At 34.4% G+C, this 72,089-nt stretch overlaps 3 protein-coding genes, 2 long non-coding RNA genes and 1 pseudogene across 10 annotated transcripts in view; 2 read left to right on the top strand and 4 right to left on the bottom strand.

Annotated features, from left to right (window-relative positions):
- Nucleotides 1-24,881: 24,881 nt before the first annotated feature.
- LOC110708898 (late embryogenesis abundant protein 47-like) lies at nucleotides 24,882-26,593 on the top strand. Its single transcript, XM_021887121.1, has 3 exons — nucleotides 24,882-24,989; nucleotides 25,478-25,774; nucleotides 26,415-26,593. The coding sequence occupies exons 1-3, from the start codon at nucleotides 24,882-24,884 to the stop codon at nucleotides 26,586-26,588; spliced, it is 579 nt and encodes a 192-aa protein (XP_021742813.1). The 3' UTR covers nucleotides 26,589-26,593.
- A 20-nt stretch (nucleotides 26,594-26,613) lies between these two features.
- On the bottom strand, nucleotides 26,614-29,751 carry LOC110708490 (annotated as a pseudogene).
- Nucleotides 29,752-30,291: 540 nt separating this feature from the next.
- On the bottom strand, nucleotides 30,292-55,525 carry LOC110708487 (protein MON2 homolog). Its single transcript, XM_021886619.1, has 44 exons — nucleotides 55,153-55,525; nucleotides 51,870-52,055; nucleotides 50,817-50,906; nucleotides 48,900-48,973; nucleotides 48,618-48,779; nucleotides 48,273-48,387; nucleotides 48,029-48,084; nucleotides 47,470-47,524; nucleotides 47,322-47,378; nucleotides 47,125-47,226; nucleotides 46,929-47,009; nucleotides 46,787-46,839; nucleotides 45,557-45,626; nucleotides 45,306-45,369; nucleotides 44,940-45,088; nucleotides 44,721-44,848; nucleotides 44,585-44,642; nucleotides 44,309-44,406; nucleotides 43,655-43,739; nucleotides 43,460-43,525; nucleotides 43,324-43,383; nucleotides 43,021-43,107; nucleotides 42,742-42,928; nucleotides 41,270-41,313; nucleotides 41,067-41,198; nucleotides 40,856-40,987; nucleotides 40,714-40,766; nucleotides 40,571-40,619; nucleotides 40,115-40,173; nucleotides 38,811-38,944; nucleotides 38,569-38,717; nucleotides 37,229-37,357; nucleotides 37,053-37,138; nucleotides 36,837-36,952; nucleotides 36,560-36,672; nucleotides 36,362-36,485; nucleotides 36,032-36,150; nucleotides 34,405-34,588; nucleotides 34,072-34,294; nucleotides 32,230-32,554; nucleotides 31,895-32,034; nucleotides 31,469-31,593; nucleotides 31,095-31,299; nucleotides 30,292-30,792 (listed from the first exon to the last, which is right to left on the bottom strand). The coding sequence occupies exons 1-44, from the start codon at nucleotides 55,255-55,257 to the stop codon at nucleotides 30,705-30,707; spliced, it is 4,917 nt and encodes a 1,638-aa protein (XP_021742311.1). The 5' UTR covers nucleotides 55,258-55,525; the 3' UTR covers nucleotides 30,292-30,704.
- A 6,770-nt stretch (nucleotides 55,526-62,295) lies between these two features.
- LOC110708897 lies at nucleotides 62,296-64,736 on the top strand. Its single transcript, XM_021887120.1, has 12 exons — nucleotides 62,296-62,303; nucleotides 62,389-62,527; nucleotides 62,625-62,750; nucleotides 62,968-63,044; nucleotides 63,124-63,254; nucleotides 63,348-63,435; nucleotides 63,593-63,722; nucleotides 63,827-63,901; nucleotides 64,043-64,156; nucleotides 64,261-64,434; nucleotides 64,518-64,643; nucleotides 64,731-64,736. Exons 1-12 carry the CDS (start codon nucleotides 62,296-62,298, stop codon nucleotides 64,734-64,736), a joined length of 1,194 nt encoding a protein of 397 aa, XP_021742812.1.
- Nucleotides 64,737-66,407: 1,671 nt separating this feature from the next.
- Nucleotides 66,408-69,445, bottom strand: LOC110708486. Its single transcript, XR_002508753.1, has 2 exons — nucleotides 66,903-69,445; nucleotides 66,408-66,640 (listed from the first exon to the last, which is right to left on the bottom strand). It is a non-coding gene; the product is annotated as an uncharacterized LOC110708486 (long non-coding RNA).
- Nucleotides 69,446-70,201: 756 nt separating this feature from the next.
- The window catches only part of LOC110708485, a 13,121-nt gene continuing 11,233 nt past the window's right edge, over nucleotides 70,202-72,089 (bottom strand). For all 6 annotated transcript variants that reach the window (XR_002508751.1, XR_002508747.1, XR_002508750.1 and 3 more), the window contains exon 7: nucleotides 70,202-71,789. This is a non-coding gene — a long non-coding RNA (uncharacterized LOC110708485). The remainder of the gene's footprint in view (nucleotides 71,790-72,089) is intronic.

Genomic DNA, 72,089 nt, shown 5'->3' with positions numbered 1-72,089 from the left:
TGCTATGTATGGAGAAGTTTGAGATTGTATGTGGAACGTTTGGCATGAAAGGCTTATTCTAGCCTTTGGGACTTGTGGTAGGATTCATAAGGTATTATGTTCTAGTTTGCATGCCTATTTTAGGTTGGTTGTTGCCCTTTTCACGTTTTTATGGCATGCCTAGGCTAGAACAATTGCATATTGATGTTTTTGTCTCACTTCTCTTTATGTGTGTGCTATTTGGAGCATCTTATCTATGGCTTTGATATGATTATGCTTTGGTTGGTTTGCTTGTTGGTCGGTATCATGGGTTAATTGGCATTGTCCTTGGTCTCGCTTGATGATGAATTTTGATGATGATTTGTGTGGATTTATGATGATGGTTTCCCCTAATATCCAAATTTCTTTTTCTTATCCTCTAACCCCTCTAATATCCAAAACCCTAATATCCAAATTCTTTAATTAGTTTTCCTTTCCCCCATTTTCAGTTTTCTACTTAAAAAAAAAAAAAAGAGATTTTGTTTGCCTTTGATCGGTTTGCAATGATGATATTGAATTGTATGTGGTGGATGTTTGTTTTCTTTTCGTAATAAAATTTCGAGCATGGTTTAGATGCCCTTGTTTGAACATAGAATTGGTTAGTTTAGGCTAGTGTGAGAATAACTTTCCCGAATGTACGAGACTTAAAGTCTAGGTTTGTGGTAAGATGGAGTCGCCTATCTCAAAGGAATTTGATCCCCGGATGGTAGTATTTGATCCCACATTGTTCCAAAAAGGTGAGGTTTTATTATTTTTCAAGCCTACTACATTTTGCATGAGTGGCAAGGATCCTCTTTGATTTGGTACCTAGATCGAGAACTTGAGTCTCAACTCCCAAGGCCGTGGCCTAAACTACTCTTAGTATTGATAAAAGGTGTCATGTAATGTTTATTCACAAAGGGTTAAGGCATATTATTTTCCTTATTTCTATTATTACCATTTCCATAGTTTAATTTTTAGTTCTCTATAATTAGTAGTTAGTGATGTATTCTCTAAAAAAGATAAAAAAAAAGGGGAATGAATGAAGAATATAAAGAAAAGGGAAATAATGCGAAGAAGGAATATATTTTCACCGCCCTAGCAACCAAATAAGCTTGGGGTTGTACTCTAAAAAGTTCATTCATAGTTGCAACTTGGGTCAAGGTTAGAAGCCTTTTTGGGTTTGCTATAAATGATACAATTTAGTTGGTTCATATTGCAAAGCACTTCTAGTTTTATATATGCCTTAACTTTGTGTCGTAGTCCTTGAGTCTTGTAATGATTAGGAGAGTAGTGGATGCCTTTGTCGATGGAGGGAGTTGATTCGCAAGCATATGGAGAGGGTACTCTTTCATTGAGGTGTCGAGCGTTCGAAACCCGCTTTACCTATGTTTTTCCGGCTCCTTCGTGGAGTCACGAGACACTACCATTAGGGGGGATTTGAACTTTTTGATAGGGACGCGGTAAGATATGTTGAATAGGCTTGAGTTGAGTATTTTCGGGAAGGTTAGCTAGGCTTTGGCTAGTCATGACCGTGGTTGATCTTAGGCATATACCTCATGCTCGAGTTTTATTGCTTAAGGATTCTCATATCTATGCATGTGCTTTTCTTTGAGCAAATTGATCTTTGGGTTTGTTTTTGGGCAATGTGAATTGCTTGAGGATAAGCATTTGGCTAGCTTGGGGGGATTTGATAAGTGGTTTATTTGACCACTTATTGTGTTAATTTAAACCCGATTTTGCAATCATTTCCCCTCTTTCTAACCCTATTTTGAATGAAAATGTTTTGTCTCGGCTTTCCCTCTCTTGGATTGTGTTTGTCCATGTTTTGCAGGTCTATGGACTCAATTTGGTAAGCTTTCGGTGCATGGTTTGTGTTTAAGGCAAGAGAATTAAAGAATGGAGAGGGCGCTCCAGGGGAGCGGGCGTGCACCTATCCTGGAGCGGGCGCTCCTCGACTTTAGCAACAATCTGCCCAAATTCAGAGTCTTTTAGGAGCGGGCGTGCTCCTGACCAGGAGCGGGCGCTCCTCCCTTTGAAGTTGAATTCTGCCTATGCTGTGGAGCAGGGGAGCGGGCGTGCACCATGTGTGGAGCGGGCGCTCCTCATTGTGGAGCGGGCGCTCCTCGCTGGGAATCCGTTTTCTTTTGACGGTTTTCCCTATGTGTTTCGGGGAGTACAAATACTTCCCCTTTAGCTCATTTAGGAGGGAGGACAGTAGCCTAGTTTTCAGAAACCTCTCTTAGTTTGAAACATTCCTTTAAATTAATTTAGCTTAGTTTTCATCAAATCAAATCATTGTATTAGTGAAATTCAAGAATTACTCTCAAAGTTTGGAAATTTGTATTCAACATTTGAAGCTTCAATTAGTAATTTCTCCAACCTTTTTCTACTTAATTTCAGATTTTATTTGGTATTTGCATGTTATTTAAATCTTCTTAGTTCTTGGTAATTTGTTATTGGATGATAGTTATTTCAATTGTTAACCACTTTTCCCCAATTATTGAAGTAGTTAGAACCCTAATTCTTGATTGCATGTTGATAAACATGAGTTGTGAGTAGTCTTCTTGCTAGGGGTTGGGTGAAGCTCGACCTTTTGGGTTAACTATGCAAATGTGGGAGAAGCATTGATGTTTGTATTGCAATTAAATTGATTATATGCTTGTTAGTTCCTCATGATAGGTTTAGCTACCCTTGACTTAGGAGCTTGATAGCATGATATGCCTAATTTGACATGGAAGTGTAAATTGAGTATGTCATTACTTATTGTAATTTGATTATGTATCATCTATTGCTAAACTAATGAGGAATCTAAGTTTAGTAGTGTGAGTTGTTTTCTAATTGTATGAGGTTGATTTTACATATAGTCCTTGCTATATCTCGTCTATTTTACTCCCCGTTTTCCTAATTGCCTTGGTTGAGTGGATCCCATTCCCTAGTATCTTTAATTCATTGATTTAGAACCATAGTTTGTTTGTCTACTTGAAAAACCCCAATTCACCATTGACTTCGAATTAGCTTAAGTGTTAAGATCTTTGGCAACCATATCCCGTTCCTTGTGGACCGAACTCTTACTTGTCATTATGCTTGGTTTATAAGGTGTTTGTTAATAAATGTGTTTGATCGAGTGTGGAATGTGCGACCGTTCCAACGCCCATCATGATGGCATGGTTCGATTGGACATGAGTTTGCCATTAGCCCACCAAGGCATGAATGACACGTACCCAAACCATGATGGCATCATTTTTAAATCTTGAAATGGTCTAAACGGGTTGACTCACATGTCACAATACAACCTTATCAGGCTATGCATGCATGTGTGCCCTTGAGATCAACATGAACCCATTTAGACATGACTTTTCTTAATCCACATCCTTGATATATGCCAACTCTAAATGTGAGTGGGTGAGACAACATATGTTTGTAAATGATGTACTACCTCCATCAATTGGTCTTACATGCATCCTTATGCACCTAGGATAGGTGCAACATTAGCCCAATAAAGAAGCCCAGTTGCAAAAGTCGTCCAAATGAAAACGCGACCCACTTCCCAATTGCCATATTTTGGCTTTCAATTTTTTTTATTTTTTTTTAAAAAAAAAACATTTTAATTCTCTCTCATTAAATTTTCAAAAAAAAATTGCAATTAATTTCTCTAGTTTTCTCTTTCCAAGCTTCATTTTTTCTCCTCTGATCTACATGATTTTACTTCACTAAAAACTAAAAAATCAACAATGGATATACGAGAAGAAATGCATAATCAGCAGGATTATCCTAAGAAAAGGTAAATTTTACTGATTTTTGACCGAATTTATGTGAATTTTTATCTTAATATTTCGAAACTTTGTTCCTCGAAAATTTTCTGTTAATTAGTGAAATTTTCAGTTCATATTTTTTATGCATTCATTAAGGAAAAGAATTAATATGTTCATATTTTGAATGGTTATATTCACTTTTTGAAATGCATGTGTTCATATATTTTATGCCTATGTTCACTTTCTAAAAAGCATGCCTATGTTCATATATCTAGTCTGAAATGCATGTGTTCATATATTTTATTCTTATGTTCACTTTTTGAAAAGCTTATGTTCACTTATAGGGAATCTAAGCATATGTTCATATTTTGCTTGATTCTGTTCACTTTTTGAAATGCATATGTTCATATTTTTTTATGCATATGCATGTTCACTTTCTTAAATGCTTATATTCATATTTTAAATGCTTATGTAAACTTTCTAAAATGCTTTTGTAAACTTTCTACTATGAATATGTTCACTTCCTAAAATCCATATGTTCATATTTTTTTTATGTATATGTTCACCTTCTGAAATGCTTATGTTCATACGCATTCAAAAAATGAACGAATGCATGTGTTCATATTTTGAATGCGTATGTTCATTTTCTAAAATGCATGTATTCATATTTTTAATGCATGTTCATATTTTTAATGCATATTCATATTTTTTAATCAAAATTCATACAAAGATCAAATTCATATGAATTAAAAAAATCATATAAAACCTAATCAATCGAAATTAAGCACAGAATCACCACATAATAAATCGAAATTCATTCATAAAAATTATGAACAAAAAAAATGAAGAACGAAATTTAGACAAAATTCATACATAATAAATCGAAATTGATCGAAGCTAACCAAAAATTAAAAAAAAAACAAAAAAAAAACAAAAACAAAAAAAAATAAAAAATAAAAAAACAAAAACAATTGAAACCAACATAAAAAACCTAATTACAAATCAAAAAAACAAAACACTAATCGATCTGCATTGACGATCTCTTCGAGGATAATAATTTATTTTATGTTGTAAGAAACAAATTCAATCGAAAAAGTGAAATTAAAGTGAAAAAAAAAGAAATAGAGGAGAGAGAAAATGAAGAGCAAATTAAAGGAGGAAAACAAAGGAGAAGAAAATTTTATGGAAGAATTAAATGATAATTTGGATCAAAATTATTATAAGTAAGAAAACAAAAGAGAGAGAATTTGGATGAAGGAGACAAAAATTTTTTAAAAAAGAAACAAAGAGATGTGTTGATTGATTTGAGTTTAGGTTGTATTTAATGCATAATATCATGTGTTTAAGGGTGTTGTACCTATTCTACATGCATGAGGATGCATGTAAGAATATGCCTCCTTCCGTCATCCCATAATATAGTTCATATTTTCCTATTTTGGAGATCTAAAATATTTATTTTTGAATTGTTTGTAAAGCCCATTGTACCATCACTTTTTTTTAACTTTATTCATTGTATCTCCTGAATTAAACTTGAATTTGCACATGTCTTGTACTTTTTCACTTTTTCTTATTAACTTTTGTCTATATTTGCATTTTTCACTTTTATTAATGTACTTCATTTACTTTTCCTCCTATTTCTTAAATAGTGTGAAAAACACAAACAAGAACTATATTATGGGACAGAGGGAGTATATGATACTATAAGACAATATTATAGTTTATAGGGATTCAAACTATATAACTAAATTAGAAAGTTGAAAAATGTTAAACGGTCTGACACAAGACACACTATAAATTTTTTTTGACACTTTAAACCAATGTTCTTTTGATCTTATGGGAAGAGCAGTTAGATTTCAGCGGAGTAGAGCAGAGCCGAGCAGAGCAGATTTCATTATTATTATTATTATTATTATTATTATTATTATTATTATTATTATTATTATTATTATAAAATTAACAAAAAACTTACAAAGTCAATCAATTTACAAGAAATTGCTATAGCAAACCCGATCATGTTGAAGATGTTAGCAGTTGCACGAGCACCAATATCCTGAGTCTTAGCGAACGCCTGAACCCGCTTCAGCAACGCGATAGCATCATTCTCTAATTCCCCCAACCAAGAAAAGAGAGAAAGGAAGAAAACCATAGCAATATCCCTACAAGCTGCAACGCGCCCCCATACTTGTCCTGCTTTCGCTGAGCCGCTGCCGACACAACACGACCAAGAACGAAGTCAGATAACCCAGATTGTGTCTCAAAGGTGAAGACCCCGTCAAGTCAACATATACATCAAGGCCTCTATCACAGGAATATCGCAACACATCTGCTGGTCGAAGTGCCTCGTCGTTCCTCCAGTCAACTCCACGTTAACCTCCTTTCTCGCAGAAATCCCAGACCGAAAACTAATATCAACAAGAGTGTCACGAACAACGTTGTGCCGATGTTTAATACTCACCATCCCAGCACAAGACATTGCATTATCCCCACAAATATCCCCATCAAAAACCCTTGAGCAAGAAGAACATGGTGTCAAAACGGAGAACAAAGGAACACCCAACCGGTAGCAAAGAACACAATGGTAAGTCTTACCATTCATAGTATGACCCAAATCTGATATCGAGACCGTCCGTAACCAGGCCGAAGTGTGATCCTCGTGCTGGGACTTCCATAAGGCAACCTGACGCGGAGATAAGGAGAAAGTGGAATCCGCAGATGTAGTGACCTTCGTGAAATATATATCTGCCAGTTTTTTCATGAGTTTGGGGGCAACGATCTCACTCGGGTTACTCAAAAGGTCCGTCTCCACAATCTCATTAAAAAGACTAAGAGCACCATCGAAGGCCGGTCCTAGATCAACAATACCTTAATTGCGAAAAAGCGTAGCCTGTAGACTAGAAGACTGCAGACGTGACGCAAGGAAAGCATAGTGTCGAACATCACCCGCTGAATAGACACCCAAACCACCATAAGCAAAAGGTAAGGTGGCAAGTCGCCATTGCCAATCACCAAAACCAGGCCTCGAAGCAGTTACAATGCGCTCTAAAGAAGCCCAAAGGGCCATATCAAAAGAAATCTGCGTCGTTTCAAAAAGACGAGGAGGACAAGTGCGCATAGCAAAGTAGAGTTTTGGAACCCCCGTACACGCACGAAGAAGTAACAACTCACATTGGGGATCATCGAGCTTAACAACAACATCCATTAACACAATGGTATTCGACACTTTCTGCGAAACAAGCTCACCACAGAAAGAGGAATCTGCACTGACAAGACCATCCGACAACTTAACACTATGCACTGGACGACCAATATCTGGAGGAAAGACACCCACGAGATGGCTAAGAGGATCCTCTGAGGGCCAGAAAACTTTTGTTTTCTCAACACTTACATGGAGGCCGAGACGAGGTCCCTCCACCAAAATAAAATCCAAAACCTTTCCTATCACTAAGGTGTCACCAATAATAGTGTCGCCATCAAAATACCAAGCATGCAAACATAAGTCAAAAGAATCCCTGATTTGGCACACCAACGGATGAAAAACCAAAGCAAAAAAGCAAAGGGCCTAGAGGATCACCTTGTTGCACTTCCTGACATGACCATAAGGTATGCTCCCCATAATATTATTAGTTTATTACTATTACTATTACTATTACTATTACTATTACTATCATTATTATTAAATATTATTATTAAATATTAATTATTATTATAATAATTATTAAATATTATTTAATTATTATATTTATTATTATTATAAAAAATTAATAATATAATAATAATTATTATTATTAAAATTAATAATTATTATTAAATTTAAAGATTAGTTATTATCTTTAAATATTAATTTTTATTATAAAAAATCAATTATTATTACTATAATTATTAATATTAGTAGTAATAAGTATTATTATTATTATTACTATTATTGTCATTATTTTTTTTTGAGAAAATATCATCATTATTATCATTATTATTAATAAATATTAATTATTATTCTTAATATTACAATTATTAAATATTAAATATTTATTATTATTAAATATTAATTTTTAATTATATTATTATTATTTTTATTAAATATTAATTATTAATTATTTATTGTTGTTATTATTAAATATTAATTTTTAATAATATTATTATTATTATTAAATATTATTTATTTATTATTATTATTAAATATTAATTATTGTTATTATAATAATAATAATTCAATATTAATTATTATTAAATATTAATTATTTATTATAATAATAATAATAATTCAATATTAAGTATTATTTTTAAGCAGAGCATAGCAGATTTCAGCAGAGTAGAGCAAAGCAGAGCAGACTTCGGCAGGGCAGAGCAGCTGTAAAGAACGGGGCCTAAATATCATAGCATTAACAACTAAAAATACTATGGTTGGAAGCTTGGAACAATGATTGATTAAACTTGTTTCGATTGATTAAATTATGTAATTAGTGATATTATTTGTAAACACTACTTCCTAAACCTAAATGTTTTTAACATGCAATATTTACACAAACTCTAACATTACATTATTAATACATCGAATTTCATACACCAAAAATTATAAAAAATAAATAAATAATAAATAAAAAATTATACCTCTCCGTGTTTAAATAAATGAAAATTTTCCCTTGTGTTAATTGAGTTGAGCAACTTGTTATTAACTCGGTCACACATCAACTCGAATTGTCTCGACTCAAACTCATAACCTTATGGAGCACGAATTGAGCATACTATGACTTGACTGGATAAGCTCGTGAATAATTATGAAAATATATATCAAAGTTAAAAAACAATTTGGTAATTAATTAATGATGAAATACTAATAATGTACAAAGTAGGCAAGATTAGCTAAGATTGAACAAATGAAATCACATTTGGGATTTTTCTTTTAAAAAAAATAATTAAAGTGGAATTTAATTAAATAATTGATGAAATACTAATGTAGAAAGTAATTTGGTACTCGTACCTCTTTAAAGATTTGCTCAAAAAAGGAGTATCAACTAAAAAAGGTTATAAAAAGAAAAACTTGAGCCATGATTTGCTTAAGTCAAAAAGTCAATCATCACTTAAGTTTTTCTTTTTATAACCTATTGCAGTTGTTACTCCTTGTTTTCAATGTGTAGTTGGTCATATCGTGTGGCTGAAATTATTTAATCAGGGATTACTCATTCTGTTAGCGCGTTTTCAATTGTATGTTACTCTGGTTTTTTTGTCCAGATTATTCATTAATTGATTCTCTATGATACAATGGTTAGTGATTATTCAATTGAGGTTTAGGAAAATTATCAAAAAGAAAAAAGATACTACTTGTTAAAGATGGACATATCATTTTTGGGGCCTTAGGTGAAATCATTTATAAGGGCCCTCTATGCTAAAATGTGAACACTATAATCGTATTACGTAACTGCGTAACATGATAAGGGTGTGATAACTTTTTTTTAAGTTCATTTCAACACGTAAATAATTAAAAATGGTAAAACAAAGTAAAGCTTATAAGTGAACATTTCCCTAAAAAAAATTAAAAAAAAAATAAAAAACAAAACCTTATAGTGAATAATGTAATCCAATTTGCTTTGCTTTTTTTTAAAAATGTAATCCAATTCACTACGCCTAATAACCCAATTTATTCAAATCTTTCATCTTCCATAATATGAAGAAAAATCCACCTATAAGACAAAAATAATCACAGTTCCTAAATAAAAAAAAATTACAATGTCCAAAATCCAAATTTTACTAGTAGAAAATATCATTTAAATTAGAGGGAATAAGAAAAAGTTGGGTTAGAGTAACGAATATTCAGATTTTCAATGGCAATTTAATGCTCTAGAATCTATGCAGTGTAATTACGGTTTAGGAAAGGCTGAAATCCCCTTAAAAAGCAAATTAGGCCCTAATCTCTTCACCATAAAAAAAATAATACGAGTATTAAGTAAAAATAATTCTAGTTTAGTAAAAATAAGTTCAGTTCAGTAAAATTAATTTCAGTTCAGTAATTAAAAATAAGTTCAGTTCAGCAAAATTCAGTTTTATTAAAGAAGAATTATAATAGAAAATCAGTAAAATTAATTTAAGTTCAGTAAAATTAATTTAAGTTCAGTAAAATTAATTTAAGTTCAGCAAAAATAATTTCATTTCACTAAAAATAATTTCAGTTCAGCAAAATTAAGGTGAAGAGAACGGGGCCTTATTGTTTCAATTAAATACCCTTTAACTAAGTACAATTAACATTTTTATATCCCCTCTAATCCTTTGGCTCTAGGTGGGTGCACTCCCCGCGCCTACCCTCAAGACCGGAGGGTGGATGGAGATTATTTGTATTATGCCTAGTAATATTGATAGTGTTTGTTGTAATGTTGCTACTTTGATAATTTTGGAGATGAAATACACATCCTAAAATTCGAGAAGAGAAAAAATATTCAATAACTAGCTTCATAATTTGTACGAGTAATAATCAAAAGGAAGAAAATTTTATTATTTATCATATTGCCATTACTTACCTCTTATATTCACAACTATAAATCCAATAGCTACAAGAGTAGAGACCTAACAACCGACTTATATTCTAGTTAACCCCTACTTAGATTCCTTTTGTTTTCATGTTTGCGGTCAAAACATGAAAGTCACACTCAAGGACATTCTGTTTTTTACCAACTTGCCCCCATTAAGGGCAAAGCTCTTGTCCTCGAGAAGAGTAGAGACCTAATAGCGGCCTTTCAACGTGTTTTTTCTCTTTCTGAAAATGAAACAAAAATTAGTTTAGACATCTTGAAATCATTTGCACCGATTCTAACAGACAAGATGATGAGACGAGAATCAAGGCTATTTGCCTATTGATTGTATCTTGTCTCATTGCTACACAAGGATCGGGGCAACATTGCTCGACTTCATACGTCCAATTTATCGAAGATTTGTACAACGTCCATAAATATGCTTTGGGAGCGGCCATGTTTCCCTTCTTATATCAATGTTTGAAGCAGTGGAAGAAAGAAGATAATACAATTGATGGTTGAAAAAATTGATTCTAATAATCTTACCTTTAGCCGGTTCACTTTTAATAATCCCACCTTTAGATTATTTTCTAATAATCCCACCTTTATGTGACATTCTCTTTTATTGGTCCCTAACCCGTTGGTAACCGGTTTTAATAGGTTTTGATGCTACGTGTCACTTTGATATTGGTTGAAAAAAAATAAATTAAAAAAGGAAAAAATAAATAAAAAAATAAATAAAAACAAAAGAAAAAACCAGTCATTCCCGATTTCCCCAACGCCACCCAACCCCCACCCTAATTAACGCATCTTCTACTCTCCCTACCCCCACGGCTAGGTGGCGGGACCAACTTTCGGTGGGACAAGGTTGCTGTAATACCCGAATATTTTAAGAGTTTTTAGATATATTTTATGACTAAAATTCTTCAAAAAAACTCTAAGCTTTGACCTCTGTAAACTTGTTTCCACTAGTTTTTTTTTTTTTTTTTTTGAAATAAGGGATGCGAATTTAGTTAAAAGTAAATAAGATACTGATAGATTGTCGTACACCTGTCAAAAATAAATTCCTAACAAAACCAACTAACAATGTAGTAGGGTAAGTAGGGTCGAATCCACAGGGAGATGGTATTCAATCTACCTCTAAGAAATTGGAGAAACTAAACTATGTCATGAAATTGGGATAGGGAAGTAGTCTAAATTAAAATAGGAATAAAACAATTGATAAAAAGACCTAGGGTTGTGGTTCACCATGCTTATAGTTCTAAATCTATCAAATATCAATAACAATTCAATCAATCAAGTATCTAGAGCAATTGCTAAGCTTACGGTCGGGTCTTAACGCTCTCAATTCAACATATGTAGTTCGGTCGCTAACATAATCAGAATTGCTAATTGTAGAGAAGCCTCTAAAAGTAAGATCTTTCGATTCAAACTTTTATTAACATGAATTAATCAAACAATTGATCAGGTTGCAAGATTATCAATAAAAACACTATCAGTTAGAGATATGAATAATCAAAATATTAAAATTATCAATCAAGATTCATAATATAAACATGGATTCCCAAACCCTAGAAATAAAACTACTCTAGCATGAAATAAATAAATAAAACAAGATATAAGGAATAAAACATAATAAAAAGCAAGAAAATAGAAATAAAATACCTCAATGAATTAAAATAGTAAACCCAAGAATCATCCATGGAAGAATCCATGGAGATGACATGAGAAACTATGGTTTCCCTACTTTATAAAAAGTAGATATTTTATAAAAAGTAGAATCTTGCTCTTATGAATAGTATTGTGACAATTATAACCCCAAAAATGTGTATTTATGGATTTGCCCCCATTTAATATTACAAGATTTTTTTTTAATACTGTATATCTTCTCTTATCAATCCTAACCTACCTTAAAGGTTTATTGTTACTTGTTAGAAGAGAAGATACCACTTTTCTTGTGAGATTCTGATATGATGCATCCTAATAATGTTATATGCTCTGCATCTAATGAGTATCAATTTAATGATTTACTGTATTTCTTTATATTGTTGAGTTGAATTAAGCTGAGCTCAACCTTGCCTACATTGGATAACTCAGCTCTTCTTACACTGGGTTTAATTACAGAGTATTAAAAAATAAAAAATAAATCCCCTGGACCAATATACAAAGAGAGGAAATAAAAAACCTACTCCGTATTTTATTATTTTGGACTTTTACATTGGGTTCAAGGTACCAAACTTTATATTAGATTATCATATTAGACTTAACAGCAATACTAAGTATAAATGTACGTTGCATTGGACTTGAGCAAAATTCAAACTCAAAACTAAAATTTAACACCTAAGAGTCCTAACTACTCATAAGGTACTATACCCAAGAACAAATTGATGCAAAATTTCATTATTCCTCGTTCTGTTTGTTTCTCTTTATTTTTCAGCTTGTAATATGTATCAAAATTTTATTCTAGAGAATCATCCAAACTCTATAATAAAAGCATGTAAATGCTATTTTTTACTCTTTAAAATACATAAGAAAAGGTTAAGGATATATGATTTTGAACTTAATAGTTGATTATTACTCTTTCTAAAGGTTCATTGTATTAATTCTTACCAGTTTCAAGGTATTTAAAGATTGCATAAGACATTTTACATGCAAAATGCTTACTAATCATAACTGTGTACAAGCTAAAATCTTAAGTACAAAGACAAGCCTTGATAACTTCTCCGCATTGGCTAGCCATGTCGCGCGCATCGCGCGCGTTGGCCACCCTAGTAAGAGAGAAAACTAAAAAGAACGTAAAATAAAAAGTATAAAAAAAAAGGAATAAGGGAAAATAATTATCCCTTGAGTATTTATATTATCCTAAAACTAATCTAAAAATAAATAAAGAAAAGAAATAAGAAAATAATAAATACAAAAGTTGCAGTGCTATTGGATGATAAAAGATGACGTGGCACGAATAAGATCGATAGATCAAGAGACGAGTGAAGATGTATGTGCAGCGACGAAGTCTCGTGGTCGTGGGCTGCGTTGGCTGCTCGTCAGAACCTGCGGGCGCAGGTCAGCCCCGCGGCCTGGCAGTAGCGCTGGGAAGTCGAGTAGGCGCGGGGTTTGGTCGCAGGGTAGATAGCACGGATTAAAATGACCATAACTTCTGTTCAAGAAAGATTCTTGGGGCGTGTGACCTATCATTGGAAAGCTCTTTAAGTCTAGTTTCCAATGCAATTTGAATCGCATCAATCCGATCTGTAGAACTTGAGTTATAATCAAAAGAGTGGACAAAGGTCATTTTTGCCACTTTGTAAAACATCGTTTTTCTTCGTTTCTAACTCAAATTCAATTCTGAAAAAGTGCATAACGACCCTTATGAATGCTATATTCATGTCTCATGAACATATTAATCAAAATCAACATTCAAAAACATGGGATCTCCAATTAATAAGCTCAATTCATCGGCTTCCATCCAAATATCATCCGAATCAACTCCAAACACTACGAAAGCGTCCAAATGTCTATCAAATCACCTGAAACATTAAGAAAAACACAAACGGAGCGTAATAGCGTACAAAACAAATAACTTATGTATTTGCGACCTAAAAAACGACTAAAAGACCTAAAAAGCAACTATAAAACTAGCATAAATGTGCCGATAAACTTTATATAAATGTGATTCATCAGATACAAGGAGGTTCCACTGGGACATCACCAGTACAATTTAAAGAGTAGTTTCCAGAGCTAAGAGTTCTATCTCTTACAAAAGCTTCATTACAAATCATCGGTGGATGATTCAAAATACAAATTTCATTCATGACCTCCAGCTTTTTCCTCGCATCCTTCGCCAAAATATCTGCTACTGCAGTGCAATCCCTCGCTTCAAAGCGCATTTCCACTTGGAGTTCCATTTGGAGGGCCCTGCAATTTTTGGTTAATGATGGTGCATTAGGTGTACAGTCAATAGAAATAATCTCCTCAACAGCCCTCTTAGCATCTGAGCAGAGGATGGAGTTGTTCTAGTTTCTGTTCCGAATTAAGTTCAGGGCCATTTCCAAAGCCTTTAGTTCTGCTTGGTGACTAGATGGAAGATAGCCTTTCCAGACCAATCCAACAATCCACTCACCCATATTATTTCTACAAATCACAGCACACCCAGCTTCTTTTGTAGATTCGATAAAGGAAGCATCACAGTTGAGTTTGAGAGAGTTTGGAGGGGGAGGAGACTAGTGTTGGAGGATGGGCTTTAGACTTTCAGAGTTTGGCTTAGAGAAGTGGAACTCTGAAGCAGCCCAATAACACTGGCGGACTGATGAAATGAGGGGGGTGTTAATGCGAGAGAAAGACCAAGAATTTCTTCTTAGCCAAATATGCCAAATGGAGAAACAGAATACAACATTTCATGGCAGGCCCTGGCTATTTTCAGATGTCTTGCTTAAGTTTTGAGATAGCCAAGAGAGCCAAGAACCATCAAATGGAATAAGAGCTTGGTATGGAACGGAATCCCAGAACTCATTTGCTCATGGGCAATGAAAGAAGATGTGGCTTGAGGACTCATCCTGAGATGAGCAGAAAGGGCACTTTGGGGAGATAGAAGTAACTCTTTTGTGAATATTTTTCTTGTGAGGGATGCGGTCCCAAGCAAGCAGCCATAAAAAGATCTAATTTTTGGGTGGGAAGAAGCAGCCCAAACCAACTCCCAATTAAAATCGGGGGCTTGATTAGAGCCCATTTCCAACTGAAGAACAGAGGAAAGGGCCTTATGAGAGTCAAAATTTCCTCTATTAGACCAGGAGGAGAAGTGAGAGTCAGGGCTGTTGGAGAAGGAGATAGAGCAGATGAGAGTGAAGAGGTGATCGCTTAGAGGAAAGGACAGCAGCTCTTCAATTTGAGGTTTGGAGAGGCCTTTTATGGCATTAAGGGTAAGACCAGTAACTTGGAGGTTAAGAGGCCCATGAAGAAACTCTCTAAGAGAATGGTTCACTACCCAGTTATCCTCCCAAAGATCGATGGAAGTACCATCTCCTATATCCCAAGCAAGACTCTTTTTAAACAAAGGCCAAGCCTTACCAATTCCACTCCACACATACGATCCCTTATTGAAGGGAGTCGTATTTCTTTTATTATCAATATAAATTTCCCGAAGAAGGAGGGCAGCCCAACCTTTATTATTGTAGATACTCCAACATAGCCTAGCTAGAGAGACAATGTTGAGGTGATCATATCTAACAAACCCCAAGCCACCTTGATCTTTCGGCTTGCACATGTTATCCCAAGATATCCATGATATTTTTCTAGACTCCCCATAGCTTCCCCAAAAGAAATTTGAACAAGTTGAATCAAGCTTTTTACAAATGGAAGAAGGGAAAGCCAAGGATTGCATATAGTATCTCAGAATGGATTGAAGGGTGGATTGGATAAGAATTTGCCTACCCGCTTTTGTCAAAGTTCTACTTTTCCATGAAGCAAGTTTCGCACCCACCTTATCCACTAAGAATTGGAGATTTTTTTTACTCGAATTTTTTGGAGACAAGGGAAATCCTAGGTATTTCCCTAAATCCGACGTGGTAGTGACATTTAGATGGTGTTCAAATTCATCGATCAAAGCAAGAGGAGTGTTTGGAGAGAAGAAAATGGAGCTTTTCTCATCATTAATTCTTTGACCCGACATTTTAAAGAAAGTAGAAAGGGTTTTGGTCATGGAATGGAGGGTATTTTTATTGGTTTGGCCAAAAAGGATGACATCATCCGCAAATAGAAGGTGGGAAATGGCCGTTTTCCTCCCCTAAACCGAAAGGGACTCCACCTTTTCCCCTCACACTCCATGTGAATCATTCTCTAGAGAAATTCCAAGCAAATAATGAAAAGGTATGGAGATAGAGGGTCACCTTGGCGAAGGCCTCTAGTAGGTGTGAAAGAACGGGATAAACGACCATTTATAAGGATAGAGGAGGAGACGGAAGTTACACAACTCATGATAAGATCAACAATGTCAATGGAGAAATTAAGATAAAGGAGGCAATGGCGAATGAATGGCCATTCCAGGCGATCATACGCCTTTTCAAGATCGATTTTTAAAGCAAACATGCCTTTTCTTCCCTTTTTTTTCCCATTGAATGAATGATCTCGGAAGCAATTATAAAATTTATGTCTGTTCCCCGGCCCGGAAGAAAACTGTTTTGGTTTGGGGAAATAATTGAGTTTAACTGAGGTCTAATTCGATTTACCAGAATTTTCGACACAAATTTATAACAGGAGTTCACAAGACTTATGGGCCTGAAGCTTTTTATTTTGGTTGGATTTTGAACCTTTGGAACAAGGCAGATAATTGTTTTATTGAGAGATGGAGGGACAGATTTGTTGCTGAAAATTGAGGAGATTAGGGAGTGGCAATCAGATTTTAACACCTCCCAAAATTTGTGGAAAAACAAGGCGTGGAAACCGTCTTCTCCAGGTGCTTTGAGAGCTCCAACTGAGAAAACGGCTTCCCTTAATTCAATGAGGGAGGGAACGGAAGAGCAGGAAATGCTCTGAGAGGAGGAGACAGGAGGAGGGGGTTCAAAGGGTTCAGAGGAAAAAAGGGAGGAGAAGTGAGCAACAATATAGTCGTGGATTTGGGTAGGGTCAGAGATCCAATTGCCCACCTCATTCTTTAAAGAAGTGATCCTATTTTTCTTTTTACGGATGGTAGAACTGAGATGGAAAAACTGAGTATTTCGATCTCCATTTAGTAACCAATCCGTACGAGATCTAGCCGCCCAATACATCTCCTCTTGTTCAAGGAGGAGGTGTAATTCATCACATAGAATTTTTTCCAAATCATACAGGAAAACATTTGAAGGGTTATTTTGGAAAGCAAGTTAGGCCCCTTCCATTCTTGATTTTACTCTCTTAATTTTTTTCTGAATAGATCCAAAATGGTCGTCAGCCCAATTCACCAATGACTTGGAAAAATCCTCTAGTTTGGTCGGCAAAGTGGATTGGATCATAGCCCATTCATTGCCAACGAAAGGTTCAAATTCCGGGTCCGACATCCACATGGGTTCGAAACGAAATAATTTTTGACCCGGAATTTGAATCCGTTTGTCAAGACACAAAAGCAATGGGTTATGATCCAAAGACAATCTTGGTAGGTTTTGGGCCACCACGTCTTGAAATTGTTGGATCCAAGCGGGATTTGCCCAAAATCTTTCAAAAATGGGAGAATTTCTCCTTTTATTAAACCATGTATATTTATGTCCTGTAAAACCGAGTTACATTTATCCATGGCTTCCTTATACGCTCTCATATGAGTTACGGGGTGGGGGTTCCCTCCCCATTTCTCGTGAGCGAAGCAAATGTCATTAAAGTCGCCACACATTAACCAAGACATGTTAATGGTTGGCGCAATATTTATAAAATCATTCCACATTTCTAGCCTAGAATTAAAACATGTGCTAGCATATACGACAGAAATAAATAAGGGATTTTTATTTTTCACCTGCACGATTGCGTGAATGAATCTACGATCCTTGTTCACAGTGGTGATGGAGTTTACACCACTATTCCAAAGGATGAGGATTCCGCCCGATAAGCCAACCGGGTCGACCACTTCAAAAGAGTTGAAAGGCAGATTTTGAATGAGCTCTTCCACCCCAAATTTCTTCACCTTTGTTTCGATAAGAATAACAATTTCAGGATCGTGATCCTTCAAAAGTTGACGAAAATTCTTCTTGAACCCTTGTCGCGCAATTCCCCTAGCGTTCCACAACAAGATCGACATTCCTGCTTTCATCTCTGGGAATTTTGTCATCTCCTCCTTTGTTTCGTAGGCTGCATTGTCGTCTAGAGTAACATATTGGCCCGAGTAATGGCTGAATTTTTCCAAGGTGTTTTTCTTGATTTTTATTCCCGACATCTCCAATGTCGAGTTCCTCTTTGTTCCCCATCCACAATGAAGTTGAATTTGAGTCGCTTCCCGGGTCAAGTGAAGCCATTTCACGTTGTTTGTTCCGGCGAGCGCTTGAACCACTAGCCATTCGTTTGTAATCGATAGCGCTTTTCGTTCTTTTGGAAGAACAGGCTCCGGGTCGGACAGAAGTTGGAGTTCCCACGGAACTACCATTCTCGAGTAGACCCTCTGAAGGTCCACTTCAAGAGGATGCCGAGCGGTTCGCACATCAGCAGCACGTCCTGCAGAGAAGGTACATGTGCTGGCACCAACACTCTGGGATCTACAGGGTCCCCTGTCTTCAGATTAGTAAACATCGCTGGAGTTGAAGCCGGGTCTAGGATGACCTGTCGGACAACTCCTGACGTTAGGGCATGCCACGAGCCCAGGATTCCCTGAGCATAGAAAGACTGGAGGTTTATCAGAGTCTCTGATTCGGTGAATTGAGGTTTTGTGTATGAGATTAAGTTTCTCGCCGGTGAGAGGACCACCGTGAGTGGTTTGTTTGGAGGGCGGCGCTGCTGAATTGCTCTTATTAGAGCCTGGGTTTTTTCCTTCTTTTCCTTTCTATTTTCCATTTTTCTGAAAAGGTAATGAGGAGGGAGAAGAAATTTTGGGGTTTGGAAGGGAAAAGGAGAGAAGGGAAGGATTAGAAGAAGGACTGCCGGATATAGGGAAGAGGGTATTGGGTATGGAGATTTGACATCGGAGATGACATGACGAGTTTAGGCGGCTTAGCTCTGCAAAGAAATTGGGAAAGATGAAAAGGGGATTTCGGAAGGATTTTTTCCTCAGAGAAAGGGGGGATTTTCAGAGCTATTATAGTTTTGGAGGGACCCACATTCTTCAGTTTGCAATTGGAGCAAATTGAACTTGTTTGTCGTATCTAGCTTAGTTGGTTTTTGAAGATTTCCCTGGTGGACCCCTTTCTGCTTAGGTGGATATCCAGCGGGTAAAAGGGTCAATTTTTCTCCTTTTTGATTGACCAATTTCCAAGCTTGATTGGAAGGTGAAGGAGAAATTTCTGGTCCTGATCGATGATCTGCAGCCTGAAGGGTGGAGGGCGAGGTTGAGGGGTGGGCTGTCGACGAAGAATTGTTTTTGGAAGGTTTGGGGGTTGGGTTTTCTTTGAAGCTGGTTCTTTATAACAGATATCCTGCTTTACATTGCCTAGCCAAATATGATTTTTCCTTGGCTGGTCGTCATTAATCAACACAAGTAATCTAGCTGTTCTTAGGAAGTTGATGCCTCTGTTTGCCTCCGCTTTCACAAAGGAACCAATAGCATTGCCTATCTTGACCAGCATGGCATGCGTGTGTAACTCTACATGGAGTTCAACCCAAATGGTTGATCTGTTGGGTGGAGCATTTGATGGTTTGAATCCTGGTTTCCAGCGTTCTACATAAATGTAGGTGCCATTAAGAAGCCACGACCCTGAGGAGAGGATTCTATCAAAGTCTTTTTGGTGCTTAATCTTTGAGATGAAAAGGCCTTTGCCAATAGGATAAGTGGCAACTGAATCTTTCGTTTTCCAAATTTTGGAAAGGTTTTCCACATAGAACTCTGTGGAGAACGACTTACCACAAGGCTTAGATATAATTGAGTCAGCCCAATTTACACAGAGAGAAGCATACTCTGTCTCATCAATTGGGATAAACACATCTTTTTCAGCGTCAAAGGCCTCAGGGGGGAAGTAGCAGCATGGCTGCAAAGAAGGGGAGATACTTGTTTGTTTATGACAGCATCTAAGAAGGACTGGGGATGAGGTACAGGGGTGGTGAGTGGAAGAGAAGCATTTGCCGAGGTGGAAGGGTGGGTAAGGGTGGAGGAAGGGACAGGAAGCGGTAGTGTAGGTGTTGAGGGTTGTGTGGGGGGCTGTTGTTTGGATGGGGTTGGGGACTCTCTCTCACTAGGTTTCTCTCTCATGATTTTTTTTTTTCATTTTAGATGGATGGGTAAAGGCTGTTTCCACTAGTTTATTTGTCTTATGCTCAAGCTTCATCAATTCCCTTCTTATATCATGCGGCAATCCAAGATCATCATTTGATCAAACCAATTACTTTTTATTGCAAAGTGTTTGGAGTTGTGCGCATAAGATGTGATCAAGCAATCAAGACCTTTCTTTAATATTTGGTTAATTTTTCCGAAAGGTAATCACACGTATCTACTTTAGAGTTGTTTATATTATTATTGAATGATTAATTGTTCAAATGCTTTAATTTATATGTATGATTAATGTATACAATTTCATGGTTTGATCAGATTAATGTCTTGTTATTATTGTTGTATATGATGAATCATATAAATATGTTAGGGCTTTTAATGTTGTTGTTATAGGGAGTATTGTTTTATTGAGTTTTTAGGGTTGTTAGTGCAGAGTTTTATTTTTGGGTGGAGATTTGATTATATTTGGGTAACTAGTATGATTGCCCTATAAGAGTTGAGATATACTACGATTGGATCGAGTTCGAATTATTATATTATTTGGGAACATGTGCCAATATTGAGAATTTATTATCATGTGAATTATTATTTGATCAATGTATGAGATCAAAAGGTTGAGGAATTATTATTTTGTTCTTGGTCTGAGGCTCAATGTTGTATACCTTAGTTCTTGGCATGTTGGTAAGCGGATGATAATCATGAGTTAAGAATGAGGTACAATCTTTATTATTTATTTTTATATGGTCCCCTACTGTGGGAATTGGCCCGTATGTGGTCTGGTTTAAGGTGTTTTTTCTGGTTATTGAGAGTATTCAAGTTTTTATACTTGTTGGTTTGTTATTTGAATACCCATGTCCAAGGCTAGGTATAAAACAAAGAGCATGGAACAATTATTGGTTATGAGTTAATTGAGTGAAGGATTGTATTATTATTCGAGGTTGGGTTTGACAAAGTTTATTTCCAGAGTACTATGTGTAATGTAGTTTCGAACTACATTGTTTAAGTGAGTTAATTATATTAATTATTATATTATTCTTTGTGTTATGATAAGTGGTGATTACTCAGCTTTTTGCTGACGTGTGTATTGTTTTGTTGTGCTATTTGTGTTTGCGGCCATGTCGTTTTCTTATGGTGGCCCTGCGACGATCTATTTTGGAATTTGTCCTTAATGGTGAGCAGTCAAATTGTTTAAGCAGGTTGATCAAGTGATCGTAGCTAAAGGAGCTCAAGTGTCTCGATTAGTTTGTTATAACAAGTTTGTAAAGTTGTATAAATAGCTCACTTAGATTATTGGGTTGTAATTATTGGGATTTGTAAGCCTTAACACTTGACAGGTTGTTGAGTGTGATATTAATACCTCCGATTTAGGTGTATGCTACTGCACTTTTATTTAAAGGTTGTCTATTTTTCCTTTATTTAATTATTGTTTATTATTAGCTAGTAAATTGGGGTGCTTCTCCGGTGGTCAAGCGTTTCTATATAGGCTGGCGTTCGCCTGGCTACGTGGCTGGATTCGGCTAGGCATGGTGCTCAGTCAAGCTGCTCCGGCGGTAGGACAAGCAGGGATAGCAGGTGTGACAGTTCGGGGAGGGTTGGTGGCTGGAACGTGTAATAGTTGCATCGGTCTGGGTATCGGTCTAGGTGCATCGGCGGCGCTACTATGGCTGGGCTTTGGCCAAGACGCAGCGACATGTTGTTGTGGTGGTCGGGCTGCGTGTCTGGCTGCTGTAGTGGCGGTAACGTGGTCGGGCAACGGATCAAATCAGTCACGGTTCCGTATTTTTGAAACTTAGATTAATTTATCGGATTGGGGCGGGTAGTTTTAGGGGGAGAGGAGCGGGAATTGGGGTGGTTTTAGGGGAAGGAGATGTGGTTTTTGCTAGGTGGGAAGTGGGGAGGGTCGACGGTCAGTTTCCAACTGTGGAGGTGGGAAGTGGGGCTTTCGGAGGGTCAGTTGACAAGGTGGCTTGGGGTGGCGTAGGGGTTGGGATGCCAAGGATTCTAGACCATTTTTAAAAATTCTTTTTATTTGGACCAATCACTAAGTGACATGTGTCACTTAATTTATTTTTTTTAAGAAAATAACCTAATGTACAGGTTATCGGTCAAAGAGGACCAATAGAAGCGAATGTCTTATAAAGGTGGGATAAGCTCTTGCAGCAACAAAACGAGGTACACATTTGGCAATCTGCTTCATGCCCTTCTGTTTTGATAGACCGACATGAGGTAAATTTGCTTTATTGACTTTTGCTTGTTAAATTCTTCCTACAATACAAGTTGAAAGTTTGTTGGATTAAATTCTTGTTAAACTTACCTATCTTTTTTTTGCTGACTTATGACGCTGCCTTACCTATTGAATGGCATCTTTACGTCCCTTCTATGTTGCCACCCTGTTTTGTTAATCAGATTCGACATTTTTTGTTTTTTGTTTCTGACATTTGTTTATATTTTTGTTTGTATATTTTTGTTTCTAACAAATGAGTTGTATTTTTATGGAAAAAATACACTTTAATAATCCCAACTATTAGCAATTTACTTTTAATAATCCTAACTAAGGTTTATTATCTAATAATCCTAACTATGGGGTATGTTTGCCTTCAATAGTCCCAAGCGGTCAACGACTGGTCAATAACCTGTTATAAGAGGTAATTAGGACACATGTCAACACGTGACAGGTTCAAATTTTATTTAAAAATAAAGGAAAAAAAAAAACCAAAAACCTCACAACCACCATTCCCCTCGGCGTACAACCTAAGATATAAGCCCCATTACACCGGTAACTACCGCCCGACCCATCCTAATCCCCAAAACAACCTTAGTCGGCCTATTCTCACCCCTAAACCAACCCATCGTTCCGACAAATTGTTTGAATCAGTTTCAATAATGTGCTGTTATAAAAAAATATAATCATCTTATAAAAAAAAAAAAAAAATTGAAGATGAAATGCACATCTTAAAATTTGAGAAGAGAAAAAAATATTTAATAACTACCTTCATAATTATTTAATTATTAACCATATTGCTATTACTTATATCTTATATTCGTAGACATAAATCCAATATTTATAAGAGGAGTCCCATAAATCTAATATTTATAAGAAGAGTCTCATATTAAGAGAAGTTCTCATATTAAAGAGCTGTATAATTTCACGTAATTTACTAATGTATATAAATAATTATATAATTTGTTTCATGTAGATTGAAATCCACTGAAAAAATGCTAGATTTGTTCTTGCATAAGAGATTACTTAATTAACTAAATTTTCAATTGAGTAAAATTGTTGTGATTATCGTAATATATTGAATTTATTATTGTGTTTTCTTAACTTATACTTGTATAAAAGTACTAATAATTAACTAAATTTTGTTTCAATTTATTCTTGATAAGTATAGACATAAAAAAATATATATAAAAAAAATTATTCACAACAAAGATCTTGAAACTTAGATAGCATCGATTTGTTAATGCTTATTGTATACCTTTAATTAATCGTGACATTGTCTTAAATTTCATGTTTTTGACATAGTATCAAAATGATAAAATGGAATATAGAGCTCATACTTGTAATTTATGTTAATAATTAATGGATGTGTTTAGAGTTGCAGAAGATGTTAAGATTCTTGTTAATGCATTGAGAGTGATTTGAGACACATAATTGTGTAAAGTATATATTTGAATTGAAGCTAGCTATGCTTTTCTTTATGATAAAAATTTATGGCCAAATATCATAAATACATTTGATCAATCTCATAACAATTTGAACATATTAACAATTTAGGTGTATGCTTCCGCACTTTTATTTAAATTCTAATAATTTTGTTTCAATTTATTCTTGATAAGTATAGACATAAATACATTTGATCAATCTCATAACAATTTGAGCATATTAACATGGGCATGTACTTTCTTTCCAGGAGTAGTTAGTTTAGTAATCAAAGCATTTAACTTATTTACAGAGTGAGATCGAGCAGAAAAATAAACGGTTAATGTTGATTATTAAATTAGTTATACTATGAAAATTATGCGTGCAATAATTTTTCTTTATTTCAAATTTATTTTTATAGGTATACACGGATATTTACGGTTCATTTAAGATTTTTTTGTTGAGGAAAAAAAAAAAAAAAAAAAAACTAATCTTAGTTCCCAATTAACAAAGGTCATAAGGATACAATTCCGGAATATATTATCCAATGTGTCATTGAAATTCCACTTTCTCTATTAAATCACTAATCAACTTATTGTTAAATTGCCAGCAGTACAAAACAAAATACCAATAGCAAACAAACTTAGGGTTCATACATGTAGTAGCTTATTAGTTTATTATGTATGGGTAGTGTGGCTTGTAAAAATTTTATTATTCTAAAATTAATGTATTCTCCAATCTCCATTAGAATAAAATGCTTTTACCTAAAAAATTTCAACCATGTAATTAGATACTACTAAAATGTGTGAATATGTAGTCAATTGTGAAGGAATAATAGACACCAAGTGTCACAACATTTTATAAGTAATGCAACAATTGCGCCCTGCCTTAATTACGACGTTCCTCCCATAGTAATGTCTAAAAATATCTAAAACATGAAGAAATGTGACAATTTCATTTTAATGAATTCCATAGTTCAAGAAAACACTAAAATTAATCAAGAAAAGTTGTATCATTAAAGAGAAAATTTCTATTTTGATTTTCCTTAACACAAACATAAATAATTCAATTTAGTTTTGAGATTTTGACAAAAGAGATAGAAGAGAGGTAGAATCTTATTGAAAATGAGCCAAGAGCAACCACAAAGACCTTGTGAAGACCAACAAGAGTTGATCAAATATGGTGTTGTTTTCTCAACCGTGTTAAACAAATTACCTCAACAAGCTTTTCAGGTCATTTAAATTCTACATTAGTGAATATATTTCATTTGTGAACCACATTTCGACAAAAATTATTAAAAAAAAAATGATTCACAACAAAGATCTTGAAACTTAGATAGCATCGATTTGTTAATGCTTATTGTATACCTTTAATTAATCGTATCATTGTCTAAAATTTCATGTTTTTGACATAACATCAAAATGATAAAATAGAATATAGAGCTCATAATTGTAATTTATGTTAATAATTAATGGATGTGATTAGAGTTGCAGAAGATGTGAAGATTCTTGTTAATGCATTGAGAGTGATTTGAGACACATACTTCTATAAAGTATATATTTGAATTGAAGCTACCTATGTTTTTCATTATGATAAAAATTTATGGTCAAAATTCTACATTAGTGAAAAGTTGACTTAAGAAATAACAACCGCGAACATCATTGGGGGATGATGGATCTAGTAGTAACGTTTTTTTGTGCATAAATGCATGAATTTGCAGGGTGTTTCTGATGGCAAAAACAGGAGTGACTGTGAAAAAGGGCCAGCAGCAACCCCATCAGCATACAAAGAGCTATGTCCAATAACAATAGGGGTGGCCCTCCAAGCAACAGTATTAACCGCAGGCCAGAAGGCAGTGGATCGAAGTGATGCAGCTGCCATTCAGGCAGCTGAGGTTAGAGCCACTGGCCAAACCAACATCATGCCTGGTGGACTTGCTGCGACTGCTCAATCTGCTGCGCAATTCAATGCTAAGCCCACCACACAGGAGAAGACTACCCTTGCTGATGTACTCTCGGTAATCTATAAAGACTAGCACATACATATTTGTATTTTGTTTCCATTCTTGTTTTGACATATATATAGGAGGGCACAAAAACTGAAGACTTCATACTGTGTCTGAAATGCAATTTAGTTCTATTTTTATAGCATTATTGAAGGCTTCACTAATGTAAATGTATCTACCATTTATGCACTAGTACTGTTTTTCATAACTGCATGCTAATTAGATAAGATGCATGACTCAAATGACCAGCTGCACACGGTTGTGTGGCTTCATTGCTTCCCTGTTCCACCATTTCTCTTCGTCTTCACAAACAAACACCAGGACCCCATACATGTTCCTTATTTGGACTAACTAGGTCTTGTGCATGATTAAGTGAACTTGTCAAGGGTAAGTAAGCATCCACAATGCTACAAGCTCTATAGGACAAGCAAAAATTTTGAGGACAACTGAGATATCTAGAGCCATATAACACAATGAATACATGCTCAATCTGTCAATTTTTCCATGTTTTGGCAAATGTGCCTCCTTTGCGACAAACATTAACAAAAAAAAAAGATAGAAAAGACCATATCAAACATAACTTTATGCACCTACACTTGAATAATCTCACTATTCATGATCATCTGACATCTAAAGTGTTTCCCTATGACAGGAAGCAGCAGCAAAATTACCGAAAGATAGGCCAGTGACTAGGCAAGATGCAGAAGGTGTGATGGGTGCTGAACTCAGAAACAACCCTAACATAAGCACATACCCTGGTGGAGTTGCGGCTTCTGTGGTGGCAGCTGCCAGGATTAACCAAAGTAATGAGCAGCTTAGCAAATAACACCCCCTCTGTATATATGCATCTAGAATTTTGCATATCTGCTGATTTAGAACATATTTCCAGTGATATTTACATTACATATGGTTTACATCTCTTTTCCTAGTCTATGAACTATTTTTACCACCTTTTATTATTATCAATAGTTTTAGATTAGAAATGTTGAAGTGTTTTTTGAACCTTTAAAAGTTTGAAGATACCAATTAAAGGAGTTCGACTGAAGAGGCAGTTGTAAATACAGAATTGTTCTAAAGTATGTACACTGAACCCACAACTAACGATTTAGGAGTAGATAGAAACATAGCAGAAGCTTTTGGTATACAAATATGAAACTCGCATTTAATTATCATCATCTTGGTTTTGAATTAAGGGAAGTGAGTCTGACTTAGTGCTAACGTGATGCTTATCACTAAATTGGCCGGTACTTTCAAACAAATTGGTATTGAGGAACGGAGGTTGAGTTGGTGTTGGTATCTCGCAATTTTCACTAGTTAGCATGTCAACCACCTGAGCCATGGATGGTCTCAAAGGGACTGAAGCTTGAGTGCAGAGAAGACCTATATGAAGCACTTTTAATACCTCCTCCTTAAACTCGGTACCCAAGTAGGGGTCAACACATTCATAGTGTGCCTAATCTGTAGAGATTCCAAACCTGTAAAACAACAAGAAGTCTCAGTAATAATATTCACAATGAAGAAACCGAGATCAAAATATTAGTTTCATACACAATGTAAGGAGAATTGAAGCATACTGATTGTAGAAGGGATTGTGACTCCTGTATGAAGACGTTCTTCCTACTACTTATTATCTCAAGAACAAGTACCCCAAAACTGTAAACATCTGCTTTCTCAGTAAGTTGTCCTCGCACCAAGTACTCTGGAGCCATGTATCCACTGCACCATCAACAAAATCCCTAACTAGTCATGTCTTAAGATACATAGGGGAATTTAGGCCTCGTTCTCTTCAACTTAGAACAAAAAATTCAATAAAAAAATCAGTTATTTCAGAGGAAAAATCAGTCTGTTAAAACCATCAGTTCAGTGAAGGAGAAGAGAACCAAGCCGGATATATCAGCAAGTAAAGTAAGTGGCTTATTAGGAGTTGAAGCAGGAACTAACTTTTCAATTCAGAAAAAATACACAACAGATTGGTTTTTGATGACTTACAGTGTGCCAGCAATTCCAGTACTCAGATGACTCCTGCCTGAAGCAATAGACCTCACCAAACCAAAATCTGTAATCTTTGGAGTAAAATCTTCGTCAAGAAGAATATTGCTGCATTTTATGTCCCTATGTATTATTCGCGTTTCAGTACCACCATGCAGATATGCCAAACCTTCAGCTGATCCCACGATTATTTGTACTCTTTGCTTCCAATCCAAACTCTGAGCTCCTTTTCACAGAATAAACATTTAATGAACCAAAAAATATCATGCAAGTATGTGCACTTGAAAAGCTTTATGGGTTGGAAAAGGGAGAGGGTGGAACCAATGTAATATTACCAAAGAGATGGTGATCAAGACTCTTCTTAGGAACGAACTCGTACACCAGGAGACTTTCAGGCCCTTCAATGCTACATCCTAGAAGTTTAACAAGATTCTTATGTTGAACATGTCTGGTTAAGTTTACTTCATTGAAGAACTCATTCGCCCACTGTGTTGTGTTGAAAAACAGTCGCTTAACAGCGACTGCTTGACCATTTGGAAGTGTTCCCTTGAATACAATTCCTGCTCCACCTTGGCCAAGTTTATTCGATAGGTCAAAAAAATTTGTTGCTTCCTCGAGGACTTCATATTTGAATTTTAGACCGAGTTTTGCAAACCTTCTGTTGACTTCATTTTCTTCTGTCAATGCATGAAAAAGTTTTTATGAGGACCTAGTCAGTAAAAAGAATGACAAATATTATTAATGGACTGCAAAAGATTAGCATACCTTTTTTCCATTTGGAGTATCTTATATAAACCAAATAAGAAGAGAATGAAAGGAAAATGAGCATTGCAGCTGAAGCCAAAATTACGGCAGCAATATATCCATGTCTGTGCAACCCTGAAAATGAAGCATAAAATAAACATTTCAAAGCCATAAAATCATTCAATATAACAAAAACAATTACCATGATGACCTCCTACACAATTCAATATAAACATTCCAATTACCATAAAATCATTCAATATAACAAAAACAATTAAAATTTCAAAGCCATGAATCCTACCCAATGCAATGTCTTGAGAGATTTATATGCATGCAACATTAGCAAAAGACATAATGGATGATAACACCAACAATCATATGATGAAATTTGCCAATAAAAAGCTTACCATGATGACCTCCGGTATGATTGTGATCACCATAGAACTTGTAAGTTGAATACCTCAGATAACAACCGGCATTAAAACCCCTGCCTTCCCTACTCGGTACACACTGCGTGATCTGTTCACTTGCCTTGTTTAAGCAAGCCTTACACCCAGTAGCATTGACAGTCTCCCAACACTGAGCCAACGCGTACAACTTGTTCATTCTTTTCCTATCATTAACCTCAGCCACTCCAAATCCACCATTTTTCAACCCTTTTTCCATCGCCTCATCAATGACAGCCTTCACACTCTTAGAAAACTCGGACCTCTGATTTACATTCACCTTACCATAGTTTGTGCTGCAGTTTCTTCCATTCAACTTGGGGTTCAAGGGTTCTTCATAAAAACTATAGTTATCATATCTAAGGAAACACCCGTCCAAGAAAAGGGAGGCAGACACCGAAGGGATACAAGTTGGGAGCCTAGTACGACTAGCAGCAAAGCAAAGTTGACAATCAGTTTGAGAAAGGTCTTCATAGCACTGAATTAGGCCAAACATAGGTGACTTTACATTCGATGAGTTTGTCGAAAAAGAAGCCCAACTCCGAGTATTTATCCTTTGAGCAAGATTGTACATATCCTCAACAAATTTAGGGATGAACTGGGAGTATGTTTGCTCTCTGTACGTCCCACAGTAAAGCCGGGCTTGCGAGGCTCGAGGATCAGCATGATAGTGAGGGAAGAGGGACAGGTAGAACAAGAAAAAGAGCTGCAAAGGTAGACATGCAGGATATGTATATATAATCTGCATGTCAGCAAAGTTATTGGTTCTTTTCTGCTGAATGTTTTATTTCTGATTGTTGTTTAATCAACTGTAAAGCTTTAACTGATGTATACATTATATGGCTTTTGATTTACGATGAGCTTAAAGACATAGTCAATTTCAACTGCAAAATTAGAACCTTATAACGACAGGAGTTTGAAATATGACTTACCTTAGCTTAAAGTCAAGAATGGCGTTCTGAAACTTCCAACAGTTCCTAATATAATGCATGACTTGCCCACTAAAGAACCTTCTCCTATGATATTTTCGACGAGTTGACATTGTACGTGTAATAATTCAAAATTTCCGTTAATATAACAATAGACATTTATCTAGACATGGTCATTCAAGTCCATTCTAAATTTCTAGTACATAGCTTGATGATAACATGAACAAATACTCAGCAGCTCGTACGAAAATAAGATATCGGCTCTTAACAGATTACATCAATGAAAGACCTAAGCTTATAGTATGTACGCTTCATTGTCATATTTTGATGTATGGTAGTGGATTCAAAGGAAGAGATACTCTGATATAGGTATAAATAACAATCAAAAGCTTTCACATCAGATTTAAAATACAGTTAGCACTTCTACCTTTCAATCTTTCATCAACTCATTTTTATCCGCGACAGTAAAAATCCTATATCATATCGTTTATCTTATGTTGAAGTAGTGTAGCACTCTTACTGCAAATGTTACAACCCGCAAATGTTACGTGCCACAGAAATTAAATGGACTAACATTGAATTAAGAATAAACCTAATTGATTATGACAACGGTGATTACAGAGCATGAAAAAATTAGACAAAATGATTTTACAACTGTACCTTTTGTTCATTCACCTATGATATAATGTACAAGATTTGCTATATGAAATGCTGCAAAATGAATCACTATAATACAGTGAACTATGGAGGACCAAAAAGAAAATTCCTCGTCTACATCGGAAAACTGAAGAATGCTGACTAGCCGCGTGATTGCTCCTCAATACTTTTCTAAGATTAACCAGATTGAGTTAATTTCCGTAGCCCCAAAATCTCACTGATAAATCTAAGCAGGACCTGTATCAACTCCCTCACTCTAGGTTCCCTGCCAATGGATGTACAAATAAATTTAGCAAAAATAAATAAGTCCACGCTTAATAAAAGGCAGATCTACAACAGAGCACTCCATTAGAGAACAAATGACAGAAAATCATGGCATACAGTCAGAAAACAACTAGCTAAGTTCAGGCCAGGGAAAATGTACTTGAAAGACAAGGCAAACAAAGCACAGCTTAACTACTACATATAAATCTTGAAATTTTGCAAATGCTCAAGACGGACCATGTAATAGATGGTTTTTTCATCATTATTTCCTCAATATAACGTTAGAAAAAGCAATCATCTCACCTAGAAGTGACGAGTTCACAAAAGGATGGATGGAGAACAAGGAGGTGAGCTCGACCATCATGATTCCCTTCTGTTGTAATACCATATTTAAGATGCGGATGCAAAGGCAGAATAGATGCAGCGTCGGGGTGAATTGATAGGCGGGCAAGCTCTTCAAGGATAAACACAACTTCTTCAAGCCTTGCTGAAGGAAATGGTCGTTCGCCTGCAGGGAAAGTTAAGCGCTTCATGAGCACCAACTAAAAATACAAGGATCTTCAAAATGAATATGGAAATCACGCAATACGGATTCCTCCACTTGAAAACTTTCAAAGGCAGTAATCATAAGTTTTTCAAATCTGAAGTACATAAAATCATCAATTAAAGCTACAAACCTAAATCAGCCTCGTCTATGAGAAATCTGTTAAAAATGTGTTCACATCTCTCCAAGAGCACCATGATAGCAATTTTGCTGACCTCAGATCGTGTTGCGTTCCATTTATCAACCTCAGTCTCAAAACTGCAAGCAATTTAGAGAAAATTCTCACTAAAACTTAAGTTTTCTTAAATAAACAACAGTAAAGATAATAAGTTTGAGTTATGTTCGACACTTTTCAAAAAATTTACAGCATGCTAGAAGAGGTAAAAATATTTCAGAATTGTAGATTAGGGTGTTGAGGCAGCTCTGTGGACCTTTCCTATAAAAATCGCATTTCTTATCCAATGATAAAATTCACCGCCAAATTTATTGTCACCCAATGATAAAATTCATCGCCAAATTTTCCAAGGCCCCAATTGATAAAACAAATATCAACACATACCTCGTCAAAATGAATAGCTTTTGCAAGCAAGCCAAGGAAAATCTGAAGCAATGGGAAGGCAGAAGTTCCACAGTCTCCACAGGCAAAGAGCATGTGCGTGATGCACAGCGGTCCAGGGTGGATACTAATCTCTGCAGAATCTGGATATTTTTAGAATAAACATTTGTCAGTAAAGTACTCAGGGACTTGTAATTGACAGAATTTTATAGAAAATATGTCTGCTGGGGAAATTATTTGGACAAGTCTACTCACTACATCACCTTCAGGACAGACTAACAAAACCATTATTAGCAAGTTACTGGTAAACAATTATACAGCAGCAGAGAGAAAATTACATCTGAAGGGGCATCGATTTGAGACTTCAGAATTTCGTCACCAAGAATAGTTAAGAAGGCCATATCCAGTGATATATCAGCCTTGAGTGCAACAGTTGATAGAACATTCGAAGGAAGAGCACGTCCACAATATCCCACAAGAAATATTTCAAAAACATCAGCAACTTCCTTCCAGATGCGGTTCCTTGCAGATCGGCTATTACATGGATGATTTTCATCCTTCTGGGACAATCGAATTACATCACTCACAAGAATACGGTTAAAGCCTTCAACAGCTAGCCTCCAAACAACACCATCTGCACTGTCTCTTCTTGTTGTCATGCACCTATAGAGATTATTGAAAAAAAAAGGGGTTAAAACAGAAGGAAACCAATGCTCTGCTTTACTAAATGTAAAAAAGAAAAGGTAAAACAAGATAGAGCCACACAAGGCCACTAATGCAAATTTACCATCACATTGGCATCTATGCCAGGAGGAAAGGGAAAAAAAAAAAAAAAAAAAAAAAAAAAAAAACCAAAAATAACAAGTTTTTGATATGATACTCCCACTGATCCAAAGTAACAAATACTATTAGTCCAAAGCAACACATACCAATCAGCTACATAATCCTAAGTAACAATAACAACCAAAAGATGTAGCCTGGTTTGGCCCCCCTGGCCACTACCCACTTCAAGAAAACAAAAGTTATTTATTAAATAATATTACCATGAGAGTAGACTTCAAAGCAATTCCCCAAAAAAAAAAAAAAAAAAAAAAAAAAAAAAAAAAAAAAACTTATTCATGACTATCAATTCCTGATACTCCTCTACATTATACTAAAGAGAATAACACACAGCAGCTCTCAAAAAGTACCTCATATACAAGTAATAAAGAGATCTATTGATGAACTCCAAGGGGATATCATATCACCCTAATGCAAAAGCATGGCTAAGGAAAAATGAAGCTATTCATTGACAAATCAAGAAACATCAAGCATCAATTAACACTTAATACTTGACTGCAGCTATGCAAAAGCGTCAATAAAAAAGGGTACTCCAGTTATATTCCAAGGGGCTGTCACACAATATCTTATATCGACCAATCATCAAGCTAAGGCTCACTGCTGATTCCCAGACAATCTCACACGTGCTTGGAATTTGTGGGAAGCTTTCTCCTCTTTGATAACTGCTTGGTATTCCTCAGACCACATAGCATTGTCAGTCTCTCTAGATGACTATCTTGCTATTCTATTCATGTAAAAGCCAAAGCTGCACCCCTATTATGCTTGCAAGTTGGATTCCCATGCATGCACTAGTGCTTGCACTGTACTAAAAGATGTTCACTTCTTTCTTAACAAAACAATGCATCTTCCTTAGAAAAACCAATTCATGAACTATAGTATTTATGATTTGCAAGACAAGAAAACAGAGTTCCTTAATGCTTTTTCTTGAGATTAATATACAATATTTCCCAACAAAAAGAACCTATGTAAATGCCTAAATGATATGCAGCAGCTTATCCAATTCATACTGATACAAGAAGTGCTTATCTTGCTTCTCAAGAAAAGGTTAGTAATTCCACAATTAGGGAGTATGAATTCGAGAATAGCCCTTACACTCTCATATTACTATAAATCCACATAAATCAACAATTATCCACTTTTCCAAGATAAGAGTTCATCTGGTTAGTGTTCTTTTAGGTTTACAACCAAGTCAGGAAAATATCTCATTCAGATCCCAGTCCAAGGTAGCACACCATGCATTGAAGTCAGAAATAGAGATACGAATTCATAAATCAGCAATCATCAAAGCACTGTAGCCAGTCAAAACTTTTAATGGAATTTAAACATTTTATATCATATACCTTCCCAAAGCTTGAATGACTTCAGGATATATAATATACTTTTCGGAATCTGGAGCCCTCAAGAAGAGATCAACAAACACTGGGATAAGCTTTTCAGAAAATATGCTGCATTGGTTGCCAGACATTGAAGCTGTAACAATTTCACATTCAACTGTATCTTTTGTCAATCTTGGAGATGTAGACGTCACACCATTAGGGCTTTCTGTCTTTCCCCAATTATCAGCTTTTGTAATAGAAGGAAGAAGAAGAAAAAAAAAAAAAAGAAGTCTGTTAATCCACATTTTCTGCCATTGAAACATATTTGAAGCATCAGCTAGATTGCCACAACAGTACCTTGGGTAGAGTATGTTTCCCCAGTTTGCTTGGCATCTTCTATGCTTTTAGAGGTGGGAGGAGCTCTAGGAAGATATTTCAAAATCGACTGAAGAAAAAGGGACCACATAGAAGAAAGATGCTCCGACGGACATAGAAGTGGTAAGGTTTCTAACATAGTACGTTGCAAAGGGGGGATACATCCCTGAAATAAGTATTTATGAACATATTCTGTCAGAAGATATACTTGTAATCAAATGTGGGGAGACAATAAAAAACATGGGTACAAAAAACCTGCTTACAATTGGGCAGGACTACTTTTAAATGGGACAATTAACCAGATAAGTATAAAGCATAGCACCCCCATTCAACATTGGGGTAAAAACTGTCAATAGCAGTAAATAGGTAAAATTTATTACAACTGGAAACAAACGAAAAAAAAAATTTCTCAAAGGAGATACGTGCTGTTCACTCCTTATCATTTTCTCATAATTCATCAGTTAATCTTTTTATACATTTCATTTATTCTGCAATGTCCAGATAGCTGGTTGAGATAAAGGTAATACAGTAAAATGTTAGGGTTTTAGATTAGAAAGTGCTAAGGTGAGTGTAGAAAAAAGAAAACAAAAATTAGGGATTCAGCGATAATCACCCCCCTTTACTTAGATTTGGGTGGTTATGGGCTTATCAGAGCCTTTAATTTTCAGCTTCCTCTAATCAGAGCCTTCAATTTTCAGCTTCCTCTAATCAGAGCCTTCAATTTTCAGCTTCCTCCATTACCTTTAACTTCAACCAATTAACAGGATATTGGTAAATAAAGATATACATAAGCAAATACTACCTCCGCTTCCTATTATTTGATACTTTGGAGGGTTGCATGGACTCCTAGGCAAAATTTGTTTGTGAGTGTAAATGAAGAGAGAAGTATAGAGATGCATGTGACATGGAGAGAGACAGAGAGAGATGATAACTTAAAAAAGAAAGAAAACATTGGTTGCAAATAATATGAAACATCAATTTTTGGCAAATGTTGCAAATCCTATGAAACGGAGGTCAAATTGGAAGCATATATGAGGAAAAAAATAAGCAAACATCAAGAATTTACTCCAAAGAATAATGTTGCTAATCATAGTCTTTTATACCTATTTGTTATACTAACGTGGTAAAGGGATGCTAGCTTTCACCAATATGGTTAGTAACTGGCGGCCTGGCGCCATCAGATTGTATCCAAAGGTAAACTATATCAAATATATAGAGAAAAACATACCACAATGGCAGTAGATTCATATTCAAGTAAACTTGACTGACAGTAATTAAATTTAATTTTCCCTGAAACATATTATGCTTTATGCCTTCTATTGTTACCCACACTGACATACATGGAGCCAAAAGATTAAAATTTGATACGTAGTATTTTTAATCGGTTATCTACAAATTTATGCCTTTTTAAGAGTATGACTTTCATATTTTACTTCAAGTTAATCTAGAGGGTTAATAATTACTACTTTGTCCATCACATATTTAAATACAATAACACTTTTACGGTTTTCATATCACATTTTTTATCAAAGGTTCTCAAAAAATTGGAAATTTGAACTAAAAGTGCCTGTTTAAGATAAACCAAATTTCATACTAATATGTAACTTACAGCATCGGCAGCAGCATTATCAACAGCCAATGTGGCCTTAATTGCAACATCCACAACTTCAAGAAGTTGCTTGTACATATCAATGTCGAACCCCTGCTGTGCTTGAGCAAACAATTCTCCTGAAGAAGATAGAAAAGCCACAAAAATAGAACGCAAAATAAATATTTTTCAAGTTTTGTATCAATGTCCAAAAGAAAAGGGTTTGGAAAAGAGTGTGCAGACCAAATGGATGACAAGAATGTGCATTAGTTGTCTACATAATATTAATGCCCAAAAAAGTCAGAAGGGGGGTGGGAGATGAATGTTGGTAAAGTAGCAACCGGAAATTACCCAGCCCTTGCAATATCTCTTGCTTCACTCTATCAATAGCTTTATCACTGCGACTGGGTGATTCTAGAAGAAAATGCTCATAAAGATCAAGTACTGATTTAAGGTAAGCCATGGGCAAGTTTCCCTGATTCAAAAAAATATAATTTTCAGAACGCCTCAGAATGATTTTTAAACAGATCTTCACAGACAAATCATTACCTTAACAGAGTGAGATAGAATAGTTGTTTGTAAACAGTTGATTGCAGCTAGTGCAACTTCTTTACTGCCATTTACAATACTGCTTTTAACAAAATTAATCAATGTTTGCCATCCTGCAACAAAGAAGCATATGATCATTTTCTCGTTACCTTAATGATAGTGTATAGTATGATAGTAGCAGGGTGAAATTATATATGACCATAACTGCTAGCCTATGGGTTATACATCACCAGAATAAAAAAACGTGTAGCCAAATAACAACCAGTGCAAGACTCACCAGACCAGAAATTGCTTAAAGTTCTTAGATAGGGAAAGAATGAGCGTAAAAGGCGAGCTATCCCACCAAGAACCACAACAAGTGTTTCATCCCACTGCTTCTGAGCCGTGTTACGACTGCACAAGTTACCAATTCTTTCAACATTGACAAAGAAGGTATGTTTGAAAGCAGAGTGCATCTTTTGAAAGGATCAATATAGCAGGGTTAAGCAATTACCTGTGATGAATAAGCATGTGAACTGCTTTTCCACCTTGTGTTCCTAGCTCTTTTCCATGCCATTCATCTCTGGATGAGGTAGCAGCCTACATGTGGTGAATGACAATCTATCAGGAAAGGTTTTTTGTCACTTGAAGATTCCTTTTGTACAGAGAAAAGGTATATTAACAAAATACCATGTGAGAAGCACGATCAAGTGATGGGAAAACATAATTCCAAAGGCAATCCTCCCACATGCTCATTGAAAGCTTTTGTCCATGAGTTCCAAGGGTTTGAAATAATGTACGTATTGCTGAATTTCTCACCTGTTAAGTACAAAAATAAGGAGTATGACATGCAAACAGAAAAGGTATATTCAATGAACTACAAATAAGATACTTCAGAACAAGTATGTTTGAATAAATCAGTGAGAGATTCCTGATACTTTTCATTTAAAATTAGTAATAGAACTGTTGGGAACTTCCGCAATGTACAACTTTTTGTGAACAATGCCCCTCCGGGTTTTTTTTAAAGTGTGACGGTCTGACCGACACATAGTTTCAGGAGGTTATATTGACTTTATTTTATTACAAAATTGTAAGAAAAGGTAGTGGAATAAATAATTTATTGAAAAGTAAGGAAGGTGTGTGTGTGTGTGTGTAAAGTAGAAGTGGGGACCATATGATGATAATGAATAGTTGAAATATAATAATTAAATGTAGTATTATGCCAGAAATAATTGTAACACTTCGAAGAAATGGCCGATTAAGGCAAGTATAACACTTCCAAAAAAAAAAAAAAAAAAAAAAAAAAGTTTATCTACCAGTTTTGTTTTTGTTTTTTTTTAATAATAATAAAAAAAAAAAAAAAAAATTCTAGGTAGCACTACCATTTCACAAAAACAACCAATGTCTTCATCCAAGGGGTAAACTAGTACTCGTTAAAATAGATATTAATGAGCACTTGGTTGGTTAAATTGTTTTGGAGGATTTGTATTAATTCTTGAAGCCTTGGCAACTTTTAAAATTTGTTATCCTGGTTTACCAATAGGGTTCGATTGATAGCCAAAATAATTGTTGAATTGCTTGTGTCCATTAGCATTAAGCAACAAGCTTACAATCAGATAGTATCCACAGTTCACATGTACTGGTTAATTTAGACAAGAGATTTTACATATGCAAAGTCACATTTGTTCTGTAACTCTATCACTCCGATTTTACAATTCACACCTCCATGATATTCATTTGGGCATCAAAGGGAACTTAAGGACACTGTTACATAAGATGTTTGCTTACTCTGGTTCTTAATAACAGTTTTCTGTATTCTTTTGCCAAATTGAGATTTGTGATAAAACAAGATTTTACCTTTGATTGATTTGTCTCTATTGTAGGAAATAAAATACTAAGGGACAAAAATTCAGAAAGTATATACACCTTTCAGATATGACAAAGGTATTAATTGAACTAAAAGCAATCCACAACTAAGAAAAACAACAGTCCCCAACATATGGAATGTTAAGATGATTAAATTTCAATACCTCAGGTCTCTCATCTGCTCCAAGTGTTTGAAGCAGTGAGAAGACAGAAATCAGCAACTTGTCATGTTCAACCACATTAAAAATAGAAGATTGAGTGTCAACTTTGTTTGAATTGAGTTCTTCTACCCGCTTCTCACTATCTTCTTTCTCTGAAATTGTAGCAAGAAGATTATTGCATGTTATAGAAGTTGTGCACTAAAATCCACAAAAGCTTGGCAATTTGAGATCGAAATCCAGCATACCACTATCTTTGCTACTCAAACGAATGTGTCCTTTAACTATGAAATCAGTTGTAGTCCACAAGAGACCTATTGCAGTCAGGCTTATGTTCAACTCAGTCTGCTGAGCACTATAGGCTCCAGTAACATCAATACATCTGTAATTTTCAATTACAGCAAAACAATCAACATTGGCTAAAATTTCCACAAAATATTAATGAGCTAACTAGAGAAAAAATATGCGAGCAAAATTGCTGCAAAACACTTCACTGTATCAGCAAGCAAATGGTCAATGTGTTATGTGCTACGACAGACTACTTTTACATCTACCTATTACCTTCACACCACAATTGACTGTCAAATAATTATTTGGTTTTCTTTCTCTTTTTTTTTCCAACTAATCCACACTTCCTCTTGTTCAACTCCATAACCAGAGCCATACTATCAACAGGCTAAATCAATATTGCATACACAAGGCTAATGGCACTATCATTTGGCATAATGATGTTTCTTATGTTGTTTTCTTTTTTTATTTCCAGGTAAGCATCATATCCATGAGGTCCATAACAGGAAAAAGCAATATTGCATACACAAGGCTAATGGCACACTCATTTGGCATAATGATATTTTTTTTTTTCCTTTTTTTGGTAAGCATCATAACCATGAGGTCCATAATTAGAAGAGGATGGTAGTAGTAATGTAAGTTAAACTCTGATTGCAAGAGATTGTTAACTAGCTGACAAAAATGTAATACATTTTATATTATTAAGTTTATAATCAATATTTAACTTCTAGTCACATAAGTATGTCAAAAATTTAGGACCCAGTTATTGATAAGCCTTGCCATAAAAACTAATAGTCATGACTTATCTGCTGCTTTAAAAAAAATGTAAAGAACTATATATAGCATGAATACAAGCGCAACATTTTCCAGTCTTGAACGACATCGAATAATCAATAATCTCAACCAAAAAGAACATACTTTGAAATACCATAAAGCAAGCAGCAATAGAAGTTTCAAATAAAACACCAAATATGAACTTTAGCCGCAAGAGTGAATGAACAAGCCCAAAGGTACATATACGATATTTTGTAAGGACATTGTGGAAAAGTGAATCAGGATTGTCAATACTTGAAGGCAATCCACAGGAACAGTTGAGAGCTCATTATGTTTTTACAATTTAGATCTTTAGATTTAAGACAATCAAGTCTCTCAAACACTTGAAAATTATCTTTATATGCGATTCCCAGTTTATCAATTGGATTGTTTATCTTCTTTCCTTACTCTCCACCTTCAAACATCCAGTTTATTACAAACAGAAACTTACACTTGAAGGCAATCCACAGGTATACTTGAGAGTCCATCATTCATAATAACACGAAGGCTCTGCATAGCCACAGAAGAAATTGAGTCAAAAACAGATTAAACAAAAATTACTAGCAGGATAGACCAGAGTCCTTGAAGTTTTCCCAGGAAAGACAAGATGAAATAAAGAGAAAACTTGAATATCCCAGGCATGATAAAAATTGTATTTCATCACTTGCTAAGTTGCTAGAGATTACTTCATTTGTGATTTGAAAGATAATTGATGGTCCAAGATACATCATGATAAACCTTTCACATCTTTATTATACTGTTATAATCCAGACAGCCGCAGAAAAATCAGATTGGATAATCAACAGGAACATATAATTAATGAAGAAGACAATCGCTTTCAAAGATTAATGGAAAGAAAGACAATACCAAACAAAGTATAAGGGGGAAAAAAAAAAGGATTTCCAACCTGGAATCCCAACGTTATTAGATCCTTCTCAGCTCCACAGGCAACAGACCTTAAAGATGCGCAAAGAAATAATCAACAGCTTCAGCATCAGAGATGGAAGATAGAGTTTTCAACAGAGAAATGATGTAAGTAGAGAGACATACCTTAACAACTCAAGTATGTCCTGCCAGCTATCATGTAGTTTTTCTCCATGCCTCTGAAAACAATGGCAGAGAAAATCAAAGAACAGCAACAAAAGCAAGAAGAACAAAGTTATGACAACATTCAAACAGCTTCTCACATTACCTCCAGAACATGAAGAAGAATCTTCAGAGATCTAGAGCGAACTTCAAAACTCTGAGCAGAAAAGTACAGTACCCTCAAGGGTGATATAACAACACGTTCAAGTGATCTTGAGTCAACAGATGCATTCTTTATCTGCTTAACGAACAAAATAAAATATTATCCTCATTTCAAATCGAAACCAGTTTAATCACCAATGTCGAAAGACACTCACGTGTTGAGAATCTGGATAAGATCCTGATGCTACACGATCCTGAAACTGATCAGAACCCAGAACAGCACAAATTGACCTATCCAAGGCATCAAGGGCAATGCTCCTCAATTGTTGATTAGAGTTCTCAGCAAGCTGCAAACAAGACATATAATCAGAAATCCCTACAGAACAACAGAAGCAATGGCCCAAACCTGAATTATTACCTCAAGAAAATGGCCTACAATTGGATCCCAAAGAGGCTCCACTCCTTCAACAAAGAAATAATGTATGAGAATTATTTAACAATAGATGCTATAATACAGGCACCAATGGGCACAATACACAACTATCCAGCATATAACAGACCACAGATTAACGTGAAGTAAAATAAGTGATGTTCCCATCATAATTATTAATGAAATGATACAATACTGGTTTCTATAAGCTACTACAAACTTATTTGTTGTTAGTGAGCTCAAATATTTCAGAACTTAAAGATTTTAAGTCAATTGAAGTTTCCCGCTATAATTTCCCCAACATACACTCTATAGTTTAAAGAGCTCTTCTCCTTGAACATTCACGGTTGCAAGTACACTTGATTGTTTTTGAAAAATTTAACGCGGTAAGCGATAAATACTCTATCAAGGTTGTACTTTCAAGTTCCTACATAATGTTATTAATCTGGTAATTCTTGTTGCAGCATATCAAAAGTATGCAGCATAGACACAGCAATAGAAGCAGAAAACGTGTAATGGCACAAAGCACAAGAGCATGAGTGCACAATTTTCCACATATAATTACCCTAGGAATGCAACAAAATTTAATTAGAATGTCAATCCAGCAGAAGTTTGACATGAACATCAAGCCTGGCTAAATAAATCCACAATGATTTTAACACAGGCAAGCTCAATTGAACTTAATAAAAGTGCTGAGACTCTCAACACAGAAGACAAGCATCTGAACTACCAGAATGTGGGGGTGGTAAAATGAACGAAACCACGATGTTTTAGGCAGAGGATGGGTTTCATGAGATAGAAAGAAAGTTGATTAAAGAAAATAACAATAAGGTTAAGTATGGCACAGGTAGCCTTGGTGGCAATAATAGAAGAGAAAATCAAATCAGAAGGATATTTTTGGAGGATGACATTGGCTACAGATATTTAAAGAGAAGCCATGAATAGCTTCCTCATAACATCTCACATTTTAGACACTTGCTCTTTTCTTTCCATCTTCCCCACTTCTACCTTATATTATGTTTACTAGACATTTTCCTTGTACATTAAGTGGGCCACCCCCACCAAAAAAAGGGAAAATGGAAAAATTCCTAATCAGAAGAATGAAAAGAAAAAGGAGAGGAAAAAAGTAAAGGTGCCTTTGCTGTTCACCCGTATTTGTATTACATGAAAATGCACCAACTGTACTGACACCGAAAAAGGCATAGTGAGAAGAATTCTCGAAAGTCAATGAAAGTAGCAGACATAATTCAGGTTTTATACCTATATTAAAAAGGATACAAGCTTGTTAGCACCATAGCATTGGTGTCATTAATCATTTATAGAGAATCATTTACTTTATGGACAAACCTCATAAAAGAAAATATGAGACATCTCAAAACCGAAAAAAAGGAGAAGGTGTTGAGCTTAGAGGAATACAGAGTACTTGAGACAATAATATACAGCAGAATAAAAACACGTACTGTGAACATTATTAACAAGGATAGATATCATCCTTTCAACGGAAAAACTTATGCTTCCAATTTTCTGACTTGATGTTGGAGGAAATCCACCAGCAATGCCAGGCAAAGATTGTTGTGACAGTTGGCAAAGTGCATAGACAAGTGACTTCACTGCAGATATATGCATCAGAGCAGAACTTTCAAATAACTACAAAATTAAAGCGGAGAAGGTTAGATTCGTTATAAGGATATGCATGTTGCTCAAGTATATAATTATGTAAACCAGATATAACCCTTCACCTGGGAATTTAAAGAAGAGAGTATGTTAAAATCGCTATAATGCCCAGATGACTCTCTGCTAAGTCTAGTAGCAGTTGTTGACACTTCCTGTTGGTTGTCATATTAAACATAATATAATTAGTAATCTTAGGAAAAGAATGCAACAAAAGGTTGCAAGCAAACTCCTACAAAGATGCTACAGCCAACTGACTACAGATCCAATAGGTTACTAGGATAGCATCACATTTACACAATACAATATGCAAAATCTTCTTATCTACGAGACTACGACAATAAAGCAAAGCCATATACAGTCACCTGTACCTGAGTAGTAGCATGCGGAGAGTGAATTGTCCGGTCCAAGGCAGCTAGTGTTTCCAACACCTGCAACAATTTCCATGATTGATAGTTGAAAGGTAATCTTAGAGCTATTTATCCAAAAACAAGTATGAAAGATTACCAGAACCCAAGAGGGACCTAACACATTGTGTAGCCGGTGGGCTATGTTGAAGAGAGTCCTTAATGCCTAGAAAAAAGGATAAGATTAAACAACATAAGTGATCAAAAGAACACCTCATCCAGGTAGAAGTTTATTAAGATGGATGAGAATAAGTCGAGGTTGAGATTCAACACATTGACACATGAGGACCTTTACCTGTACATTTTTGGGAGTCAAAATAATGACATCTCTCTGGTCAGCAAGAAGCTCAGTGCGTTTTGATCCGGGAGATTGTGAAGAGCTAGAATATCAGTTACATGACATCATTTAAGATAGTCAGGTCACCAGACAATCCCATCCATAGTAAACAAAACAAAGACTTCTTGCTTACAACAGAAAAGGGTGAAAAGAGGCATGAGAGGGGTGATGGGATGAATAGGGGAAGTGTTGCAATAGGAAAACTTGCACTTGCTTTGATAGAAAGACGATAAGGAAAGGAAAGGGAAGGAAAGAGGAGGAAGGTAGAGCTCCGATTTCCCTCCAAATATATTCAAGTTTGAAGGGATGGTAAAGAGGGAAGGAATTTTAACCCTCCCCCTACTCCCCTTCCTTCTCCCATATCCTTGACCAACAAGGGAGCTTCTTCCCCTCCGTTTCTCTTCCCTCTCACTCTCCATTTTCTCTTATCAAAACAAAGTGTTGATGAGGATGCCAAGAGCAAAAAAAAATACACTCCTTTAATCATATTTTGGAATAATTTAATCACAGTCCTCAACTCTGCTTTAGATCTCCCATATGTGATGATAGATAACTAGCTACAAAAGCCATTACACTGTAAAGAAAGCAACTTTAGTAGATAACACTTCAAACCTTTTCCTTTCAACCTCACTGGGAATATTGATGGTAAATTTGCAAAGAGATGCCAAAAAAGAGTTTAATGGCTCAACTGCACGAAGAACTCCACAAGCCTGTAGAAAAAAAAAGATTATGTGATCAAGTCCAAGCAGATAGTACAAAAGGCACTTCAAACACTGAACATAGCAAACTCTAGAAAATATACCCTAAACACAATAATTAGACGGAACCCTTATTTTCATTGTGGGTTGAAAACTTGAAATTCAAAACGATGTTTCCAATGTTACATACCTGAGTGAAAGCCTGATACCCCTTTAGTATTTCCAACACAATAGCCTCCCCTTGAGATCTTCCAAGTCAAGCTTAAGTTAGAGCTTAAAGTTGAAATATTTTACAAGTTACAAGATTTAGCAATAAACTATAATACCTTGCCAAAATTAGGGAGAGGGTATCAAGTATTGTCAACCACAAGGAATCGACCATTGAATAACAAAGAAATGCTGTCTTCCCAGTCAACTTTGCCGGAGGGTCAGACTCACATCTAGGGGATTCCAGCTGACATCATTTTTTAATCAAGAGTTAAAGCCCTGTACTATACAATAAAAGTGGAAACAAGTCAAAGTTTACAGAAACCAAACGAAATTACCTCTCCCGTATCTACTGCTTCATCTGTCAGAGTAGCAATAGTAAAGACAACACCTAAAAGACCCTCAATTGCCAATGTGATAGCATGAGCCTCACTAGCAACTAATACTGCAGCATTGGATGCATCATTGTCCAAGATCCACTCAATACCTAACATAACAAAAGATTAAAAAGTCACCAATAAAGGCTGACCCTAAACAAGAATTAAGCAAGATTCAAAAAAGTTGCATATCAACAAGTTCCTGACAATTACAGAAGAGACAACAAAGACTACACAAAATTATGCGTAAACTTCACAACTCGAGAATGTTAAAAGGAAATCCAATTGCAGCCAACTCCAATTCTATCAAACTCGAAAAATAGTTACCTTTAGCTTTGCTGCTAAACATCCCAGCGACAGCTGCCAAACTCTCTTCACTTGTGTCTTGAACCTTACCCATCAACTTATGATGTCAATATTACTCAAAATCTTTAATCTTACATTCTTACTGAACTTATGAAGGTAAAAACAAGTTTAGGTCACTCCAGCATTCATGTAATAAACCAACAAAACAAAATAGTGGAGCATTGGCTGAATGTGAAATGGAACACGCTGCAAAGATATATTGCAACTCTTACCTGTAAGCTTGACACAACACGTGCAAGAGCTTTCACAATATTCTCCACGACATTCGTATTTTTTGGGTTCCTAGAAAACAGATCAGAGTTTAGGCCAGATAATGAATATCAATAATTGGTCAAGAACATTTAACAGAATTTTTGTTCAACATATTTTCCTCATTTAATTAATCAAAAACTACATCTTTAAGAGGACATCAAGAGGTGACTAAAGCAAATTTATAGAGCAAGTAGAAGAAGAGAGAATGAGCCATCACACCTATAATGTGTGCATGACACTATTCCCTGAAATAGGAATAACATCATAGGAGCATATCCTTCTTAAGACAGCTAAATGTTAGGGCAGAGGAAGCTACTTTCAGTCTTGCAATCACACTCAATGATTAAGGAGCAATGAAGGATCTACTGCTACTGTAGTATAGACTACAAGAAGCCCTCAGTAAAGTCATTCTTAAGGGAAGAGATTCAATGGAGAATTTGTTGATTTTGTTCCTAGCTCTTTAAAACAGCGACCCTCTCTCTGCTATCTTATTGTTTCTAGTACCTTTCTTCATCAATTAAACGATAACTTTTTTTTTTTTTGGCTAAGAATAAGGGATTATATGAACAGCTCAGAAAAAAGAGTACAAGCAACAGAGGACAAGCTGTTCTTCAAAACAGAAAAAGTAGCTTACTAAAGATTAATTATTATGAAATTTGTCACAAAGGGCCGTTTATGCTACCACTTTTGTGAGAAAGGACCTTTAACGGCAAAAAAAGGACCTTTTACGTGTTTTTGGTTGTGGGATGGGACCTTTTGTCGGATTCCGGGTGTTGACTTCAAAACTCCGGCATTGACCATCACGTCCATGGCACGTGATCTTTACAAAAATCCCTTTTTCTTCCTTTTTCCCACATTTCCCTCCAATTTCTTCTCCCCCCTATTAATTTCACCCTAATCTTACTCTCTCCTCAAAATCTTGGAATGCTAGTTTAATTTCTGTCCTTATATTTCCAAAAAACAATTTTTCAAATCAAATTTAAATCCTTGCTATCTTGCTCTACCTTTCGTCCTAATTGAAAGTAAGTACGAAACTAGGGTTTTGTTGTATTGTATGGCTCGATTTTTTCCAATTTTTGTAAATTCTCGAATAAATCTACATCTAGCTACCAATGCCATATTTGGTCCATGCAAACCCAATCAATGCAATTTCAACACGGTACAACTAAAGAATGGGTACTAGATCTTACATGTCAAAATTCTGGAAAAGAACTCGCATGGTCCGCACCTCAACACAAAAGCCCTGTCATGTTGCACAAGATATGATACACAGACACAGCAAATCAAGATAACAAAGAATTATAGCAGAGGCAAGTAATCTTAGTGACATACCCTTAGAATTTCAAGAACAAGGATGTGGTGCCACAATGGCAGATCAAGAGTTGTGACCCTCACTAACATACTCAGGAAAACCTACCAAAAGAAGTAGAGAAAAGCACGCAATATTATATTCATTAGCACAACACTAGTATCAGTTGAATTATTCTCTTTCATAAAGAATAAGCTTTTAGAAGGTGTATTCATGTACCTCAGATTCAGTGATAAGGAATGAACTATAAAGCCTTATAATGTGAGCAACTGAACGCAACAACAAGCGGCGAAAAAAGGCCTCTCCTGCTTCTCCTTCAAGCTGGCAGAACTCAAAAGATCATTGGCTTGAAAAAATTTTAGACTGCTCCCAAATTATATGGTGTATTACAAATATCATATACAATAATAAGTTACCTCAGCATTGGTACGAAGAGAGGTCATCAGAAGAGAGCATATCTTATGGCGCAAGACCTGCATCATTGAAGCAATCCTTTAAGGCTTGGAGTTCAACAGATTAAGTGATCTAAAAGCAGGTAGGTATCTGGTGGAAACAGGTGATTACCTGCTCGTATGGAACCAGTGTTCTGAAAATGGCCACATAATTTGATAGGACAAACCTGAACCACAGATAAACAGATTTGGCACCAATAACTAAAAAATTTGGTCATGCTGGTACTGCCGATCTCAAAACTCAAAAGCACCCGCTAACAAAAGGTATACAAATATTAAAGTGAAAATCTAAATCAAGATGGTAATAGTAAACTAAGGACTAAGTCAATCTCTGTGGAAAATGAACATTGCGCCTAAATTAGATAAGCTTGTCATGGTTTTTAATTGTATTATGGGTATTTAGAAAGGACAGGGACAGCAATGGTAGTAGTCAACAAGTGTATAAACAAAAACAAAAGGTGTTTCAACTTTCAAGAGACAACAGCACCTAGATGATGGTTAGGCAGGAATGAGAGAATTTTCAGATTTGAATGAATTTGGCAGCATTTGAAAGTCAACAAGGCTTGGTATCATTTAAAATTCAGAATCCAGAGCTTTGGAACATCCAAGTAATAGTTTAATACATATGAAAAGAACACAAATTAGACAGAAAGAAAAGGTGAATTCCTTACTCGAGTATATCAAGGGCAAATGATCGTTGGACGGAACTGATACGTAACCAAGTTGCCTGAAACGCAACATCAAAGGATTAAAAATAAGCAAAGGCAGATAACAACCAATAATTCGATAATGGAACAGAACACTTCAAACAAATGAGTGAAAGACATATTCATCATCACTAGACTATGCTCAAGCAGCTTCATGGTGCAAGATCCAAATAAGTTCAAGTGAAGGAAGTTTCAAATCAGCACATACAGATCCACCTGCTGCAAGAGCTGTCACGTCCTCAAGCAAGCGAAGCCCAACAGTTCCAGCTTTGGTAAGGCTTTCCCTTGTGATAGGTGCTACTCCAGATACAGTATCATACTCACTGTAAATTCCCCAGTCAGTAAATGCTAATAAAAATGGAACAATATTCACATAGAGTCAGAGTAACATGCACAATTAGTCACTGAGAAGAATATCAGCCTTTTCAAAATAAACAGAACTGGCGAGAGAATCATATGGTTGAATAAATAAAAAAAAAATTAAAAAAAAAATAAAAAATAAAAAAAAAAGCCACATTGAGATTGGCAAAATAGACAGCAGAATCATACTTACTCTGAATGATGTATGCTGCGACTAACATCCCCAGTAACGGAACTTGATCTTGATCGATAGATTTGACCTCCAGAACTGAATTTTCCCGAAGGAAGTGACTCCGCTTGGGCCACATGATCAAAAACCAAGGCCACTGCTTGTCTAAAGGTAGCCGCTGCAGTACTGAAGATTAATAATGAGATTCATATGATGGAATATAAATTAAGGTACAAGAAAAATTAAAAATAGATACTAATAGATAGAAAGCTGGGTAAGAGCCACTATCTAGAAAATTTAACTTACTTTTGTACAATATCGGAGGAACGATTACTTTCTAAAAGTCGGAGACAAATTCCAAGAGCTTGAGCCATACTTTCCTAAGAATAACAAAAACATAAGATTATATGTCCCCTAAACTTTCTCAATAATCCAAAATTAAGAACTTCCAAAGCATAGCAAGAGACTAATAACCATCCCAAAGGTTGCAGCATATGGAAATGGGAAATAACAGGAATCTCATAATTTGCAAAAGAAACCATCTTACATAGAGAGAATAAATTTAATAAAGCTAAACAAGGTTTCCTTGAAGATGATCAAGTGATCAACTATGATGCATTTGACAAAATATTTAGTTGATTTATCATAAAAATAAAAAAAAAATTAAAAAATAAAAAACATTGAAATGCACTCTTTTGTATTAGTTGTAAAAAGTAATTAAATATGGTTACCTTATTTTTAGGCTGGTAAAATAAACTATTACTCCCTCCGTTCCTTTTTATTTATTATGTAATCCGTTTTGGGTGTTCTCTTTTATTTGTTATATTTAGTATCTTTCCTGTATAGATTTAGGACAGATTTCCCCAGATATTACTCTAACAATGTTCCTACTATTAGAACTAATCATAGCATTGACCAACTTGTACATCACTTGCACCAGCATCGAGTGCACTAGTGCACTCAAGTCTAAGGGAAGAGATGATACATATTATAGCCTTTGGGCATACTTGATTTTGTTCTTTACTTCCGTTCATATGTGTATCATTGTATCAGTATATCTATATAAGAAGTATATGGCCCTTCCCCTTTTTTATGCTCATTTTAAATTTCTCTTTCCTTATGCATTACTCCAAAAAGAAATCTATTTTCTTCACTTAGACTAGAGTTCAATTAAAGCATCAATGTAGGTGCATATGATGGACAAGTTGGTCAATGTTATGATATAAGCAAAGAAGAGACACACTCCTATTCAACTTTGAATGTCTTGGAAACACTTTTTTATCTAGACCTTCTCCTTTCACTAGCCCAACTTTAATCTTTCCCTCTCTTTTTTACTTTCTTTATGACAAATTAGATAGGCATAAAATATGACCCACAATTTCATTTCAATGTACTTTCCTTCAATATTGTCCATGTCCCTCGAATCCTCGATTAATATACTATATCCGGATGCCTATTCACACGGACAATGTCTTCAAGTTATTATTAATTTTCCCAAATCAAACTATTAGATACATACGCAAATCTAATACCTATATCCAAATTTGAACATCATAGATAATAACAAGAAAAGAAAATAAATTCTAAGCCTCCTTTGAAATAATTTAGGCAAGAAGCCAATAACTATAAGAAAACCCTAAAGTTAGCTTTAGTTACAATCAAGAAATTTTCTTTTATGCCAAACAAAGTAACAGGACATTTGGTTTCAAAAAAAAAATTAAAAAAAAAAAATAACAGGACATTTATTTGAAGACAGAAGAAGTACTGAGGTGATAAACATCACCATAAAATACGCATAATCATATACACTTCTCTATTAGGAAAATTAACTTGTATTTGAAAGCAAAGTCAACTAATCTCTATTCACGAATTCCGACTTGTTGCATTTGTGTGAAAAATCCCCTCCTTCCATATCTTTGAGAAGACTTTTCGGGAACTCTATCATAGACCATTTTTTAAATCCGGATATCTTATAACCAAAACCATAGTGACACGGTCAGGGCCATTAACCTGAATCTAAACTGCCATGTATCACATCACCTCTTCTTCATAATATCCAAAGAATGCAAGTAACTACTCTACTTTATCATATCCAAATCACGAAATTCGCAAGTTTGTAAGAAAAAGAAACTATCAACATTATACAGGATCAAACAACAAATGATTTTTTTTTTTTTTTTTTTTGAAAGGAACAACAAAGGAAAAATAATGATGAAAGATCACCTCATCTTCTGGATGCATATGGGACTGGAAAATTATTAAAATGGTCTGTAGGGTCTTCAGCTGAACTGTATCATCAGTCATTTCAGCATGCTGTAGATGATTAACAATCATAAAGTAAGAAACATTTATGTGAGCAATAATGGAAGGCGGTCATGAAAATACCAATGGGTAAGAATAGTGGCAAGCTGTTACAAGTCACAAACACAAGGCATACTCAGTATTCAACAAGAAAAATTTATGCATGCTTCATGCAGAAAAAGAAAAGGGACCCTTAGAGAAAATCATATTTTATACAGTGGCGGAACTGAAATTTTTTATCAGGGGGGGAAAACTATGTAGTTTTATCTCACACATAAAATAATACGGAGCATATTGAAATGTCAATAAAAAATGAAACAAAAAAAAGTGTTAGGGAGAAGAATCGAACTTGGGACCTAAATAACTAACTTTTTACCCAAAACCAACACAGCTATAATACAATCAACATAATCTTATGCCAACATTTAATAGATAATTAAAACCAAGGGGGAAGCCAAGGCCCAACCTAGCACCCTTCCCCCCCCCCCCTCCCCCCACGGTTCCGCCCCTGATTTTATAGAAAGCTTAATTATTGTATGACAAACTTTATGAGTACTATTTGAGCTTGAAGCTGACTCAAGGATCATGCCTCCCTCCTCCTCGTGTAGTATTAAGTGTCAAATCAATCATGGACATTCAAGTTTGGATGGAGGGAAGAGATGTATCAAACACGACACCAAAAGGTTGTCAATTAAGCACGTAAAAATTTGGGACAAAAATAATACGCCATCAACCTCAAAGGGATGCTTAGCATGGACGGCCACACTTTTGAGGCACCCACACATGGTAAACCTTCTTTACAGCCTCATACTAGTAATAAAAGAAATTCATACTCCGTATAACTGATCTAATGTTTCCATCTTTTGAGTAGAAATGTAGAATTCAGTACGACATCTTCCTACACCTCAATATATTATTTTCTACTTAGCAGGGGGACACTATAAAGAAATAAAATTTCAAAGAAGTATCACTTACCTCTTTCAAGGTAGAAAGTATCTCCTTTAATGCTGATGGAGCAACAGCATCATGAGATATTAACTTTTGGAGGCATGAAAGTCCAATAACACTCAACTTCACAGTTCTAACTTCACAAGCCATCAAAAAGATTCGCAAAATATCCTCATTATCAGCAATTTCACTTGGACTTGACAATGACCGAAGCTGCATTAAAAATTAGAACAAAATGTTTTATAGAGTTAAACTTGAATAAAAAAATTTATTACTTCCCCCCCCCCAATCCCCCAAAGGGATGGCAGGATAAGATCAAACATGGAAAGCTAAGGTATAAATGTATGGGGTTCATGTTTAAGACTTTGAAAAAGCTAAAAATCCCAGACAAGAAGATTCGATTATTTCTGAAAGATAACTGATTTGAGCTGTAAGGAACATATTTTAGCATCATTTTGTTTCCAGTGTCAGGCAGAGGCCTCACATAATAAAAATGACTAACAACAATTTTAGAGAAGTGTGCAAACAACAGAAAAAAAAAAATCACAGGACCATATACTAATATAGGCTTCACAAACATGAACTTATTATGCAAGGCAAGATGCTATTATAAAAGAATGTGCAAAGTCTGCAAACAATTAATAATCAACCAATTTCATTTAAAAAAATATTATAATCATCAAATACATATTAATATCCAGAAAATTTACCTTGTTTTTTTTAAAGAAATTTCAGTTAGCAGCGCCCAAAAATACTTGAAACAGTTGCAGATCTAAAAGAATAAAATTTTAAAAAATATAAATTAACAATATTCTCCTTCTTCAATAGGAATTCGCTTTTGAAACTATCATAAGCTGAACTGAAGATAGATGGTGTAAAAAAGAATAACAAAGCACCGAACGGAGATTGAAGTTGTAATTCTGCCAATTATAGGGCATCCACTTTTCTGAGCCTCTGAAAGAGATCATAAAGGTACAAAGGATTTGGCCCTGATTGAACAACAGTAAGCTAATAAACTTAACTATAGAGTAGACTGTACTTCGACTATGAAACCTAAATTTCACCCATAAAGAACACAAATAATGCCTCTCTATAATCCTTCTGTTTTATCATGAACCATAAAGCTGCTGCAGAGCTGCCTAATAAAGTTCTCAAGCCTTTCTCGATAATGCAAGTTTTAGGTTTTCTTTCGGTTTCTTTCGGTAAAGGGCCAAAGGTTACCAAAATTCAAAGGAGGACTTAAGCCAAAATCAAATGCCACTCAAAATATCACACTTTCACTCCCGCTCTATATTCAAGCGATTCGCATTGTATGGTTTTGAGTCTTTTGACCCACCGAATCCAGACAGGATACCGAACAACAACAAAGATTCGGAGATCCAAGCTCTAACTTCGTCAGAGCTTGACAATTGGATGTGAAATTGATGCCTAAGAGGTTTGGGAACTCAGCTATGCTGTCAGATTCAGTGCCCATTGCAGAGTATCAAGGACGTCCCTTAGCTGATCATCCTGCAGTTAACTACAGCTATTCAAAAGCCTCAATAAAGAAACTAAACTTGAGTTGGAAAACCAAAGTCTACCCTCCCACTACCGTTGGCTTCCAACTAAGTTAATAATCATCATATTGCCAACAAAGCAACCACTTTCCACACTTCAACAATTCAAGCTTCAGTAATCCTTTGTTTCAATTTTATGTCGTGAGAATAACTTTGGCTGTTTAAGGTTGAAGCCAACCAATCCCAAACAAAACTAAGAACAAGTGCAAAAGATATAGAGCAGTAAGCCTATATTTTAGACTATTACATTTTGGGAAGACATCACTTATAGTATGGATTATTTGGGATAAAATGAATAGTTGGGATCATTAGGATGTGGAGTGACTATAGTTGGGATCACTACATGTGAATTTTCCGTTCCATTCTCTCTCACTTCACCATCAAAAAAGCATAGATGACTTCATACTTATCGATCTTGCACTTCAAGATTCAAGAATAGAAAGAAATACCTCTTCAACTTATATAATCCTAGGTATGTCAATAAGAATCAGTTTGATTCAACTTATATGGCCAATTGGCCAGCTTATCTAATCGGAATGATTATGTTACCTGGTAAAACATATTTTGTCTGGAATTGTCTTATTTGTTTGTGACATTGTCTGAATAAAATATTTATTTGTCTGAAATTGTATTAACTTATTTGAATTTATTTTATTTAAAATAAGCCAAAATAAGTTTCACTAAACATGCCCAAAGAAATTAGGCTCTCTCCTACTGCCTATCAAGCTCTCTATTAACACAAAAATTAGAGAAGGCATCATATATAAAACAAGCTTAGTCTTCCCCTTATGCCTCAAATTTAAAATTGATGCAAATGACACAACAACTTCACTTTGCATAGAAGAGCGGCTCAATCGCTTTATCTCAGTCATTGTCCTTACCTAAAGCTCTCTTGAATGAAACAGTCAACCTTGATAATATCCTATGAATTATATTCAGCTACCATGTGATCTATTTGCCTTTGCCTCAATTATGACCAAACCTAGAAACTTCATTCTTTCCATTCATTCGAACATACTATTTACATTGTCCCGTCTATGCTCAATCAATATTCAAACTTTCACCATCAGATTAGCAAACCACTAATCCTTATTATATCTTCATTAATTCAACTAAGAGGAAAAGGCATTTAATCGTAAGAAATAGAAGAGGAAGATTTTTGTGGATGACTATACGAAATAATCACACTTTTGGTTCATGTAGCCGACCCCACTTATGGGATTAAGGCTTTGATTGATTGATTGAATATTTGAATTCAACTAAGAGGCAAACTTCATATTCATCCCTTCACCCATGTTATATCGCAAAACATAATCCGCAATTTAGAAAAACTTGTCAGCAACTACGAAACACTACATAATAATTCATTTATGTTATACCACTATTGAAATGTAGAGCAACATTGCCTAGGAAGTTATAACTTACATTCATACCATTCTATGTCACAATCATCGATTCAAATTCCATAATTCATACTCAAACTAAAAACCATTCCACCTCCTCTTTCACTCAATTCCAAATAAACCCCAAATTTCATTTCATCATAAGGCTCAATATAATCCAAACTATACAACATTTCACCATAATTCATCATACACTAGACATTATAATTCCATTCAATCACAGAATAACAACATTACCCCCCCCCCCAAAAAAAAAAAAAAAAAAAAAAATCTCATTTCATCAATTTCAAATAAGAAATTAAACTAATCAGCTCAAAATTGCAAATTACAATAAGAAAATGAAATTAGAACCTTGATAATAGCGTGTTCAGCCCCATCTTTAACAGCGGGATATCGGCGGCGAGCTTCGGCGGAAAGAGCGCGTAGATCTGATTCAAGGACAGCCATGAAAGCCATCTCGATCTCACCCACGAAACTCGAAATGGGTGTGATTTTGAGGAGAGAGAAAATGGGTGGATCAAAAAGTTGGCATTGTGATTGAGGAGAGAGAAAATATGATGAACGATTGCAGTGGCGTAGGAGAGTGATGATGATGGTGGTGGTGGTGAAACGGTGGTTTCTGGCTTAATTTTTTCTCTCTCTTTTTGTTGATTTTGTTACTAATTTCTCTTTGATTTACAAAACTAGAATGTACGGGGGTGAGCATGGGACGGGTACCCGTATCGTTTGTACTAACGGTTTGGATACTTGATAACCAAAATCACTAAAAGTGATACCCATAATCGGAACCGATCAATTCGGATACCCAAATTTCGGGTACTCGGATTTTCGGATCGGTTAGGATGCCCAATAAGATATCCAATAATGATAATTAAACTTAATTATGTAGTTATAATGATATAATTTACAATTAATTAACAACAATACCATATGATCTTGACCAAATTATTAATAATATTACTAATCATTGATATTATAAAGTAATTATAAAGTAAAGTAAATGTTTAGATTTATATTAATAGATTTAAGTAGGGAAAAAAAGCAAAAAAAAATGCTTATTGGATGAGATCGGGTAATCGTTAATTTTAAAATGATACCCATAACCATACCCGATAACAAATTATCGGAACGGGTACCCGAACCGTTATGGTTATCGGTAGGGGTGTCCATTCGGTTTTCGATTTGGATTTAGGCCAAATTCAATCTGATCCGAATTATAATTCGGTTTTCATTTTTTTCAATCCGATCCGATCCGAATTACTCTTCCAATCCAATCCGAATTAAAATTCGGTTATTTTGGATCCGATCCGAAATCCGAATTAAATTAAGTTGATTTATAACGTCTAAAGGCATCCACAATAACACAAACCTGTTTAAGGTTTGTTCACTTGACACGTCATCATTACACAAACCTCTTCCCTTACAAACCTTTCATCAACAATAGATAAATCTATTTACAGGTTTATATAGGGGACCCACTATCAATACAACTCATTAAATTCATCCAAACCAAAAGTAAAGAAAAATAATATTTAAAAATAATAATAATTTATTTTAATAAATTGATTAATTATGTATTAAATATTTATGCATAAAATTTGGTTAAAAATCAGCTACTATATTTTTAAACAATTTTTATACAAACCTTTGTGTAATATGGGAGGGAAATTTGGATACAGATAAGGAGGGAAATTTTGTGGGTTTTGAGATGTGGGTTGTGTAATATGGGAGTCATTTTGAGGTGGATTAGGTGGGTAATTATGTGGGTTATTTGGATTTTGGGGATCATTAGGAGTATTTGAGGAGTTAAATAAATTTATAAAACCTCCATAATTATCCTCCATTATAAATAGATACTACTTAAAAAAAAGATAACAAAATATTTGTACACTAGCATTGGACAATATTGTAAGACAGTGGAGAAATGCTAGTGTATTATGAATATTTTGGACCAACTTCTATATATAGTGTACAAATTATGAATTTATATTTTTTTTAATAAATTATGATTATTCAGATTTCTATACAAAAAAATTGACAACACTTGAATTATAAATGAAAATACTTTGCATGCATGCATGGAGAAACTTGAGCCTTGATGCATGATTGAACGTATCAAAATAAAGTAGAGACAACACAATGCATGCAAAAGCTTCATAAGTGGGCACTAGAACTTTTTTCCTTAAAAAAAATAGAAAAATACTCTCATTTGTGCCGTGTAAGCTTCTTATTGCTATTGCCCTAATAAACTAGTACGATAACATAAAACGGTAGTCATGATTAAGTGATTAACATAAATTGTTTAACATCAAGACAAATTAAATTGTTCAATATAAGTAGTACAACTAAAAGGCAACACTAAGAGTTCATTACAACAATTAAGTAGCAACACCTTTTGTTCAAAATAAGTAGCAGCAACTTCTGTTCAAGACTTCAGCAACTTCCAACAGAAGGCAGTAGCAGACTAGCAGGCACAACGGTATGTATTTGGGCTAAAATTTATTTAAGCTAAATTTTATGTATTTGGGCTAAATTTTAAAGGCCAAATTATAAACCACAGCAGACCATATTATAAATGTTGATATCTAAATTTCAGTGTTCAGTTTTAATTGGATCCGAATAGGGTCAATTCGATCCGATCCGAAAATCCGAATTTTCAAAAAATCTTAATCTGATCCGATCCGATTTAAAGTTCGGATCCGATCTGAATTGATAATTCAGTTTGGATTGGATTGGATTTTGGTTTTTATCCGAATTATGGACACCCCTAGTTATTGGATCGGGTATCCTTATTTTCGAAACGGTTACGGATCGATTTTTTGGGTTTTCGATTTTTCGGGTAGTTTTGCTCAGCCCTATGTACTCGTGTAAGGTATATAGGAAAAAAAAAGGTTTAAAACTAGTAATTGTCTCCGGGCGATCCCCTAATCACTATAAACTAGATGTAAACCCGTGCTATGCACGATTTTTTTAAAAATAATTTTTGTATGGAGTATAAAATTTTTAATTAATTTGTTATTGCATATTGCAGAAAATTTATAAAATTTTATGTAATTTATAATGCAACTTTATTAATTGAGGTGATTTTTAATTAATAATTAGATTATAAATATGATACATCAATATTAGAAAAAAATTATTTAATGTAAAAGATATTTTCTTATAGAATAATTTATATCCTAAATCACAATTAATAGATTTTTTTTACCTGACACACAAAATCAAGCTATCAAATTTTTTTTGTTAATTTTACTTACGTGGCAATTGGTTTTTTTTTCAATTCTAAAAGGGAAATTCAAATAAATTATTATTTTTCATTGGTCAAAATAATCCTTTGAAATATGTTATATTATCCGTCAGATTTTATCATAGAAAAATTTTAATGTGAAAAGTGTTTTTTGTTTATAAATAAATTAAATAATTCAAAATCACTATTTTTATTTTTATTTTACCTACGTGGCACACAATATTAAACTCTCAAATATTTTTTTTTGGTAAGTGTTAACGTTATAGCCACATGGTAACACACTAAATAATTAATGTTAATTTTTTTTATTTTTCATATAAATTAAAAATCCTGAATCATAGTTTTTTTTACCGGCACTTGAAATTACACTATCAAATTACATTCGTTATTTTTGTTTATATATGACATTTTATTTTTTAATACTAAATAAATGTAGATATCTTTTCATTGGTCAAAATAATGTTTTTGTATATATTATCTCATAGGATGAATATTATGAAAAAAAATTAATGTGAAAAGATAAATTTTTTTATAATTATAATTGTCTAAAATAAAATACAAATCTAGTTTTTCATTGGACGAAATAATATCTTTACTTGTGTGATGCGTTGATATATATATATATATATATATATATATATATATATATATATATATATATAATTTTATATATATTAGATTAGATTTGTAAATTTGATTAAAAAAAAAGAAATATTGTCTAAAACTACCCTAAAGATAGGGTCATTTGTGAACAACTACCTATTTTTTATATTGTTTAGAACTACCCAAAGTGACATTATTGGGGCCCACTTTCTACCTTTTCCACCTAACTAGTCTTCTGCCCGTGCAATGCACGGCTTGTTCATAGAAAATTGCATTGAGAGATGATTGATAAAATACCAATAAATAATTATGAGTGTAATATGTAAATGAAAACATAATTAAAGAAATAAAATTTTTGGGACTTTAATTGAAATGAGACTTAATAGAAAGAAGATGGAGGGACTAAAATCAAAGAGAGAAATTAAAAAGGTTGAATTAAAGAGGGGAGATGAAGATGAAGTGTTTAATGAAAGAGTTAAGAAAAATTATATAATCAAAAATAAAAAATGTAAAACGACATGTGGCACGTTGAGTTTAAGAAGAAGATAGGAAGTGTAATAGAATGATGACACATGTTTTTTTTTTTTTTGCTTTTTTAAATACTAAGTATAGATATAGATTAACTTCCCCATACCTTCTCTCCTCCGTAATTAATTCTCCTCCATTCTGACTCTCTTTTTTCACCTTCCTAATTTCACCTTGAACTCAAAACCGCCAAATTAATTTGAGCCCATAAACTGGTAGAGGAATAATCGGTCGTTGGCCTGGACAATCACCCTAAACGGCTAAACCAAACAATATTTCTACCTAAAATAACCTAAGACAAGCCTTGGGTAAGTACAGGATCGTATCCACATGGAATGGATAAAGAACACCAAGAGTATGAAACGGTTGTAAGCTAATTTGGTCACAAATCGGGTTTTGATTAGTTACCTTCTATATAAAGGAATGCTAGGGAAAACAGGACTTAACACCAACCAAAAACAAGGATAAATCATGAGCATACATGGAAGATAGAATAGGAACTTAACATTATCTTCTTTCAAAGTCACAACATAAGTACTCCCTAGATTAAGTAGTAACATGACAAGGATTAAGTCTCAAGGATAGGAAGTGGGTTTCTAGCTCGAGTTTGTCTCTCGATCGTTCCGAACTAGCATGAAGCACAAATAATTGAGATTTCTCACCTAATTACCACACTAAAGCATTCTACTCAATGAAACCAAACATCCATAATCATGAAAATAGCATATTCTAATTGTACAAGAAAGGACTCACTCCAAAACCCCATCTTTCGATGTAAGTAGAGGGATGAACACATGAGCATAAAGTGGCCATCAAAATACACATGCAACAATCAATTCAAGCACAAACAACTATCAATCTAAAATAAAACATGAATAAATCCAAGTCAATCAACCATGGCTTGGTTGGGTTTTCACCCAACCCCTTCACCCAACCCCTAACTAAGGTACTACTCACTAAATATGGTAGAAATCAATCTAACAATTGAATATAGGGTTAACATGAATTCAATTAAAATAGGAGAATGAAAATAGTATAGTGCACCCGGGTACACCATGCGCATGGTGCACCCGGAAAGAACATTAGACATATTTTAAAGAACATGGGCAAAAAAAAACATGCTAGTGTTTGAAAAAGAACATACCTATATTTGACAAAAGAACATGTTTGTGTTTGACAAGAACATGACATTACAAAGAACATAAAGTCTTTAAAAAATGGACATGTTATTTATCATGGTTACTTGGGTGGCTGAACGTGTTTGAAAAAGAACATAATATTTGACAAAAATGAACATGTTTACGTTTGACAAAGATAGAGGTGATCATTGGGCGGGCCGGGCCAAAGTTAAAAATCAGCTCACTTCTCGAGTCGGGACAAGTTTTGGGCCAAATTTTTTGTGCCCAAACCCGCCCAAAATGGTCTGGCCATGCAGGCTTTTCGGGTCGGGTCGAGTAAAAAAAATCAACTAAATGCATAAAAACGCATTCCTAAACCCACTCAAAAAATTAAATTTACGGGCCGAGTCCGACCCAATCTGGGGGGGCGAAAAAATTCTGCCCAAAACCCGTCCAAAATCGAGTCGGGCCGGTCTAACTTTGATCACCTCTAGCCAAAGAACATAGAGTCTTTACAAAAAGAACATGATAATACATTAAAGAACATGTTCTTTTTCCTGCTTACTCGGGTTTTATTTTTTTAATATTTTTTTTTACATTAAAAAACATATTTTATAATGTAAAGAATATATATTTCATACTCAAAGAACATAATAATCAAACTTAAAGAACATATTATGCTCGCGTTCTTTATAAATATCTATAATGTTCTTATTTTTCTTCCCCATGTTCTTTTAAATATACCTAATGTTCTTTTCGAGTGCACCATGCACCCGGGTGCACCAACCACACATTAATAGGAGAGAGATTAAACAAGGATGGGTTAAACATGCAAGAACAAATAACAAAGATTAAACAAGAACTAAGATTAATCAAAGAGAAAATCAGAAAATTAAATAACAAAGGAGAGAGAAAGAGATTGCTAATTGATGCTTCAACGTTGAGAATAATTGTTGCTGAAATTGATAGAACAAACTTCAAATAATTCTTAAAAATGATTGAGTTTTTGGAAATCTAATATATATAAATAAAGTAGGCATTTTTGGAGAGCATTGGGAGCGCCATGTAAGCAAAGGTAGATTTTGGACCAATGAAAAATTAGATTTCTATTTTATTTTAGAATTAAAAAATTCACTCGCCAACTAGATAAAAGTGATGAATAAGATTCGATATATCTCCAATTTTAATGCCATGTAAATAATTATCTTATTTAAATTATAATACTCTTGCCATGATATCCGTTTACCATTGCATGATAATATAAAGTTATAAAATTCTTTGATTTAATACCATGTAAATAATTATCTTATTTAAATTATAATACTCTTGCCATGATATCCGTTTATCATTGCTTGATAATATAAAGTTATATAATTCTTTGAAATATCTTTAATTTAACAATTTTCATCACCATACATCCATACCCCACTAATTCGTGATAAAAATGAACTGAAATACGAGCAAATTCAATCGGATTATAAATTTCATCAAATAAAACAAAAAATTATAAACCTTTTAAAATTAAAAAAAAATAGTTTATCATGTTTATCTTTTCAAATCGTTATTCATGTAAAAATTAGTTTATCATGTTTATCTTTTCATATCATGCTTACTGTAACAATTTTCATCACCATACATCCATACCCCACTAATTCGTGATAAAAATGAACTGAAATACGGAAGAACACTTTAATCGGGTATTAATAATTAAATAATATCATACAGTACAATATTATTTTCAATATTAGGATTTGATAATCATAACTATCAATATAAGATAAAATTTATTTTAACAATAACCCAATAAAATAACTTAAAAATAATTATAACCATATCTTAAAACATATCTACCATTATACGATAAATTTTTGTTAACTACCATTATAAATTGACGCATTATTATAAATTGACGTATCATACATCACCAACAAAATTTCGTATCAATACAAAACCAAATCAATTAAAGTTTGTGTTAGTAATTGTGTCAGTTGTAGATCATCAATGGCTGGGTAATTCTTTGCTCTTTAAATAAAATTATATTTGTATTTGTTATGTACATTGTGTTTATTTTGAGATTTTTGTTTTTACATACAGATCAAATTTAATTAGGGAATTAAATTCAAGCAAAAATGATTGGAAAATCAAAGTATGTGTTTCTCGCCTGTTTGACGTACTGAATTTTCGCAAACAAGATAGCTTAATAAGTTTGGATATGGTCCTATTGGACGAGGAGGTATTTCTTATAAAATATTACCTCTATTAAATTTTGAATTGAACCTCTTTAGTTTTTATTATAACTAATTAACTTAATTTCTTATATTTAATAACAGGGTGATTACATTCACGCCTCAATCAAATCCAACTTTGTTCAACCCTTTCGTCCGAAATTGATTGAAGGAAAAGTTTACACCATTAGATACTTTTCAGTCATACCAAATAAGAAGCAATATCGCATTGTCAGTGACAATAAAACAATGAATCAATTTTTCAAAACACTGTTGTCCGAGCTATTGGGGATGATGGAAAAATTCCAATGCATAGATTTGATTTTATACAATTACATTCTTTGGATCAATTTCGCAACAATTATTCACTTCCCGGTAAATATATTGGTTTATTTTATCTAAATGTATAGATTGTTTTATATCAATTTTATTTTTTCTAATATTTCAGTGTTGTATTTTTATATTAGACATAGTAGGTATGGTTGTAAAAGAAGTCGATGATTCTATCGAAATAGAAGATAAATGGTATGTATATTTTACTTTTAAATAATTCTTCTTACGTATATTTATTTTATGTGTATCTAATATTATTTTTTGTAATTAGGGGGAAACGAGTTCTAATTAAGCTTTGGAATAATGTTTTTGCTGAGTATACAAAACAGAAAAACCAACTTACTGATTTCACTAAACCTTTTCCTATTATAATAACGTCAACGATGGTGAAAGAGTTTAATGGTAATTTAAGTTTATTGTTGGTTATTATTTTACTAATTATTATTTTCATTATTTTTCTAGCTATTTTATTTTTTATTATTACTTAATATGTAGGTACTTTTAATCTTACCTCTTCGTCATCAACCAAAATCTATACAAATGTAGAAGTTCCAGAGGTTCAGTTGTTAAAAGATATTTGGAAGTATGATTTCTATCTTTCAAAATTCTTATTTTGGTACATAGTGTCTGCTTTTAACAATAAAATATTAATTTATATTTTTTTATCTATTTTTTTTATTTTTTATCTATTTTTTTATTTTTTATATTTTTTTATCTATTTTTTTTATTTTTTATAATAGTGAAAAATCGGAAAATAGTACTATTGGAAAACTTGAGATACAACGTACTTCTACGGACTCAGAAGAAATTATCTCCAAGAAGATTGATATCTTAACTCTTATGAATCACATCCAAAAAACTGTTGAAAAGGTATTATATCAAAAATGCTATTTCTATTATTTTGAATCATTATTTAATAATTAAATATATATCATACAATATATATATAATTTCTAATAATTTCGTAAATATAGGATTTAATATTCTACTGTAAGGCTAAAGTGACTGATATCATGGGTGAGACTGGTTGGTATTATATCTCATGTCCGGTTTGTAAAAAACGCTGTCAAATCAGTTGATAGACCAATACCAAGGTTAGAATTTTAAGAATAGTTTATGGTTTAAATGTTAATCATATTTAATTAGCTATTGATTTTTTTTTAATAATGACCTATTGGTATCGTTTGGAGCTTGGTGTTGAAGATCATAGTGGGTCGACCATATTTGTTATATTTGATGAAGAAGCTAAGAAGTTAATTGGTCAAGATGCGAGTGCTGTTTTTGAAGCTCATATATATGAAAAGGTTATCCTTTTTTAAAATTACTTACAAAAAATTTAATAAAATACAATTATATATTTTAATAATCATTCAAAATATTGATTATATTGCGTATTTTATTGTCACAGGCTAATAACAAAGATGATGCTAGCGATAATGACGCAGAATCAGAAATACCAATGATAATTAAAAATATCATTGGGAAAGAATTGATTTTTAAAGTTAAAATCACTGCTTATAATCGTAAAACATCACGACAAACCTTCACTATGATGAAATTTTTTGAAACAATTATCCTTGAGGTATGTTTTAACTTTTAAAAATCATTAAATTTTTATTAAACTTTTCCAAAAAATAATTGTTATACTAACTATTTGATATAAAGGACAACAAAGAAGCTACAACAAATAAAGAAGAAGATACAAGTAAGGATAATGGAAAACGGTCTCATGATGAATCTGATAGTAAAGATGATAAAGATTCAAGCAACAATACATTTAAAAAAACAAAGGTATCTACTTAATTTTTCTCAATAATTAGCTACTTTATTTTAAAATAATATACTAATTAATTGTTTAAAAATCTAATCATATTGCAGGTTTAATTTCATGATCAAGATAACAAGTTTCATAATGCGAAGGGATATTCAAGCTTCGAAATTATCATCCATTATGTAGTTTTTATATACTTCATTAAATAATCATTGGTTATTTTAGAATTTCATTATTAAGTTAGCCATTAGACTATTTAGCAATTTCTTCATATGATTTTATATTATTATGTACTCAAATATTTTAGAATTTAACTTTTATAAGAGATCTTATACGTTTTATTATTAATTATAAATTTGAGGTATTAAAAAATTGATGTGCAACATTTGTTAGTGATATCAGTAATTTCAGTTATCCCATATCCTACTCAAAGTAAGCTCGCCACGCCAAGGAAACGCAATTTGACAATTGGTATATACTCAAAGTAGTTTAATAAGGCTGTTACCATTTTTAATTTATATGACCGTTCAACAATAGTATATATTTTAAGATTAAAGATAAAAAGGTGAAAAAAAATAAAATAAAAGATAATCTATAATCTATCTAATCCTAACCCAACTTTAATAAAATAAGTATCAAACTTAGATTTAAACTTTTATAAGAAATCTTATACGTTTTATTATTACTAACATATATATACTCAAAGTAGTACAATTTTAATTTTTATAAGAGATCTTATACGTTTTATTATTACTAACATACTTTATAATCTAATCCTAACCCAACTTTAATAAAATAAGTATCAAACTTAGATTTTAATTTTTATAAGAGATCTTATACGTTTTATTATTACTATCATATTTTGAGTATAGGAGATTGATATCTCAACTCTTAAGTTTCAAGGCCGAAATACTATAATCTAATCCTAACCCAACTTTAATAAAATAAGTATCAAACTTATTTGAATCACAATGTTTAATAAAAAAATTTATCATACCTATTTGAATAATTAATATGACTAAAAGTTATCTTTTTAATTTTGTCCAAAAGCTACCATAAACATTTACGTGATAGTATATAGGGCCCAAACATGTTTATGGCATATTTGTTATTTTTTTTTTTTTTTTTTTTTAATCTTTTCATGTGATGAAATTTTAATTACAAAAATTCCTTAAATTCAAAAGATAAAAATTTACTTTCATTGTAAAGATATTACTCAAACTTTATATTCTAATAAACAACTTTAATAAAATTATCATACATATTTAACCCATAAAAATTACATGTATGCAACTCAAGAAAGAACACAATCATCATACAGTGAATCTATTCTAAAAGATACCATGAACCAAGATTTCATTAAAAAAGCTTTGCAAAGAGAAAGAAGGAAAAGGAGACGATTGATACTCAATGAGAAAAAAGCACGAAGACAACTGCATATAGGACCAGGTAATTAATATAAAACATAACTTGCTCTTTCTAATAAAATTAATCAAGATATCAATCTACTGTGACTTGATAGTGATGTAATTTGATTACCATTAACAAAAATTTGAATCATGAAACCGTATGTAATACAAGAATTATACGCTCTTTATGAAACAATATATGCTCTAGATGTAAGCCCGTATTATAGACCAAAGAGTATTTTTTAAATTTTTTGTTAAGTGGTGTGTTATAAAGTAAATAAAAAAAGAGGAAGTACTCCCTCCGTTCATAATGTTACAAGATTATAGGGAAAACACTGAAAATATATCTATACATGAACCATTAATCCAGAGTACTATAAATCTAGAACTTAGGAACTGTTCATTGCAATTCATGTGAACAGCTACTGTATTCATGTTCCTGTTTCAGTTATATTGGCTTAAATTAATGCAACAATTGAAAACGGACATAATTAGGAATGTCCCTTTGTTTTAATAATATATACCAAGTACCTAGATTAGCTGCTTCTCCTTTTGGTGCACCGGAAAGTAGTTCCCAAATCTTGTGGAGTGTTTTCGACATTATGAAGCTACATGTAACAGAATAATTTGTCATGATAAATATATAAAATCATCAATGTAGTACGGTTCTATCCATATCGAAAATACTTCAACCATACAACCTCCCAATTTCTCCATTGCTGAATAAATTCACCAAACAAACTTGAATCAAATCAACTGTTAGACAATACATTCTGAATATATAGAGTGAAGGTTCAAACAACATCATGGAGCTTAGAAAGGTACAAAATAACTACAAAGAAAGCTGTGACTCTGTTAGGGCATTCATACCATGTCAACTCTGAGAGAGGGTTAATCAGCTTTACGAGCTCATAGATGGTCATTGAACATAAGAAGGGCAATCTAGCCATAGTCCATAAGAACTATTAGAACACCCAAAACCTGCAATAAATAAATTTACAATATTTTGTCAATTGCTAACACTTTACTCATCTTTGAATTGTATGTGCAGATTTGCATAAAGACAAAAGAAGGCGATTATTTAATAACGAAGAGAATGAACAAATTCAATTCGAAACAACTTCAGCAGGTATCATAAAACTTACCAACTTACCTTGCACTTTCTTTAAATCACTATCATTATCTAAGCATGAATTACTTTAATGTACAGGAACTTATAATGAAAGCTACAAGTATATAAGCTTAGGCTTACCTGAATACGAATGTCCAGAGTGTGGTGCATTAATGTGGTACGAAGAGAGAGTTAAGAAGAGAAGCACAAAGAACAGGACAATCTTCAACCTATGTTGTCAAGAGGGGAAAGTAAAATTACCCAAATTCAAAGAACCACCCAGGTTGCTGGCAGAATTGTTGAATTACATGGGAGACAAATGCGCATCAGTCTTCAGACAACTTATTCGTATATACAATTCATGTTTTGCATTTACGTCAATGGGCGCTAAGGTTGATAATTTAGTAAACACAACAGCAGGGCCATATATTTTTAGAGTAAGTGGACAGAATCATCATCGCATAGGGTCTCTTCTGCCGGTGGATGATAAACAACCATCATTTCCCAGCTATATATATATGATGGTGCATTAGAAATCAATTTAAGAACAGATGTTGTTCAAAAGAATGAAAACAGCCCAAAATTGAATTTTGAATTACTTTCCAAATTGAAAGCAATGCTTGACAAAGTGAATCCCCTAGCACAAACCTTTAGAATGACACAACAAAGAATAAGACAAAATGTGGGAGAAAAGTGGACCATAAGGCTACTTGGTACAAGAGACAACAAAAAAAAAACATACAACATGCCAACATCATCTGAGATAGCTGCACTTATAGTAGGAGATATTGGACATAACACATATGGAAGGGATATAATAATTGAGCACAAATCAGAAGGATTACAAAGAATAAGTGAATTACACCCAAGCTTCATGGCTTTACAATATCCTCTGCTATTCCCATATGGAGAAGATAGTTTCCATCTTGGGATAGTATATGCTAAGAAAAAAGGATTAGGAAAAGGCAAAAGGGAATGTGTGACCATGAGAGAGTTTTACGCATACAGGCTGCAAACAAGAAAAACAGAAGCTCAAACTCTACTACGAGCAGGTTAACTACTTATCTTATTCAAATTAATATGCACGTTTTTACTTATATAACACATATACAAACCTCCAAAAAAGATACAAGAATTCGTTTACTTATATGACAATAAATTCATATTTAAACATAATTCCTTATATCTTGCTGCAGGTCGGTTACTTTTACAATTTATAGTAGACTGCTATTGCGCGATTGAAGAAGAAAGGCTGTCATTTATCCGAAACAACCAACAGCAATTTAGGTGCGAAATATACAACAACATACGAGATGCTGTAGTACAAGGAGACATGAATGGGGCAGCAGTGGGAAAAAGAATTATCCTACCCGCATCATTCACGGGAGGACCAAGATACATGTACCAAAACTATCAAGATGCTATGGCAATCTGTAGACGATATGGAAGCCCACATCTATTCATCACATTTACAGCAAACACAAAGTGGCCAGAAGTACAAGCAATGTTGAGTCATATTGAAGGACAAAAGCCAGAAGATCGACCAGATATCATGGCAAGAGTATTCAAGCTCAAACTAAAACAGCTCATGAAGTGTCTTAAAGAAGACCATTACTTTGGGACTGATGTGGCAGGTAAAGTAATTTACAAAAGAATTTGCAAAGTAATGAATGCGTACCAGGTCATACACACACTTCACAGATAATTCATTTTGTTTCCTTAATCTACTTTTATAGTTTTCCACGGTTTACTTTTTAGATATAAGCAAACTATAATAATTTATGATGAACCCATGATGAGCAGTTCAATTAAAAGTAAAAAAAAAATTAACTTTTTATTAACAAAAAAAAATCCTACAACTAACTTTTAGTAATGTATGGCTAAAATACAGATGTATGCACTGTGGAATTTCAAAAGAGGGGGCTACCTCACGCTCATATACTTTTATGGATAAAGGAAGAAGAATTACCACACACTCCACAATTCATAGACACAATCATACAAGCAGAGATCCCAGACAAAGAATCGAAACCAGAATTATATGAGGCCGTTACACGTTACACGTTACATGGTCCGTGGTCCATGCGGAAATTCCAATCCAAATTGCCCATGCATGGTGGATAAGAAGTGCAGCAAAAACTATCCAAAGCAATTCAATCAAGAAACTATTTTAGATAATAATGGTCACCCCGTATACAGAAGAAGGGACGACGAAAGGTAGTAAATTATTTTACAACAAAAACTTAAAAATGCCATAAATTGCTTCATACTCTAATCCCAATATAAAACTCGCAGGTTCATTAAAAAGGGTGATCATCTAATGGATAACAGATCAATAGTTCCATACAATGAAGGCCTACTACTAATGTTTGATGCTCATATTAATGTGGAATGGTGCAATACTGATGTGTCTATTTTATATAGTATTTTACCCCCATCTCTTGGTCGTAATTAGTAGTGTTTTTGGCTCTTTAGAGCCACTTTTATTACTAATTGGTGTTTTCTAGAGTTTTCGTAGATTTGGTTGACTTTGGCAGGGATTTATGCTTTTGGAGTATTTTTCCCGAGATATTTTGGAGCAACCACGAGCATTGGAGAAGCACGACCAGAGTTTATAGCCCAGGGCTCGGTATAGGTGATATCGGGGCATTTGGACCGAGTATTCAAGACCCAAAGAGGAAACCCAGATTGGCCCGAAGAATTGGAGCCCAATCGAAGTCTAAATAGTTGCCCAAATGAGCCGCCCGGCCAAAAAGGCTGGCGCCCGGAGGCGCGCCCTGCCGGGCAGGAGAAGCTTAGGCTGGCGCCCGGAGCTAGGACCCGACTGGGCGCGAGCCTTATACGGGATTTTTCCCATCTTCTTTCTTCACCATTTCTCATTATTTCTTCTTTCTCCATAACTTTTTCTCTCTAAAACTCAAATTTTCTCTACCTTCTCTCTAAGATTTCTCCTCCATTTCTTACCCAAATTCAAAACTCTTTACATATTTGTGATCCTTTCTTCATCCTCTTCACTTTCATATAAAAATTTTTCAGTTTTAATTCAATAAATTTTCAAACCCATTTCTTCAACATGGCTTCAAAGAGGGCTAGGTCCATTTTTGGTAGGAACTCCAGTTCAAGGGAGGAATACGACCCGGACTTGCAACTCCCATATTGGCTGACGATCCGGTTTGTGAGCCGGGAACAAAAGGAACGGCTAGAGCATTTGGTCGGTCGTGAGGTAATTCCTTCTCGGTGGTTACACCGCCCTACCTTAGAATCATTTGGTTTGTATGATTTTGTTAAACGATTTTTGAATGATATTGGCATGAGAAAATTTGTTGACATGCACTATCCTACATACCGAGAACTTACATGTGAATTCCTGTCCACTTTTCATGTTGTTAGTAGTAGGAATGGGCCTAATTTATTTTTCAGGTTAAATAATAGAAATATTAGTTTAACTTTTGTTGAATTTTGTAGATACATACCGAGAACTTACCTGTGAATTCCTGTCCTACATACCGAGAACTTACCTGTGAATTCCTGTCCACTTTTCATGTTGTTAGTAGTAGGAATGGGCCTAATTTATTATTCAGGTTAAATAATAGAAATATTAGTTTAACTTTTGTTGAATTTTGTAAAATTTTTGAATTAAATTCTGAATTATCTCACCAATGGCATGCAGACTATAAAATGGGTGACTTATATTATGCTTTGACTGGTTTACCTGCCCCCGACCCCCAACATGCTAGTACCAAACCTATTCACCACCCTGTCCCAAAAATCTGGCAAAGATTTGCGGGTTTGTGTTTTTTAGGTAGGGCCGAGCCTCATAACGCTCAAACTAGCTGTTATAGGACATTATGTGTACGGGTTCGGGAAATTGAACATAGGCAGGTTTATAGTTCACCATTTGAGTAGGCATGCCACAGCCAGCACCACTTCCAAGTCCCCTATCCGTTTAGGTGGCCTTATCACTCGAATAACGGTGAAAAAGGCCGGTTTTATTGTCGACGGACCCCACCAGCTGACCAACTGTGGACCAGATACCTACATGACTGCTAGGTATTTTGAGGATGTGGGGTGGGTTAGACCGGATAGCGAGCAGACACCCTTTTGGTGTATTTGAACTGGGAAAGAGCAACCTTTACCCATTTTTCCCCTACCCAGTCCTGACTTGACCGCCTTTCCCCCAGGGCAACTTTCTTACACTTATGATGCTTTAGTTGCCAACGCTAGGGGGCAGGCACCACCACCACCAGTACCACCACCCCAGCCTCAGCCCGAGGTGGCTTTCTCTCCACCTCGTATGTCCCATTCCGTCCCTCATGTTGACTTTGACCCGGTTTGGGATCTTCAGAGTATAGGTGTAAAACCCCATCTAAAATAGAAGGCGAGACGTTAGCGGAAATAACGTCAAAACGGAATATCACTCTAAGGGTTACTAAAAACTAAACAAAATAAATAAATAACTGAAATAGAAATAATGAAGAGAAAGAAATCCCAAATGATCAAATAAGACTTCCAACGAGGCAGAACAACCTCAAATTCGGCTATCTCATAAAGAGAAGTAAAGATATCAAAAGATAGTCGATAAAACTCCTTGGGAACAACCTAAACACTATGCTCTCAGCCCAGACTCAACAAACGTTACTCTTCACCTGCAAATAACATTTAGGTTCCACAATCAGTGGGGAGTAACTAGCAGTTCTCCCAAAACTTGTAGAAACACAAAGCTAAGCATAGAGTAAAGCATAGAAGCATACATACAATTAATACAACATATACATGTCAAGCAACAACTTCATAATATAGACAAGATAAATATGATAAGATACATAGATAGGAATCCAAGTCAACACATGCAACCTGATTACAATACAAAACAAAATAAACATGTATATTGAACAAAGTAATTATATTACCACATGATTACGGAGTAAGAATAAATAGCACCCAAA

Source organism: Chenopodium quinoa, unplaced genomic scaffold (assembly GCF_001683475.1).
Source record: "Chenopodium quinoa cultivar QQ74 unplaced genomic scaffold, ASM168347v1, whole genome shotgun sequence".
In the NCBI taxonomy this organism is placed as follows: domain Eukaryota; kingdom Viridiplantae; phylum Streptophyta; class Magnoliopsida; order Caryophyllales; family Amaranthaceae; genus Chenopodium; species Chenopodium quinoa.
This window is presented reverse-complemented; position numbering and strand designations above follow the sequence as displayed.

Bases quoted from the DNA above. Each gene is read 5' to 3' on its own strand.
- LOC110708898 (XM_021887121.1), top strand. From the start codon at position 24,882: ATGAGCCAAGAGCAACCACAAAGACCTTGTGAAGACCAACAAGAGTTG. The intron at 24,990-25,477 runs GTCATTTAAATT...ATGAATTTGCAG, and splicing joins TACCTCAACAAGCTTTTCAG to GGTGTTTCTGATGGCAAAAA. The intron at 25,775-26,414 runs GTAATCTATAAA...TCCCTATGACAG, and splicing joins CCCTTGCTGATGTACTCTCG to GAAGCAGCAGCAAAATTACC.
- LOC110708487 (XM_021886619.1), bottom strand. From the start codon at position 55,257: ATGGCTTTCATGGCTGTCCTTGAATCAGATCTACGCGCTCTTTCCGCC. The intron at 47,525-48,028 runs GTAAGGAATTCA...TCTGTGGTTCAG, and splicing joins TTTGCCCTTGATATACTCGA to GTTTGTCCTATCAAATTATG. The intron at 32,555-34,071 runs GTATATGATATA...TAATCTCTATAG, and splicing joins GTCATTCAAGCTTTGGGAAG to GTGCATGACAACAAGAAGAG.
- LOC110708897 (XM_021887120.1), top strand. The intron at 63,255-63,347 runs GTAATTTAAGTT...CTTAATATGTAG, and splicing joins GATGGTGAAAGAGTTTAATG to GTACTTTTAATCTTACCTCT. The intron at 64,157-64,260 runs GTTATCCTTTTT...TTATTGTCACAG, and splicing joins AAGCTCATATATATGAAAAG to GCTAATAACAAAGATGATGC.